At 35.5% G+C, this 72,089-nt stretch overlaps 1 protein-coding gene across 4 annotated transcripts; it reads right to left on the reverse strand.

Annotated features, from left to right (window-relative positions):
- Positions 1–13,751: 13,751 nt before the first annotated feature.
- On the reverse strand, positions 13,752–45,768 carry LOC150092938 (aquaporin-10-like). 4 transcript variants are annotated; one of them, XR_016550408.1, is made up of 8 exons: positions 45,515–45,768; positions 26,764–26,893; positions 26,236–26,373; positions 25,882–25,997; positions 25,081–25,298; positions 16,515–16,684; positions 14,794–14,856; positions 13,752–14,457 (listed from the first exon to the last, which is right to left on the reverse strand). XR_016550408.1 is itself a non-coding variant. In XM_090413418.1 (8 exons), the coding sequence occupies exons 1-8, from the start codon at positions 45,611–45,613 to the stop codon at positions 14,432–14,434; spliced, it is 936 nt and encodes a 311-aa protein (XP_090269544.1). In that variant the 5' UTR covers positions 45,614–45,768; the 3' UTR covers positions 13,752–14,431. The 4 variants fall into 4 exon arrangements, 3 of the variants coding, with proteins under 3 accessions (XP_090269544.1, XP_090269545.1, XP_090269546.1); XM_090413418.1 differs by having other exon boundaries at positions 16,539–16,684; XM_090413419.1 differs by lacking the exon at positions 14,794–14,856 and having other exon boundaries at positions 16,539–16,684.
- Positions 45,769–72,089: the final 26,321 nt, after the last annotated feature.

A 72,089-nucleotide genomic window follows, 5' to 3' on the forward strand; every position in this document is an offset into this window, starting at 1 on the left:
GTTCGGTTTCAGATACTTTTGCTGTTTTGAGATTTGTCAACTCTTCTTCCTGCGGACTTAATGGCCGTTCGGAAGTTTTGGTGTTCGTCTCCATCTCTACTTCAGCTTCTTCTACTGTATCTGAATTGGCGATATCTATATTGGCAGTGGTAGCTCCGCTTTCGTCCGTGGGAGTTACCATGATGGCTTCTGCATTGTCAGTCTCTTCTGTTGAAATCGTATTGCTGGTCTCTGCAATTCTGGCAGGTTTCCCTCCCTTACGGGACCTTTTCGTCGTCTTAGACATGGCGGCATGATCAGGAGTGGCCTCAAGAGGCGGAAACTCTTCCTGTGTTGTGACCTTTTCATTACTTGGTTTTGTTGCTGATGTGATTGCATCACCCATCCTCTCTGCGAGGGTTCTGGATGGGCAGGTGTCGACTTTGTGGTCAGTGACTCCCACATTTCAAACAAGCTGCCTCACATTTTTCTTGGATTGTGGCCAATCAATTTTTAGGCAGTTCTTGCATTTTATGCGAGGGCAGTCTGCCCCAAGATGATTGAAGGCACCACATCTAAATCTAAAGCATTGCTTTTTGACGCCTGGGTAATTTACCATTACCCGGGCAGATCCTATGAGGACAAAGTTAGGAATTTCGGTCCTCATTTCAAGAGAGATGGTTACATCCCCTGACTTCCACACAGGATTGTCGGCGTCATCGTGAACCTCGATTTCCCGTACAACTCCCCACTTAGAGAATACGCTATTATATTATATCTAGCATATAATAGCGTATTCTCATATTAAGGTTCTCAGGATGCTCACAACCATGAAGGGAGATACTTTTACTTTACCACAGTCAAACCCTCGGAGAAGCTTTTCTCTGGTCTCCTTATTTTTGGTCACTTCCTGGTATCTTCCTCCCCCATAAGGGGTAAATCCAAAAATGTTCTCTGCGCCGACGCAGTCTGTGATAGCTTTCACCATCGCCCGTATTGTGGCGTCAACCTCAATTCCGAGGGTACGCACACGCGGCAGAATGGAGTGCATGATCAGATGGGGGGAGCCTAACTATTCCCACCACCAAGTGTTTGATATTTCCCCAGCCCGGGGTTTAGGAAGTTCTGTAAATTTCCGGTTAAATAAACATCGTGAACCCCGATGGGACTAGTACCGATATTAACGGTTAAGAACAGATACTACAATTTGCTCTTAGCCTATCAATCAAGATGATACGCACAGAAACTACAAGCTTGATCTTAGCCAAAAGGCGTCACTTGTGCTTTGGTAAATTATATCATTATCATTATATTAGATCCTCAGATATTATTAGATCCATATACCAACGATAATTAATTTATATATAAAATTTATTTACTTTATTATTAGGTGTTTTGTTAATTCTTTAAAAATGCAATAATTTCCATATTTATAATATGATTTATGTATAATTTAAGATTATATAAAGAATACAAAAATATTTTATATATATATTATATATAAATTTATTAATATATTGATACATATTACATACATAATACAAATCATATGATACATGAAACAATTTATAATATATATACTATTCCGTATATTATAAATTGTTCCATTTAAGTGGTGAATAAAAAATAAAATCGAATTCTTGATTTCTAGTAGAAAATATCATGTTATATATTTTAAATATTATTTAAAACTCCATTAAATGTATTTTAATATTACTGTACTATCGGTAAACGGCATCTATACGAGTTCTTTCTTGTATAGCGAAACACCTTGCTATTCTAGTAATGGTTGGTAGTGCCATCTATGGGACTGAATATAAACTATTGGAAATTTATTACCGACAATGACAGTCAGTGTACTAACTCCTAGAATTATTCATCAAATGACATTTATTCATTGCTTGAGATCGTTTGAAATAACACACAAGGTAACTAACGTTGCCGGTATATGACACATAATAGGAAGTCTTGATGTTTGTGAAAAAAAAACGATATTAGTGTATGCAATCTATTTATTAAACACTGTAGAAATGATACACGATTATCTTAGTTCCGAAGCAGAACTTTTAAGTCTAAGTGAAGATGATCAGGACCGAAAGAATTATTTCACACATCTAGGTTATTTAAGATTCTTTTGGTGCCTTTCTACAAGAAACTCGGAACTGCGGGAGATATACAGTGCATTTCTTAAAGGATGAAAGTGATTTTTTTTTTTTTTTTTTTTTTTTGCCTATTCAGAATTTTGGAGTTGGTACAATACGTAGCAGTTCTCATATTGGCTGATAATTAAGAAAGAGATGAAACTTTTTAAATGATTTTCCTTGTTGTCTCTGAGGTTTTTAGTCGAATTAGTTTTTGTTTTGAGGTATGCTAACCGGTGGCTTTGTTATTCAATGTCGGTGGTTTAAATTTCATATTTTTTAAAGCTTTAAGTCTATCCTTGCAATGTCAAAGAGGCGAATCTGCACTTTTAATCACGATCTACAGAAAGAATTCAAATTTATTAAACTGGACAAGCTGTGTAGTGAATGAACAAAAGTGGTATGCCAACATTGCAATGTCCATTTTTTCGTTGCTCATGGAGGCAGAAGCGACAGCAATCAATTACTTCGCCCAATATCATATTGGGCGAAGTAATAGAGGATTTGAATAAAACAAAAAGCATTACAATCAGTTTAGATACATCAAACAAAAAAGACATCAAACTTTTTTCAATAGTTGTGCGATACTTTTTGCCAAATTGTGGTGTTCGAGACAAAATCATAGACTTTATTTCCTTACCTGGTGAAACATCTGACCTACAGTGTGCTATGTTGAAGGAAGTAAGTGACAAATTTGCCTTACAAAACAAAATTGTTACTTTGTGTGCAGATAACACGAACACCAGTTTTGGTGGGTGCAAAAGACTTCCCAAAAATAATGTGTGGCAAAAACTTGAAACTGAATTATCGGTATTGGTTGTGGGGGACACATTATACGCAATTATTTCCAGTGTGCTGTCGACTGTTTATCAATTGATATTAAATGTTTTGCAGTGAACGTATACAAATACTTCAATGTATATACAATCAGAGTTGAAGAACTAAAAAACGTGTGTGACTTTGCATAAAACAATTACGCAAAATTGTTAGAGCATGGAAATACCAGATTTTTATCCTTGGATCCATCAATTGACAGAATTTTAAGCATGTCTGATGAGCTTCGGTCTTATTTTCTTTCTCAAGAAAAATGCTCTGTCATGTTGCGAAAATTGTTTGAAATTATGGTTGTCATTTGCAAGAGATCAAGTGTCTACGTTCCAAACATACCTTAGTTTAATTGAAAAATATAATATTTCAGCTACAGAAGTAGCCATGAACACTTAAAATCTAGTAAACAATTCATAGTCCAGAATAAGTGAAGCGTTTGTAACTACTGAAGTCAAAAAACAACTGAAAATGTTAGTAGATTCAGGAGAAATTAATTTCAACAAGTGGAAGTGCAGTTTAGGAAACACTGAGAAGTTCAAGTTGGGTGCTTCTAAGGAAGCCTGATTGGAAAGAAATACAGAACATCCTGAACGAGGAACTCATTACACGCACAGAAACAGACGAAACTCGTGTATTCGATCAGTGGACCCTCCTAAAATCTATAATTGCGAGGCAGTTGGATACATGGAATAAAGAAAACATTCCTGTATCTGATAGATGGGTACTGATTTTTTCTGAAATGAGCGACAACCGCCTAGACTTTCAAAACTTTTGTAATATTGTAGAGTTTATTATTTGTCTTCCAGGAAGTGCAGCACCTGTTGAAAGAATATTTTCTGTTATGAACAGGATGTGGTCAAAGGAGACAATGAAGGCTATGTTAGTTGTAAGACAAAATTATGTCATGGCGTGTGAGAAGCTTTATTATAAGGTGTCGAAAGAGACCGAAATTTGCTGCGTAAGATCACTTCATCGGAGAAATATATTCATGGCATGATCGTGGCGAAATACAGTCCCCTCTACGTCTACCTAACTTTTTGTATGGGTTCTGTCACTGAAGAATAGTGGTAATTCAATGTTTATGTAATATGTAATAAAACTTTCTTTTATTGCTTTTTTCATGAATATAAAATATTACATAGCCCTCGTCCGGTTTTTGCCATCCCAATGTCCCATTTTTGTCATCCTAATGTAACGTTTTTGTCTTAAGGAAATATGATCAGCCTAATTATATATATGAAGAACTATCTAATAATATTTCCATGTGGAATTACCAAAAATTCATTTGGTTAGTGAGAGTCCTTATTAGGACTGGCTTAAAGGGGCGAAGCAAGAATGCTTTTCATCTTCCCCGTTATCTGTAGAGGACAGTGTACGGATAAGGTGTTATTATTAAGCAATTAAAGCTCTGATCATGGCAGGAGAGTAACAACAATAGCCGAACCTCAGTTAGAACTTCATTAGCTACAGCATTGCCATCCATTACCCTTCAAGGATATTGGATTGAATGAATCAATCCTGGTTAGTGAGAAAGGTACGTGTAATTTATTTCAATCAACTGATATTAAATAATAAAAGGTGTATTTGTAAAATCTTTAATTTATTTAATAAATTTAGATATAAACTTTAAAGTATAAAGGAATATTATTACTTATAATAATTAAATGTAATTTTAATTTAAAATAATTGATGTTTTCTAAATTTTTAAATAAATTCCGAGAAATATTCACTAGAAGTCTGAAAAGAAATGTTAAACATGTTTTTAACGTTTCTAAAAGGCGTTTGTAAGAGGCGAAAAAATGTCTGCCAACCAACAGTACATTGGGACTTCAAGTGGATGAAGAATTTTTAATTTTTTTATTTTATATTTAAAAATTCAATTCTTTTTATTTTTTTATTCATTTTTATAGCAGTTAGAAAGATACGTGTAGCCAATTAGCAACATAAAAATCATGAATTAAATTGTTTTATAATTATTATGCAATAACTTATTTCTCTTGAGAATGCTTAAGCATTAAGAACAATTAAGAGGGAATGCTAGAGCGCCCTCTATTCGTCATATGGGTAGGCTAGAGAACTGTAGTTTTCATTATTATGCGTCGTACGTTTAACAGAAATCGATGAAAAAAGTTTCATTATAATTTCATTTTTATTAGCAAAACAATATGCAATTATAATTATAATTATTATTATTAATATTTTTTGTTTTCGAAACTATAATAATTCTCTTTTGTCTTAATGAAGTTCATTATTTAGTGCTATTAAAATTTACAATAATTAAAATTAGTTGGTTTAATTGGACCACTTTAGTACTGACATCAGGGAAACAAGATTATGCTTGCTGTGTACTAAAAATTGTGCTATGTTCCATTGTTGTGACAATGAATGACGTCACCATAAAAGAACGCTAATTACGAAAATGGCCTTTTTTATGATTAGTGATTGTCTGCATTTATTTAGTCATTCGTAATTTTGCAACTACAGATGAGCCAGTTGAAGCCAAAATTAAAACGGCTCTACAAATTTTAATTTTCAAAAATTGCTATTAAAATGAATTGTATGAAAAAAATTGCATCATATGAGTATTGTCTTGTGTATATCTGAAATACTAAATTCCATATATTCAGCAGCAGTAATAAATCATAGAATTTTAAATACTTTAAAAATGGGGGAAGGTTTTATAATGTTCTGCTAAATAACTTGAGAACTAGTCAATGTTTGACTAGTTCGTTTTTTTGTTTTGAAGAGGCAATAAACTAAATAATCTCCTTCATTTGAAGTACGATATTATCTTTTACAGTTTTTATAGTATTTAAAATTTATGTATATTCCTAAAAATTCACTTGCCACTGTGGTCGTATTTTTGAACCTATCTTACTGTTTCGCATCATCATCATAACACTAATTACGACATCTTGGTCTGTTCCGGTCTATTATATTATATTATCCATCCAATATCCTTTTTGAGGTCTACCCCGCCTTCTCTTTCCAATTGGCTTATATTTTAGTATTTGTTTAGGATGTCGGGTGTTGGCCATTCGGTTTACATGGTCAATCCATTTTTGTATATAATTGTTTAGTTTTTTTCTATTAATTTTTTTTAGTTCTTTTAAAATGTCTTCGTTCCTTTTTTTTTTTTTTGATCTAATAATGTGTATTTTGCAGTTCTCCTCATAAATCTCATTTCACTTGTTTTTATTCTTTGTTTATTTGTTGGTTTGTTTATTGTCCAAATTTCACCGCCATATAATAATGTGGGCACTGCTAAAGTATTGTATATTTTCAAGCGTGTTTCTTTTTGTACTATATTTGAGTCGAGTGTTCTATTTATCAGGCCTATAATCTGTGAAAATTTTGAAGTTTTTAATTTTGTCTTTTCTCCTTCATATGATATTTCACATCCACGATAACTGAAAGTATTTATCTGTTCTATTATTTTATTATTAATAACTATTTTGCTTGTAACTGGAGTTTGTCCACAAAATGCCATTGTTTTAGTTTTATCTATGGAAATTTTCATCCCAAACTGTTCTACTATAATGTTTAAATTATATATTGCTCTTTGTAAATTGTTTTCTTTATATGATATTATTACCCGATCATCTGCAAATAATAGCTTATTTATTTTGTTATTCCGGGAAATTTCTATACCTTGATTGTTTAAGGTGTTCCACTGTATTAATATTTCATTAATGTAAATATTGAAACATGTTGGAGACAGAGGGCACCCCTGTCTTACTCCTTGGTTTATAGATTGTTTTTCAGACAACTTTTCATTTATTTTTATTTTATTTCATTATCTTGTATATATTCAATATTGCATGTAGTAAAATATTAGGTATATTTATTCTTTGTAATATATCAAACAGTATATATATTTTTACTTTGTCAAATGCTTTTTCGTAATCTATAAACAAAAGATGAGTTTCCAAATTAAATTCTCTTCTTTTTTCTATGAGTAGTTCTAAACACAGAGCTCCATCCATTGTAGAGCGTTTGTAATAGTAGACCGTTTCTAATTTTATGAAATAAATTGGATATAGTTTCGTGCTGTCTTCCTAGATGGCACCACATATTTAGCCAAATCAAATAGCATTTCATTATTTTCCAAATTTTATATAAATGTGGACTTCTTCCCTTTTCATTTCATTTTTTAAAAGCAATTTATAGCACATCACGTAACATGCATGTATATGTGTATGAACGAGAAAGTATGGTTTTAAATCAGAGAATATATGTACAAGTTTAATTTTAATTTTTTTTTTAATTTTAAATTTTTAATATTTGTAATTCATGAAGAAAGGATTTGGAAGAATAGAAATAAATAGAAAGCTTTGATCTACTCGATCTGATTGTTTCTATTGGAGCAATGGTGGTAGTTGTTGCTGATAATGATATTAAGATTATATCGATTAGGCAACCGGCCTGGATTAAGTGGTATTTCCTATGTGTATGGGCATGTTGTTGCTATTATTTTTCAACAAACGATAGTTTCACATTTATCGATAACTCACATACCATATTTAAATATTTATATTTTCTGTGGACCGATAATTTTTTCCAAGCACAGGTCCCTATATGTAAGCCACGCTTTGGGAAAAGATGGTTCGAATGAAGTACATTTTCAACGCCAAATAGCAGCAATGAATATGATCGCTGATTAATACAAACATCTGGTAACTAGGACTTTATTTTTCAACCATACAACAACAATAATTATTATTGTAAATAGATAGAATTAATTACCATATACATAAATAGAATTTGTACATATATAAACAGTCAACAAGTTTTATACGTAAACTGAGATCTGAAAATACTTATTAGAATCGGGTGAAAATTCGTGTTTCTTAAGGAATCGTTTGATAAAATCCCCGAATCTCCTTTTATTTGAACATGTTTTAGCCTACTTAAAAGTCCAATTATTGGTCTTTTACGTCCGTATTTATTTATTTACTTTTCGTCTATGATAAGCACATTAATGGGAAACTAAAAGTATATAATCCTGAAACCTTGATCTAGACCATGAAGGTCGAACTTTATTTTCCAAGCCACTTTAGGCTTTTAAATATGCGGGATGGTGGTGTCACACCAAGCGATAAAATTTATCGTCCACCTAAAGACAGTCACAAACATCGATGACCACTAAGACATTCGAACTTACATCTTGTTAGTGGATACGCTAACCACGCTGCCAACGATGAGACCGGAAAAAAAAAAAATGAAATCTTTACCATTATGATGCATTCTTTACTTAAATCTTATCGAAATCTACCTCAAATCTTATTAGGAACTTCCTCTACACTTTCCTTACGAAGTTGGAATTCAAAGGTTGAAAAATACTATTCATAAATTCTTAAATACAGCACGATTGTAAGTACTGTAATACAAGAATCCAAAATTAAATTATTTATTTAGCCCACCGTATAACTCACGATTAAGGAAGTTTAAAAATCTACTTGACGTTGCAAGTATACAGCTGAAACTCTGACTTATTAAATAAATAATATCAGCGCATGCGCTGGGAGTTTGAAATGTGAAGTGGAATATGATTCTAAATATAACTGCTGAAGAGAAAGTATTGTTCGGTTATGTGAACTACGAATAGTAGCTATGCGTCGTTCCTTTGCGGCAAACAACAGTCAGTATTTCATCTTTTCTTGAATGTTCGCCTCGGCCAGATCTCCGACTTTGTCCTTTCGGACTTGTATGCCTTGGTTAACTGTTCGGATAAAAAAAACATTCATGTGGTTAGAAATGGATATCTTTCGCGATAATTTAACAAATAATAATATGTAAAGTAAATGAAGCATTCATATCACGACGCGTTGAATACATAAGCAAATATAAACAAAAATCTTTTTGTCATGTTTGCATAAAATAGTTTGTTGAAATTTATTAATCTTTCCACAAAATAAAAAGAACTTTCTCCTGAATGCTATTCGCTAATAATTCGTTGCTGTCAGTGGCGCACCCAGAGGGGGGGGGGGGGGAAGGGGCCCGGGCACCCCCCAAAGAAAAGGAAAAAACACTAGAAAAATTTCCAAAAATCTTTTCCTAATTAAAATTCATTTTTTTTTTTATTTATGTTGTGTGCTACTTATGAATTAGCGATCACTGCAGATGCTCAGTTATAGGTCGTATGCGATGTGTAGTGTGTATTCGCAAAACGTCTACGCAATTCGGACCCCCCAGAGGTTAAATCCTGCGCGCTCGTCCCCCTCCAAGATTAAATCCTGAGTGCGCCACTGGTTGCTGTTACCATGATAACGGACAGTTGCCATAGTAACGATGCTATGGTAACTATACGAATAACGTTATCTCTCGTATCTTCAGTGAAACAACGTGGAAACTAACCAAATCAATTAGGCTTGGTTGCAGTTGGTAGAAATTTGGTGTGGGAAAACAGCAGACAAATCCAAAAAATGTTTCCACTTTTTTTCTTTTTTCAATATTCTGTAGCTTTATTCCTAGTGAGTTCTAAATAGTATTTAAGATCATTTGTATATTTATTGAAATAAAAAAGCGAAATGCATTATTAAGATACTGAGCATTCATTGACCTTTGTTACGGATAATACTTACAAATAATGATCAGAATGAAAGAATAAAAAACACTACAGGAAAATACTTCGTAAGGGATATCGAGTTTTAATCCCCAGTTTCATCCTGAATCTTCTACGAAAGATTTGATGTTGGGCCTGTTTTTATTATGAGTCTCCAGGAATTTACTTATACGCCGAATCCATTATATTCTGCAAGATGATTCATGACTCGCGAGGTTTTTGCACGCACTTTTAAATTGTTTCAAAAAAAATATGTTTTATGAATTATTTTTTATGTAATATTTTTGTACTCTAAAACTTTAATAGATTTTATTACTTTTTTTGAATTTTTTTCCTAAAATGTTTTAATTTTTTTGAAAGTCTTATACTCCAATTAAAATCTGACGAACGCTAACTACTTAAACGACTTTAAATTATAATTAGTTTCCGTGTGGTGGCCGGAATAAGGATAGTCCCAACGTAGCTAATGCATGTCGTACGAGGCGACTAAAATGAGTACCCTTGGAGGGTAATGGATGGCAATGCTGTAGCCAATGAAGTTCTAACTGAGGCTCGGCCATTGCTGTTACCCTCCTGCCATGATCAGAGCTTTAATTGCTCAACAACACCTTATCCCTACACTGTCCTCTGCAGATAACGGGGAAGATGAAAAGCATTCTTGCTTTGCCCCTTTAAAGCCAGTCCTTATAAGGACTAATTTGCAACAAGCAAATCCACCGTGAAGTCAGCATTACGTACATCTCTTCCCTTCTACCAGAAAAGTTCTTCACTAAAACAAGCGCACGCCCTCACCTGCTGATCAAACAAGCTGTCAATTATATAATGAAGCAGAGTACTGCAAATACAAAAGACCCAATTCAATTCTACTCCCAGCTGAACACAGCTAATCCCAGTGGGATAAAGCTCGAAAAACGCGTCATCCGCAAAATTTCTTTTACAAAGGGAAATATTTACTAAAATAAAGAACCAAAGGCTTCATTTCGGCGATGCACAATTATATATAAATCAATTGGATATTAAATCCAGCATTATTTCAAAGCCGAATACAGAAACTATACAAGTTTCGTACGAAATTTGACCAGAGAGCTTACTGAAATACACTCACCCGCATTTTCGAGTTGCCGTAGCGCTGACCTTATTAGGAGACATGAACGCTGCCCAAGAGTCCATATATTCTGCTTCTATTGGTCCATTTTAATAAGGTTCCATGGCCTGACAGCTGTTTCGAACTGGTTGGTTCTCCTCAGAGACCTTTGAACGGCAGGAACCTTAGGAGAGCAAAAAAAAAAAAACACTCGTTCAGTACTAAGGCACTCGAAGTGTCGGAGAGATGTCCGAGGAGAAACAACCAGTTCGAAACAGCTGTCAGGCCAGTGAAATTATGAAAATGACTCAGTAGAAGGCGAATGTATGGACGCGTGGGCAGCGTTCACGTCTCCTATAAGATCAGCGCTACGGCACCTCAAAAATGCCGGCGAGTGTATTCCCGTATTTATAAAGGGGAATACGAAAAGCATGTTTTCTTCACCCATCCAACCAGTAACATTACGCGTAAGAATGTTGCACACACACACACGTTTGCTTTCTGAACTACGTATTTGCCGTCGATTCAAGAAGAAAAGGTCATTAAGTCTCCATACTGTTGAGAACTTCGTTAATATTTTCATTGAAGTATCATGTCGCTATTAGTCAATTTAATTTTTTGATCATATTTATTGAAGGATACTTCTGAAAATGAGCAAATTAAGCTCTTATGTTTATCACTGTCAGAATTTCCAATTTGTTTTTTTTTCCTAAAGATTCTGGATGATTATTCATTCATTTAATTAATTGCGCAACCCGCAATCAATTTTTGTCATTTGTCTTTTCCATTAATTAGATTTTTTTTCTGTAATTAAAGGAAACTTCACATGCTTTTGGTTGATTGTACTGCATCATCATTGCTCGCTTTATAAGCATTCTTCATGTAGATCAAGTATGGCAATGATCGTAGATAATCCAAAAAAAGAAAGAACCCTTCGTCATTGCACGATTCAAGTTATAGAAGCCATTGTAAATAAATAAATTGTATTTAATCCCACCATGTCAGATGGATTTATTACTTTTTTCATTACAAAATGTGTTTTCTTAAATTTTTCAGGTCTTAAATAAAAACTAACGGTAAATGAATTTTTGTAAGAAATTGAAGCTAACAGAAAGTAGCATAGATAAATCATGCTAATCCAGAAAAAATAAGATTGATTTCTATAAAATATTCTGTAATTTAATTCTATTTTGCAGAATCTGGTGTTAATATTTATGTCTTAACAACTCACATAAAGTTGTTGATATTTATTTTTAAACACCTAACATTCTTTTTGATCCATTTTGGGAAAAGTGGCATCAAGCATCAAAGAGAAAATTTTTCTGGAAATTCTCCCAGAAAAAATTTTTCCCCATGTTGTTTCATGTTGATCACATCATCGGATTAAGTGAGAATTAAATTAAGTGTACATATTATTCATGAACCAAATCGTTTAAATGGACAAGTGATGCCTATATTCTTACTTAAGAAAACTCATTGCACAGCTATTAATACATGGGGTACAGTTACGTTTTACAGTTACACTTGAATGGGTTGTTATAATAACAATACTTCTGTATTGTTAGAAAGTCCATATAAGCCATAACATACACTGCAGCATCTACTTAAGGTAGGCATGTTGTATTAATAAAAAGGTGCTATCATTAATGAATCCTATTGAACTTCATTTTGAGACCGCTACGGCGTACACTACATAAAAATCACTAATGTCAATCTGAAATTTTCTTTTGATCCGTAAAATCTCTTATCTTTCCTATGTAGACACTTGAAGAAAACTTCTCATCGCAACCTTTTTATATTATTCTTATGTCTACACCTCCACATTCAAATTTAATGAATTTCTATTTAGATTAGAATGATTGAGAAATTGAAATTCTAATGAAAAAACGTAACTGCATCCTTGATGAAACTGTTCTGCTTGCTAGTTGATTCTTGGAAGGTTTGTGGTCATAATCAATCGGCATTGTTGATTTGCAATGTACATGATCTTTAGACGTTAAATGAACATTATACTGTAGAAATCGGTCCTATGATGTGGGTATATTTGTATCAAAGTATTTTAAATAAAGAAAAAACAGAAATGAAAAGTTATTTTATGCAATTTAGTCCAGAATTGTGTGTATGTTTGATAGAATTTTAAACATATTGGGCTACTTTAATATTAGTACAGATTATCCAGATATAAATATCAAAATGTAATGGCAGGAAACTTTGACAGATATTTATAATTTATATAAACATATTTACAAAATAAATTCTTTTAAATGATTTGATAAAAAAACACCAGTATTGTTTAGATTATTTTATTTTGCAAGAAGATCTCTATACACCTTTTAAAAGATCAAATATAATTCCATTATGAAGTTTAGAAGGAGGAAATAGGTTTAGGGACAACTCCTGTTAATCGGCATAGAATACGGCTTTCTCTAAAACTTAATTTATAGTTTATATACGTTTCATAAGAGTCGATTTCTTGAGTCAACATGTCACGACAGTGTTGACTTTCGCCAAAATCCTTCAATTGTATGAAATCCATGTATAGCGCACTAGGAGATCATCTCAGTAAAATCCTTTCCAAGTGTTAAGATTTTTTATAGCTTTCACTATCAGGCAAATTAGGAAGAACCTATCGATATGAATCTTATCAGCGCGACATGTGAACGATGAATTCGTTGGCTTCACTGATGACTGCAGCTGTAAAAAAAAAGACAGTGCGAACATCTTGGTTTCATTCCTTTCAAAGAAGTGGAATGAAACCCTTTGGAAGTGAAGCCTTCTGCTCGAAAAAGTGTTTAGGGTAGCAGATGTACTTTCTACATAGAGCAGTCACAAACATTCACGCCATTACCGAGATTCGAACGTAGAGCCTATTGGATGGAGAGTGCGGATACACTAACCACTCGACGAATCATGCCAGCTGAAGCGTGGGGGTTAGTTATAAATATAATTTAGTACTCGAATGCTTCATATATTATATTTCTAGATTTAAAAAAAATCAAATTAGTCGGGTTATTAAATATGCAAATGAATCTTTGATAGTGATTTCAAATATTTAAATAATTACAGAGATTTTTTTTTATTCGTACGAGTTTTTGAAAACTTTGTTCATGTGAATAAATCGTGTAAAAAATTCCAAAGTTATCGTGATATTACAAACATTTTGATTCCTTGTTTTATTAGCAATATATCTTGTACAAGTATTGCAATTCTTCAGCGGCCTTACCATAACTAAAGTGCAATTGTTGAAATAACAAACATGATTCAGTTCCTAAGTAATAAAATATCCAAAACAAATTCTAATATAACTCCTAGCGTTAACTACAGGAGTTCACAGATACAAAACATACAGAAATAGATTTATCACGATATCTATACAAAACTATAGTTAATATCCCGTATTTTTGCATCAGGGATTAAATACATTTCAATAGTGCCTTCTAAACAGTAATACTTTACAACATGGTTTACACGACTGTACACAAAATGGTTTAAAATGGGCTTTACTATTTCAAAATAGATTTTAAAATGGCGAACAGTTTTTAGACATTTCAGCCACACAAGTTTAATACAAAAATGCACATTTTTTTTTTTTTTTCAGAAAGTCTCTCTTAGATGGCATCACTAGGTTAGTTTATATTTCCTAATTAGAGTATTTGCAACAATACTCAAACCTCGTGTTCCATCTAGAAGCATACTTTCTTACAAAAAAAAAAAAAAAAAAAAAAAAAAAAAAAAAAAAATCACACGGCGGAAAAATACCAAATCTTCAATATCTGCGATGATTTTTTCTTCTTCTTCAGATGAACATCAAATGGATGGATTCTAATAGGAACCTTAGACAGCCGTGCGATTTTTTCGTGCTGAAAAAGAAAAGTGTATATAAGTATGATAGTTAAAAATAAATATTGTATTCTGATATTTAAATTAATAGTTATGCTAGAAAATAGATAATAGCAAATATATTGTAGATAAAGAAAAGCAAAACTGAGGTAAAAGGAAATCTAAGAACACCCCAAGGAAAGAAAATAAACCTGAAGTCTTTGCACTTCCCAAACCCGAAAAAAGAGATTTTACAACATGCAGGAGATCATTTATAATATCTCAAATATTCTAAGCTACCCTAACGTTATAGAATACTTAAAGGAAAGAAAGTAAAGAATGATAGGGGTGGGGATGCAAGATTCTTACGCACTTACTTTTCATGTCTCCAGATCCTACATCGTTCACTCCTGGTGGCTTTACAATCATACTTGAATCCTCTGCGAAATTTATTAAAGATTAGTAATGAGGCAAGCAAGCATAGATCTACTCTAGTTTTCTACCCACCACACCGTAAGAGCCCCAGACAGGAAGTTAAACCCACAGAAACCAGGTCATGAGTAACTTTCCATTATCAGAAGCAAACATTACATAATTAACTAGTTAATTCATGCTTTACTAAACATTTTATTACTAAATTATATCTAACTAATTATTTAAAAGGCTAGTAATTATGGATAGCTTATAAACAAGCATTCACATAACTGTGTTGTGTGTGCACGTGTCATGGCTATTGTTTCGTAGTAGATATCCGAGGTTATCCTTTTAGGTGGCGCATGCTAAAATATTTGATCAGCAGAGTGGGAAGACATAAAAGTTTAAATATAGATAATCTTAACAGGGTTGATAATGGCCACTTCAAATCAAGCTCATACTGATTAACAGTATCACTAGCAAATTGTTTCTGGCCAGGTCTGCTAATACGCATCACAGGGTACAGTTTTTTTTTTTTTTTTTAATCCGCGAGTTGTTATATCATCATTGTATCATCGTGGAACATGCTTTTAGCGTTGAATCCCATAGGAGTCATCAGGAGCAAGATGAATTTCAACTTACAATACATTCTTGCTCCTGCAAGATTAATTCGCCCCACAATTTGGCAATATATTGCAACATTTGGATATAAATGAGTTCGGATACTGACCACTAAATTAGAAACCTTTATGTAGATGTACGTAAACCTTACTTACGCAGTGCTCATGCAAAATACTTGGTCACGTGCGTCACCGAGTGTTCTAGGATGTTGCTGCTCAGTAATCGTCAATAGTGTTGATCACAATGGGAAAAACAAAGGATCTTTCGGAGTTCGATAAACGGCTTATTGAGGGGGGGGGGTGCCCATCTGGCTGGATTTTGAAATCAGCAGAGCTGGCTGGTTTCTCAAAAGGCGAGATATCCCGGGTGTTTAGTCAGTGAAAAAATAACCCATATTTCTTGTCTAAGAGGGAGTAACTGTGGTCCTAAGACAGTCTGTCAGGAACGAGATCGTCTGTAACGCTTGTACTGACAAACAGAACCTCCTGTGTTCATAGCAATGGACGAAACATTTAATGAAGGCTATTCCCGATCCACATCTCACCGAACTATGCGCGAGAATTGAAGAGGATCGTGGCAGTCGCTAAACGTTGTCCAACACAGTATTAAACACGCGTTTCTAAATTCATTGGAGGGTATGTGCATCGTGCAAATATACATGCCTTTGAAGCGTAAGATAATTTTCAGAAAATTTTTAACCTGAGCAGCAGGTTTTTCAAAAACTGACACAAATATGAGTCATAGAAACCCGCATGGAGAATTGGATGATGAATGACCAATAGTTCCGGCCCTGTGGGGGGAAGGTCAAACTTTTTCCTTTAATGTTTTATGGGGACTTATTTGTTAGTTGATACTGTCTCGTGCCATAATGATGTATTCCATTATATGCTCAATAGGCACATATTTAGTTTTAATCTTAGCATGTGATACTGCCCTGAAATTCCAATATATTTTCTCTTTCACCAATGCACACATTTTCACAGTGTTAAAATTAAATATCTATCCGATTTACTTGTTAGTCTGTGTGTTAGTGTTGTACGGAATGAAAATGAAATATACTAACAATTCTACTTAGGGCCTTTCCTACCATTCATTCCTTCTAGAGCCATGTCTCCATCGTCTTCCGGATCAGGCCAATGTAACTCGATACCAAGATAATACAACCACCCACCAACTATGGCACCTAAGTGAGGGCCAACAACGCCGACCCACCAATAACTGTAGTTCCGATAGCTGAAAAAAAATTAAATATTTAAATGAGATAGCGTCATACATAAGAAGCAATATTTTGCAATATGAGAAACTTAAATCATAAACGAAGCTGTTAAAGTTAAACATTTCAGACACTATATGCATGCAAATACGATTATACTGTATTTTACTGTTCTAATACTTTAAGAAAATCCTAGTTTGATTTTTTCCTGAAACAGTGAAAATACATTTATTTGTTAAATTAATATTTTCAAAAAAAAAAATTCCGTGACTATAAAAATTGACTTATATTTACGATCATGGCTCGCATCAAAACTAAAAGTGAATGCATATTTCTAGATGAAATCGTGCATTTATTTCCGTATTTTTGTGAAATAGAAAGGGGGGGGGGGTAGGTATTTAGAGGTCAATGCGTGTTTTCTAATTGCATATTATCTCTAATTTCCTAATCATATCCCCTTGCAAAAGGAACCAACTGCACATATACCTCTGAATGCCCATCTTCATGGGAGCTGTGACTGTAAATATAAACCGAAAAATTGTTTTCTAAATCGCATCTATTTTTCTTAAGTAATTTGTTTAGTTATTATATTTATATCTATGTTTCAACTTTCATTCTGAGTACTACATTTTGGAAACTATTTTTTCATAGCACAAATTCTTTACCATCAAGTTCTCAAGTGTCGCGCACTATTTACCAAAACATGTTCTTGTTTTCAGAGCCTTGTTTTTGAATCAATTTTCTCTGATTAGATCTGCTTCACGTAGCAGCAAGCCATACTCATTCAGAGAAGTTTACCTGAATACTTCGTGTACTTAATACCAAAAATAAAAACTTCGATTTGCACATGTTGTAAGACTTAATCCGGTATGATTCCGATTTGTTAATTACCGGAATCTGTTTTCGTAACGAGGTATATTATTAATGCCTACTTTATTCAGTTTGCCAGCGTACAATCTGGAAAAGCTAACGATAAGTTTCATGCGCGGTTATCGAATCTCTCTTTCTCCCCCCCCCCCCACATCTCCTGAAGTTGTCCTTAACAACCCCGAAGAATTCTGTTACTCACCAGTAAATCACCCTTCCTGTATCATTTAACTGTCGACCGTTGAAACAAACTAATATCAGACAGGTTGCTCTGAATTAACAGAGAATGAAGTCGCTGTTCAAATTAGACAAGTAAACTAAACTACAGGAAAGGAAAACGTCAAAGAGACGTTGCATACTGTGCTATTTCTTAATGGGATTCCTTCTTTTGTGCAAAATGACATGCATCAAGAGACCTCCTTCCGGCAGAGTTAATAGTGTACTTGTGGAGCCCATGCTTCCATGAAAAGCAATTCATTGTATTAATTACATATTCTAATGATGCTACTAAGAAACCTATGGATGATTGAAGGTCAAAAGGCCATTCTATTTCTCAGCAGTAATAATGCACAAGGTATTTCATTTCCTGGTAAGCAAGTAGGTAATGATAGGCAAAATGGTGCTTAGAAAATTAAGAAAAGATAACAAGGTAAGGAGACCTAGAACATTGCAAAAAATAAACGATATTCTGGAAGTTATTCAAGGAGTTTGAATTCAACACGCTGCGCGAAAGATAAATGCAGAAAAGAATGGTTTAAATTTGTTTTTCATTAAATGGAAACCAGTAACTTAACAATGGAATGCGTCTGTCACCAAACGACTAATATTTTATTAGAAAGTTTATTATAAAGAAATATCTACACTGATTGTCGACATGTGAGAAGAAAGATCATGCAGATGGATGTGCAGGGAAGAAGGGCGGCGGCCAAAGAAGGGAGGTGGTGGAAGATTTGAGGATGAACTTGGATGTGGTTACAGCCCAAGACAGGAGGATACTCGTTAAAAACACAAACCTTGCTTAATTGAGAGAGAAGCAGAAGAAAATTGTCGATATTTCCTTCAAAAATCCTTATAAGGACTGGCTCAAAGGGGCGAAGCAAGAATGCTTTTCATCTTCTCCGTTATCTGTAGAGGACAGTGTAGGGATAAGGTGTTATGGAGCTATTAAAGCTCTGATCATGGCAGGAGGATAACGGCAATAGCCAAGCCTCAGTTTAAACTTCTTTGGGTACAGCGTTGCCATCCATTACCCTCCAAGGGTACTAATCATCACCGACTATGTAAGTAAAGGTGAAATCTCAAAAATTCGGACGATCTCTAGGCCACTCCATAGTGGGCGAAAGACCGTCCATATCTCAGCGTTGGTTCCACTCAGTGACGGACTCCCCGACCACCGAGCAGAACTGCTCAAATTCCGAAGAAAATAATTCACCGACAAAGCCCCTCACCGGAGAACACTTTCCCCGGAGACTCAAATTGCTCCCTTAAGGCAAAAACCTCAAGAGAGCAAACTCTCGAAACTCATTATCCAAGGGGGTAACAGCAACAGCCGAACCTCAGTTAAACTTCATTGGTTCAGCATTGCCAACCGTTACCCAATATGGGCATCTCATATAAAATCAATCACCGTATGTGTAAGTAAAGGTGATATCTCAAAAATATCGGACGATCTCTAGTCTCTAGGCCACTCATTCGTGGGCGAAAGACCGTCCAAATCTCAGCGTTGGTTCTACTCAGTGAAACTCGAGTACCGAGCAGAACCGCTCATTCCGAAGAAAATAATTCACCGGCAAGTACCCCTCAGCGGGCCGTGCCGGAGAACACTTCCCCCGGTAACTCAATTGCTCCCTTAGGGCAAAACCTAAGAGAGCGAACTCGTTAACCCAGGATAACAGCAACAGCCGAACCTCAGTTAAACTTCATTGGTTCAGCATTGCCATCCGTTACCCTATATGGGCATCTCATATAAAATCAATCACCGACTATGTAAGTAAAGGTGAAATCTCAAAAATACGGACGATCTGTAGGCCACTCCATAGTGGGCGAAAGACCGTCCTAATCTCAGCGTTGGTTCCACTCAGTGACGGGCTCCCCGACCACTGAGCAGAACCGCTCATATCCCGAGGAAAATAATTCACCGGCAAGTACCCCTCAGCGGGCCGTGCCGGAGAACACTTTCCCCGGAGACTCAAAGTGCTCCCTTATGGCAAAACCTAAGAGAGCGAACTCATTTATTCACCGGCAAGTACCCCTCAGCGGGCCGTGCCGGAGAACACTTTCCCCGGAGACTCAAAGTGCTCCCTTATGGCAAAACCTAAGAGAGCGAACTCATTTATTCACCGGCAAGTACCCCTCAGCGGGCCGTGCCGGAGAACACTTTCCCCGGAGACTCAAAGTGCTCCCTTATGGCAAAACCTAAGAGAGCGAACTCATTTACCCAGGATAACAGCAACAGCCGAACCTCAGTTAAACTTCATTGGTTCAGCATTGCCATCCGTTACCCTATATGGGCATCTCATATTGAATCAATCTAACCGCATCTCACGGTCGATTGATTCCATTCTCTTAAAAAAATCATGGTAAGTCCGAATCTTTTGACTTATATTTATGTGAATTTAAATATGGTGTTAGCTAGAAACAACCGAGCAAAAAGTCATGTTCAATTATATCTCAAAAACAATTTCAAAATTAATCTAGAACTATAGGAGAACACAATTGTTCTAAGTAATTTTCGTCATATAAAAGACTCAATTAGCAGAAATGAAACCTGCGGGATAAGACCCGCTACTGTTTATGTTCAGAAAACGCTTTCTTCTGCGAGTGAAACCGAACTCAAGTGATAAAATTACAACATGAAATTTGGCTAAAAGGGAATTAAATATTATTAAATTTATGCAATACTATAGCATTCTAAAGTTATTGCAAATTTTCTCTGTTAGTTTATGTGAAAATAAAAATATTACAAAATAAAGTTCTTTAATATACAAAGGGGAATATGAAAAGCACGTGTGCTTCACCCATCCTGTCAGTAGCGTTAATGGTTATAAATGTCTTTTCGACTGAAATGACTTCTAATCCGAAAGATTTATAATATTTTGATTTTTTCCGTTCATAAATTCTTTGTTATTGAAATTATAAAATCTGGAGTATTCCTAATAAAATTCTCACAATTCGGCAGTGAAAGAAATATCTACCAGAATTTTATAGAATTAAAGATAACTTGAATATAAAAGAAGTCTCAGTGAAACTAAGTTAAATTCTTTCTCAGCTTTTAGGAAACCTTTGAAGTTCAGTGCACAAATTGCTGAAATATATGCAGGGTTCGTTAATATTTGCAACAATAAAATAATAAATTGAGCAGAATCTTGGATTAATTTTATTTATTCCCTTTATTTTTCTTGCAGCTTAAAGATCAATTGATAATCATTGATATCCTCTTTTATTGCTTCTTTGAACGATTTTTAAGACGAGATTAGATCGGCATCTTCCCTTGTGCTTCATCACTATATTTCAGAGTAGGTGGAGACCCCCCCAAAAAAAGGCCGTTCACTCTCACCCACATCTTTAAGTGTTTATGTAACTTCCACCGAAGAAACAAACCCATGGTATATTAACTATGGTCTGGTAAGGACTTTTTTTTTCTATTTTTATTCATTTTTATTTTATTACGTAATCTGGAACCCCTGCTTTAGAGATCAAAACACTTAAAATTCGCAAACTGGTTGGAGAGTAAAACCAAATCGGCAATGTTATCCAAATCCACTAATCGGAGATATTTGGGGGGGGGGGGAGATAATATTCGTTTTTTTGTTTCTTTTTTTGTGTAACTCAACATCAGTCTAAGTTATTTTTAACTCAAACTCAGATAACGTAAGCAAGAAAATATTTGAATTACGGTACTAGGAGTAGTAGATTGCTTTTACTTCCTTGCCGTTATTTTCAGAATACCTTCTAGGATGAGTTTTGCTCTTTCGAAGCCCTTTTGTCGAAAAAAACCTGGGTTCGACTCCCGTCAGTGACGTGAGGAACCTTTATTTGGTCTCTTTCGACCAAAGGCGAGTTATCCGGTCTCATACGGAGGTAGAGGGTTATGAATACGTCCCTCTACCTCCGTATTCATGATACGGAGGTAGAGGGACGTATTCATGATTGTAATCCATGTGTAAGCTGGCCTCGTGTACACACATGGATTACAATCATGAATACGTCCCATCCATATGCTAGTCCTGAGCCGGGATAAAATTGGGGGAAACAATGGTGAACTACCCTGTAAAAATCTCACCAGGAATACTTTGTGGGCAATGCCTACAATGTCACCTACGGTCGGAAAGCGACTGAAAGGGAAAACCAGGTTGGTAGATATTGCAATCATTTACATCTTTATTCTGAGTGTAAGGTATATCCCCACCCCCTACAATTTGCGTCAGCAAATACCTTACAAAACTCTTAACGAAACTAGTCCATGATTAAGATCGGTACATTCGTAGTAGGTTAGTTGTCCCATGACCGCCTAGCCTAGGTTTCACATAGGAAGGATTATCAAATACTCCTAAGTGACTCTTCTAATGGTATTCCTGGCCATCGCTACGCATGCCAAAGTGAGAAATATTTTGAAAACTTAATATTAGAATGAAATTTTGAAATGCCATTTCAAGTTTAACAATACGTCTTTCTTGAATTTTGGAAACCAACTCGGCCTTTGGTTTAATGATCTTCATAGCCCATATTTTAATACTTTTGTCACAGCTGTTTTTGAGGGAGTGGTGAGAATTTATTCGATGATACAACTTGATAAACAGAAAAGTATTTTTTAAAAAAAATACTCATAACAGTTTCTTCCTAAATACATAAATGGTAAAATTTATCTCATGATACCTCTTTCTGGATGTATTCAAGAGATTAATTTAACTATACCATGTACATTTGATTATCTTCAGGTAGTAATGAATTTCATTGTCTAGTATGTGACTATTACCCTGTTCTTTGAAGACCTGCGGCAGATTGGAAAAACGTTTGTCTCGAACATGGTGTCCAAATTATCTTGAATCTCAGGCCATTCGTGATACTAATGCACTATAGTGTGATAATCTTGCGTGTTTGGATTTTATATCACAGCTCAACAAATTGTTGAGAATACCGTCTAGAATGTATTACTAAATGGATATTATATCTAATCAGAGAGTACCCAATACAGTAATAATTAAGTTTGCAAAAATTTCAGAAAAATAAGTTTCTGAAATTAAATTTCAGAAACTTTTTTTTAGATTTTTCCAAAAAGATTTTGGAAAAATCTAAATCGTGTGCTAATTAAATTAAAAACCAAGAATGGTTTTCAATTTAATTAGCACACGATATAGATTTTTTAAAAAGGTGTATTCGTATTTAATTTAAAAATTTTTGAATGCTTTAAATAAATATAAATTTTACATAAAAATAAAAACAAATAATTTTTTAATAATATTTTTATACAAGAAAATTACTATATAAATACTATCACAGACTTTCCCAACTATTAAAATGAACGAGACAAAAGTTTATTTTGAATCACTGACGAGAAAACAAATTGATTAAAAAAGCCAAATTGTTTGTTGTTATCTGCTTTTTTGATCTCCACCATTTCCAGCTCCCGTAACTGTTCTCATGGGATAAGGTTCCTAATACTGATTCTATTTTGGGTTAAGGGGCGATCATTTGAGACTATTGATCTTCTGTCCAACTAAAAGATTCCGTTTGACGTAACTTTTGTTTTAAAAAAAAACCCTAGTTTCCATAAATTTAATAATTACATATTTATGCACATGTCAGTATCATTTACGATCAAATTGCCATTCAAAGACTGTCGGATGACTTTTTGCATTAGCAACGAAAATTTAGGATTATTCATTCCAACGTAGTGTATGTTCTGTAGTGTGATATTCTATATATGCCCACCAATCTAAGGTTTTTTTTAGGCATTGTTCAAGGCACTCGTCTTTCTCACTTGATGACACATCCTATGCTACACAAACGACCAAATCCTATAGATTATCTACTTCTACTGACCATAAATTCCGATCTACGAACTGTTCAAAAGGGTTGCTGATAACCTTAATTTCAATCCGGGCAAAATTCATATCTCACTCCCTCCTAGTCTTATTTGTTACAATCTAGAAAAGATGGTATATTTTCTCAGGATAAATCTTCGTTTCGTTAGTTACTTTTTCTTTTGAAAAAAAAAAAAAATCTTTCTTTTTATGTATTTCTGAAGAATATAATCTGCAGGTCTTAAAATACTCTCCTTCACTATCCCATATGCTCAGAGGCATGTCCAGCTTGGTCAGGAAGCGTTAACTCCGTCTGTATCAATGAGTGTGTTTATTCTCGTTTTTTTTTGGGGGGGGGGGGTGAGAAAAACTAGCTTCAGGGAGGAAATAATCTTTTCCACCTCCCGTGTAAAACCTGTTTTCCTTTGAAAAGCTCTTAATGAAAAAAGTTTACATCTTAGACCGGATTCGAATCCATTTACCTCATTGCATTCAAAGGGCATGGTTAAATAAAACGCAGTATGCTTTGACTTCCGGTCTGCTTTCATTTCAGTGTGGAGCATACCGGAAGTTACAGGCCCAGGTATTATTCCCAAAGTAATACAAGTATCCCTTACTTAAGCCGGCCAAATTAATTGCGACAATTCCTTGATAAGCGGCAAGAGTTTTAATTAACGCGCCTTTAAAATTACCAAAATTCCACCAAATACGACATCATTGCTGCAACCCATGGACATCATTGCAACTTTCAGAGCCTATTTTCTTAAGACATTCTCAAAGGCAGTAGAAACAACAACGGGAGAAAATGCGATTAGGCTCCAAGAATTTTGGACAAATTTTAACACTAAATCGCAATTGAAACACATTCATGACTCGTGGGAGCAAGTGTATTCTAGTTGTATGACGGCTGTTTGAAAAACATTCTTTTGCAGAATGCGCTAATAACTTAGGTTGTTTTCAAAATCCTGTTGATGAGATAACAATCAAAGAACTTGATGGAATATTTCGCATTTTAGGATCGCTTAAGCAGCAAGTAATGGACATGGATCCAATTGTTCATCGAAGAATGCTTGTTTGCCGAAGCCTACAGAGTCATTTTGCTTGTTATCCTAGAATTTTGCTGATAGGAAAAAAAACTGTTCAAACGACTCTTGATAACTTTTTTTTTATGTAAAATAAAAAAATGCAGTAACTAAAGCGTTTAGCAAACATTTACCTTGAATTCATTTTTATCTTTCCTAAAAGAGTACCATATAAAAGGAATTATTAATACAGTAATTGATCATGGACGAATTGTAATTTTTACCATTGATTATTAGATTTGATTAACGCGATTTTGATATACGCAGTAACATCGGGGATTAATTTTTTATCAAGGGATACGTGTAGTTTAGAATTTCAATATCCTACAGAGAAAACCAGCATTTATGTATTTCTAATGAACTTGCAAATCAGGAATATTTGTTTTCTTACATCGTGATTATACTGTAAAATATCTCAACATGTGAGCGGTGTGGTCTACTTACCTGAACGTTATAGATCCCCATCCGGCAATCGCCGTGAACGCCCTTGTGGCAAAATCCCTAGCAGGATTCAGTGGAGCCATGCAATTCACGCCAAAGCACATGGCTAAGGCACAGATCATGAATCCTAATATCAATCCGTGTAGGTACTTAGGGATGTTGGTATTTCGAGGATCAATGGTCGCTAGCGCAGTGAACATCAATAGACCGGTCCCTACGATCTGAAACACGTCAGAAAAAAATAAAGTATTATCAAAACGCAGTTCGAAAGTACTTCTTAATAAATACAGTTCATACTTACATAACAGCTAAATTAAGCCAATATAGTTTAAAAGAAAACAATCATATTTTGATGTAAAAGCGCGCACACGTGATTGTACAGAAGGCGTTTCACGTGGATGAGTTTTCATGCTTATTTCGTAACAATGTAGATAGTTGCACAGAAATTGCAGGCACGTGAAGCAGTTGATATTTCGTTTTACTTTTTTTTTTGTTATAATACGTGTATGGTGATGACGTAATAATGATGACTTAAGGGCGTATTTAAATTGAGTATTGTTAATAAAAATTACCAAAATGATACAAGTAACGAATTACATCAATTTTTATGAGTTGTTTTGTATATATCGTAGTAGCAAGAATAAATAAATAATAATAATAAATATTTTCATGAACATAAAGAACCACAGCGCCGCAGTGATTAGAATAGTGGAAATTAAACGTAGAATACTGCATTTTAATAACAAAAAGAACGAAAATAAATTTATCACTTTATTTTTCTAACAACTTGAAGGATGTACTTACTTGATCCAGGAAACAGGTTCCAATTGATACGGTATCCCTTGGATACGTGGCCCATATTAAAGCAGTTCTAGTGCTTCCATCTACTGTTCGGTTTGGATCATAATGATTCAAAGTATCTGCAAAAAGATGAAATAGAATTTTTTTTACAAAAAAAAAAAAATTAAAATTTTGTAAGAACTAAAAATACGCTTTTGTCTGTAATATTATGAATTCCATTTTTAATTATTGATTAGAAAAATTAAAGTTAGTTTAATCAGTATTAACTTAGAAATTAGCAAAAACTAATAAATTAACCTGAAATACTTGAAAGTAATTCTAAAACTAAATAAGATAAAATCACGCTAGATCACTTACCCAAATACGTTACAAAAAGAACTGCAGACGCCACAAATGCCCCAAGGTGTTGTGCAAGAATAAAAAATGGGACCTTTTTCCAGGGCATCTTACCAAGAGTTGCTAAGGCTAGAGTGACAGCCGGATTAATATGGCCACCTAGTGGGGAAAAAAGAAATTACTGCTTATTTAATTCAGTAAATGCATATTATAGAGTATTTAACTGTCAGATTACTTACTTCGTTTTCTTGTTTTGGTAACAGACTTGGGATGCCAAGAATCTGTTAGAACTGAAACGGTGTAGTTCACTGACGCTATTAACTAAACGTGGGTGAATGAGACTCATCGTAGACTGTATTCATTGGCCGTCATCCACGATTTTAAGAAAGTTAGTAAAGACTGTTGTGTCTGGATGTCAAGAATAGGAAATTCCGATTGAAGGGATGTTAAGAATAGGAGATTTTTTTTATAGAATCTTGCTAGCAAGATTCTATAAAAATCTCATTTAACGACATACGTATATTAAAGGGGGAAAAAAAGGATTCTTACCTGTAAGTCCTCCAGCGGTAGCAACTCCAAGAGTGACACCGACACCCCATGCAAAAGTGATATCAAATACATGAGCGCCAATTTTTCTCCCTTCCACTACTACCTGGGCGAAAGCAGCATCGCCAAAGATCTGAAAAAAAAAAAGACAAGAAATCCTGAAAATTACACGCGAAATCCCTCCTATATAAATATATATGCAGAAGACTATAAAAAAACCACTTGCATACAAACTCCAAGCACTAAATTCATTGACGATCTAAACAATCAAACAGTCAATTCTGTTAATAATATAACTTATGTAAACAAACCACTTCCGGTTTAGTCCGGTTATATATATCCTTCTCAGACACATAAAAAAACTAGTTATGTCAGCAGGTCGATTACTGCGCTGTTATCGCAATTATTTTTGTCCCGACCTGCTCTGTGACGTAATAATGATCGCACTTGCTTATATTTCGTTCCAACAACGTCACGCGAGAATTCAAGAACATGCGACTTGTTGATAAAAAGGTATCGCATGATTGGAAACATTGTCTATTTCACTTGTTGTCATAACAACGGATCTTCTGGATAGAGTATGAAGTGGATTATTTTACAGAAATGTCTGTTGATATCGTCAATGTGAAATTACTTGGGTTTTAAATGGCGGACGAATGATAGCATTTTTATGTAAGATACGGACACACTTAAATTACGAGAGTAATTTAAGTGTGTGCTTAGTCTGGGTCATCTTAATATAGTCAGTCTTGAAGTGGTTTCGAAAGTTACCAACAGGTGGCGCACCGAAGCGTTCTTTCTTCGACGACTTTTTTTTTTTTTTTTTTTGCTAATTCACAAATGTTTCTTCCTGATGTCCCCAAAAGTGCGACTGCTTCGCAGTGGTCACTGAACTATTGATCGTCAAGCGGCAAATCGATCTCTGGTGGGGGATTATGGGAACGTAGTATGATATGGCTAACGAAGTTCATATTTACTAATGGTAGCGTCATCATGAAGTACAAAAGGCATTTTTTAAATCCATCTTCTGATTCCGCTTCCAAGGCTTCTCTAAAGAGTTAATTAGTAGTTAAATATTGGTTTCATAAGTTAATTATTAAATTCTAAACCACGCCCGTCTAGCAACCTACATAAATATTATAAACAGATTATTACTACTGATTTAGCGAGTGGTTTTTCATTTAAATTAATCACCGAATTGTTGATAGCGATCATTGTTACGTCATAAAAAAAGGCGTTTGCATTAGTGAGATCTAATAATGCTGGTGAAAAAAAAATATATATTATTCAATATCCGGGATATAGTGAAGTAGAAATTCGATGTCTTCTTGTTGGCGTAAAATTTATCACCTGTCGCGTTGTGTATAGAATTTCAACACTTTCTTGGCATCTTCACAAGGAAAGGACATTGAAGGTCAACGCCAAAAGAAATCGTCTTTGGTCACTTATAAAGGGTAGACTATTTTTTTCACTACCAACTTCAATATAACTTATTTGCTACTGTAAGGACGATGAACTACCAAAGCTTAAAATTTCTCCTCACTGTTGTGGATGACGTCATGGTTCATTTCAACTCAGGCGTGTCATGTTTTGCCATAGCAACGCTCACGCTTCCTGAAACGTAGTTTCTCGCCCATCCTAGAGGCAATACTTAAAGAGATCAGTTAATAATTTTTTTTTTTTTTTTTACAATTTAAGTCATTTATACGTAAAAATGAAACAGTGTAGGTGTGCAAAAATCGTTACGCTTTATATTGTAAGCCATACGGCATTTCTCCGCAGCTTCTGTGCTACTATTGATCGGAATTCTACGGCGCCATTCCTATTACGGAGGTTAACAAAAATAAATAAATAAAACACAGCCGAGACGGCTAAACTGAACACCGTGAATAGTATAAAAGGACGAACCATCAGAATTATGAAACAAGTGTGTGTATATTTCTCCTCATCAACGCGTAAAAGGGTCATACGAAGGAGATTTTAATGTGAAAGGTTAGGTTCGGCTGGAGACAATGTGTGGGCATCACATGAGATGTGTATGAAGGTTTCGACATTATCATCAAGGCCGTCTTTCAGCAAAGAAGGGGACCGACCATCTGAGCTACGGGGGGAGGGAAGTATTTTAAGACAGCAGTGTTATTCTGGCATCACATCAGCCTGGCACTACTCCCACACATTTCATGTTACTCTTTGGGCAAACGAATTCTATGTACAAGGAGGTGCGAAGTATGAACAGGTAGAAAATGTGGGCCAACATGCTGACTTTCGAATTTAAGATGCACGGAAAGACCTAAAAATAAAAACATGTACAGACATTTGGATAAATATTTGCGTCTGCAGGTGCACTGATGAAAAACAGTGTTCATTTCCAGCTCTCCATAGGGGAAACCATATACGAAGTCTGAGTGCGGTCAGAGGAAGTTAGTTTCTTGAAAATTAATGTTTCTAAGCGATAATGGATCTTTTCGCTATTATCAATTCCTTTAGTTATAATGTACGATTTTAAGGAGGATATTAATACTAATGTTATTACTCTGAGAAGTCAATTGAGTTTAGTAGAAAGATATGAACCAATACACGTATGTTTGCTGTTATTTTATGTTCTTCTGAATAGTGAGGTCCAAAATATTTCATGTTGGGAGGGGAAAAAAAAATAGATCTACTTGATTGCCTTCAAAGAAAGATACTTTTCAGAAAATTAAATGGGAAAATTCGGTATGAATTAAGCAGAAAAAAGCTCTTAATATTTTATTGGAAACGATCCAGATTTAGAATTTCCTATCGCAAATGTTTTCATTTAAGTGAAAAAAGGGTTTCTTGATTGATGCTTTTGTAATGTATTGGATTTCGGTATACGTAGTGATCTGATAATGAACTCGCGTGTAGGCAGTTTCCTCTTTATCGACCGGAAATGATGCTGACAACTTCCGATTTCATATCGCACTAAGCAACTTTTTTCCTCAACTGGCTGAAGGGTTAATAAGAACCAAGCAAGTGTTCACGAACAAACTCCTTCCCTGTGAGATTTATTGGCAATGTCATCGAAACCCAAGATCAAAATAAAAGTTTATACAAAACGGAAATGAGACTTTCAGTGGCTCCTCCTATTGGCTAAAACTGCGGATTATATATCTAAAAACTTGTAGAAAGAGTTCGATCTCGCCTCGGGAGTTAAATTCAGATTCATTATTTCCTTGAATTTTCGAAAGCTTCTGGAGCGCCCTCTATATTAAGTAATTGGATGGCTATTGATTTTTGCACCGCCACTGTTCTGTTATCAGTACAAAGGACTGTTGGGTGGCAACTTGTTAAATCTTCTGAATTCTAGCAGAAAAATCAAAAGACAGTGCCTTCTGGGCGATCGGAGGTGGTGTTCAGCCACACCCTTATCACTGTGAGAGCATTCATACCGAGACGTATATCATTTTTCCTAAATAAAAAGGGACTGAAGGGTATTTAAATAATTAAGTGTACAAGCTGCGGTAGTAATGTACAAAAATAGTAGTTTTTTTTCTTTATTACTAGAAGACATGTAAATAGAAAACTTCGAAGAATATTCTCTTTAGTTTAACTGCAAAATTCGAATATAAAAAAGAAGTTGAAAGAAATAACGCTGTTTTATTCTTTCATAGTTTGCTAGTTTTGTATTGAGCTTATTTCACATAAAATTATTTGTTATTTTCATCTACGGAAGCCGTAAAAAGCCATCAATTCACAGAATACATTTACCATTAGGATTAGTTTGCAGCAGAAGTTCAGAAACAGGAAGGTGAACTATGGATACCTATTTTTAGCTACCTCCCGCAGACACATTCTTTTACAGTGTATACGAAGTTGGCACTAAATAGGCGAACATTCAGACTTGGATGAAAAAAAAGTTCTGATGAAATATTTGCGACAAAAGAATGTCATTCCTTAGCTGCAGTTAATAGGGTTAATGACCGTTTCCTAGAACTACACGGCAAATGAGAAGTCCAATCTACGGAAGCCGTAAAAAGCCACCAATTTGACTAAAGTAATTGACATTCAGCCGAATGTTAATTGCTGTAGTCAAGTCCGTGAGAAAAACTTTTAGCCAAGTTTTTCGCACTAAAGTTCATTAAAAATATCTACAAACACTCAAATATTGTTCGATATTGATGACAGCGATTATTATTGCGAAGTAAATAGTCTGGAATGAATTACAACGGAGTTAAGCATCACGTAGTAAAGAGCGTTGTTGCATATTACGTAATGCAGACAGAACGCGAGGAGGGGGGAGTAAAAAGAACCACTTGTGGTACAAAAAAAAAGTTGCAGTGTCGAGAAGAAAGTAAGACAGTTGATCTTTAAACTTTAAAAATAGACGCAGGTGCAAGTGACAGTGACATTGATGGGATGCTTGGAAAAGGTTCGCAGAGACGTGCTTACAAAGAATAACTTCCAGAAGGACGTGAATTTCATTCCATCTTAGCTTCTGTCTGCATTCTAGTTAGGGATTTAGTTGAGACTTGTCAGTTAGAACAGATCGTTTATTGTTTTTCTTATTTTCACCTGAGAATTCAATGCCTCTGTAGCGCATGTGCAAGTACATGGCAACGTATCTCCCAATCGGAAAGATACCGGTTCGAATCCCGTTTAATTATTAAAAACAAATACAGAAGAGTATGTAAAAATTGTAATATTCATATTTTCTAACTTCCTTTTATTGTTTTAGCTGCCACGCAAGCAAAAGATTTCTTGAGAAGTTCAATATACAGAGGAAGTAACCCACCGGATGTATTTCCGGTCTCTGGTACGTCTTCCTTCCGGTCCTCTTCTTAAATATTAAGATAAACATAGCAAGAATACTGAAACCCCATCTGGTGTTTGAATAAATACATTCAAATTTAAGCAAAGACATTCTAATAGAGCTTAAAATGGATAATTTCGAATACGTATTTTAAGTGTATTATGTTTGAAGGGAATCCACTCTCAGTATTGATATTTACTATTAAGTTATAATTACGACATAAATAACATTTTCACGCTTTTACTACTGAGCGAATGCAACCCAGAAAGGGCATAGCAGGTGGTGTTTATTCGTTATTGCCTGCGCGTTCAAGCTCACCTGTACTTGTAGAGAAGCACAGGTGGGATTCAAGCCAGTAGCCTGCTAGATGAATATCGGATACGTTAATTTACACTTATAGAAATACTGATTGGTTTCCTGAACATTCAAGAAACGAATTTATTTCATACTAAGGATCATCCACGTATATTAAATAGTATATTATACTAATATTTTACATTTAAAAACAGAATAGGTTATCGTGTTTTAAACGCCGTAGGAAGAGTAATGCCGAAAACTGAGAAGTAATTTATATAATAAAATTTTAACTGGTTAATTCATTTAAACAAAATTAAGCTACGGTAATCAGAGAAGTTGTCCTGATGTCACATCCAAAACATTGTGCCAACCAATGTACATTAATCACCTGCGGAGAAGACATCGCCAAGTCATGCACAAGCCTGGGGTTAAAATGTATCCGTAAGCGCTATGCCGTCAGACGGTTTCATTAAAAAAGCATACAAACTGCTTGTAAAAGAATAATGGTGTATAGGTAAGCATTATGGGATTACAATCTAATTAGAGTACACCCGCGGTGCTTTTTATGACTACAAACCTGGTTATTCAAGGACGTATTCCATGTTTGTAGAATGCTAGTGACTCAACCATATGTGGATCACCTTCATTCTTCGGTTAGGCAATAATGATGCCAAATATTTCTTAGAATAATTCGGATGAACTACTTGTAGCACCTGTACAACACTAGCGGCCCGTATGACTTTGCGATATTTAATCCCCCCCCCCCACTTTTTACTTGGGTCAATGCACTTTTCCAAACTGGTTTCGTCGAAGTATCTTGTCCGCTAGAAACTTAGTTTTTTTTTTTCGCAGTGGGATTTGAAAATCTGGTCATTTATCAAAAGGATTGGATTACAAATCAATTAATCGTCTACACTAAGCGCATAGGATGTATTTTATTAGTACGTTAATAGGATAAAGTCATAGCCATTACTCCTGCCTAAATATTAATTGGAAGTTTATTATACAATACGATAGATTAGTACTGTACAAAGTGCTACCCAAACGTTTCTAGATTAGCTTAATTGTAGGCTTAACTTACAGATGATTGCCATTCCAATCAGAATACTTCCCCTGTGAACGGATACACTTGATGCAGCATGTTTTTCCTATGGAAAAAAGTGTCGAGCAGTGTCTACAATTGATCTATCTCGTAGAGACGTCCTCAAATCTTGATCTGAAATTTATCTTGGAAAATAAAAACTTTAAATTAAGGGAATAAAAATCCCTATCCCCTTAATTTATCAACTTCGCCAGAAAAAAATAGCCGTTTGACTTTTCATCTTAAATAAAAACTTTGTTGGACGCTTGATTTTGGTAGGACCATATCTGCTTGTTCTTAGCCAAAATGAAGTATTGCAAAATAATCATTAACAACTTCTTAAGTTCTTAAAAGAACTGGGCGATGGACTGAGTCCTTGACTCTTTATCCCGTCATCTGAATGAAGTAAATCTGTGTGGATGGAGTGTTATTGAGCTAAAAAGCTCTAGTCATGGCTGGGTAACGGCAATAGCCGAGCCTCAGTTAAAACTTCATTGGCTATAGCATTGCCATTTGTCACCCTGGAAGTCCTAAAAAGGACTTTTCCGGGAATCAGGTGTTCATTCCCGCTCGATCCGTTACATCTCGTCTTAACAACTTCACTGCAGTATTTGTTTAACGTAATTTCAGTATTTAAAACTTAAATAGGTGTAGTTATAAAGTTTAATTAAGCATGCAAAAAAGAGAGTTATGAAAAGTTTATTTCTAAAATAAAATTCTTTTATAAATTTAACACATTTTTTTAAATTTTGGTGTGACAAGTGATGTAATACTATTTAAATTATGAAATAGAATAGAGTTACCGGCTCGCTCTTCATGTGAATCGCTACGATTCTCCTTGGGGGGGGGGGGGAGGCGTAACGAGTTTATCACAGAGGCTTTAATTAGCCAACAGCAGGCAACGATACGGAGAATTAGTGAATGATAAAAGTGTGATATTAGAAAGATATCAGACATGAATTCGGATTGAAAGCGACATTCAGAACTTAAATCGCATTCCGGAAACAACGCAAAAAAATCACAAAGCATTTTATATAATTTTTTAAATAAATTCATGTGTGAGCCTTCGTTTGAGGCTATAAACTGTTTATGACAACGTAAGTGACATTCGAAATGACAATGTTGATCTTAGAACATCTGCGTTCGCCTGGTTCTTTTTGCTGATGTTGTAGTTCTCGAATTTAGCAGCTGTTCAGAGGCTCCAAATGACGCCAGAAGTTACCAGCAGTTCTGTAGCTCTGATTTCACGAGATAAACGGGCTCGTGAAACTAGAACCGAAATGGATTTCGTTGCAATTTCTAATGTCTTTCAAAATATGAAATAAAAGACTGTTTAAGTGAGTTCTAATTCGTTGTTTTCAAGCAAATAGAAGGCAGTTATATTAAACTGCTTCCTTTTTTTTTTTTCATGTGCAAGATATCCCACATATTCTGGTATAGTATAGCCCAAAAGATAACAGCGTCGAAGTTTAAGAACTTTGCTTCCTCGCCAATTTTCTCGTTTATCAATTGCATACGTTCGCTTAAGTAATAATTTTCTTTAAAACAGTTTTAAATAAATTAAAGTTAATTGTTGAGAGACTCATTTAGGAGGGCGACGTGAGTTTGACACCCCCCCCACCTTGCTTTCCCAACAAACAGTTTCATAAACTGCAGACAATTGGAATGTTTTACTAATTGCAGAATAGCCGCGTCTGTGGACGATACTTAAGCAGATCCCTAAAGAAATGAAGAGTTCTTTTCTGTTTCATTATAAGTAACAGTAATTCACAGTCAAACGAAGTTTTTTTTTTTTTTGATAGATGGGGGGGGGGGGATTAACAGTAGAGCTCCTTCAAATATCAGGAAAGTCTTTAAATTAAGATGGATATTTTTAATATTTGTTTTCTCGGTTTTAAATAATAGAAATTCTCCGTACGTATTCAAGTAGACGGAATTAGCTGGGTTATCTTCTAAAATGAACAATACCGAAGGGACTATTCTGTCTACCCTGCGAGGACATACGATACTATGTAACGATGTAAGGTGATCATAGACGGGCAGAATTTCAAGGTGAATAACTTGAAAGATGTTCATGTGCTGCTTCTACAGCTAAGCTATTATTAAAATGACATTCTGTACCGTATTACTAAGTAATAGTATTAATATTTGATTTAAGCACTTTAACAAAAAATAAATTTAAAAAAAAAATTAAAAAAACCGTCTAAGTAGCTTACCTGCTAAACACAATTGTCCTACAGTAGAGATGCCTTAGGATTTTTAAAGATAATTTGTTTCTTATTGTTCACTGCGAAATAGTTCGTGTTCGTTGCTATGGAAACAGTTCGAGCACTCAATACTTTTATCCTAACTTCCTTAAGTCCGATTGGAATTCATAATTTCGCCTCAAAGAGGGATATTTCCTGTTATCAGGATTCCTAATTGTACTTACGCTAAAAAACTGCAGGAGCATAAAGATAGCTGATTTAATAGGGTCTCCCTTTTTGTATTTATTTAGGGAATGTCTTATATTAAAATTTATTGAATAATAAACTGATAAAATATCGAAACTAACGCGCCAACTATACGAATGTAGTTTCCTTATAGGTCTTTCTTTTCAAAAATCTCAGATAACAAATTCATAAAGAAGTACAGTCGTAATAACCGAGTCTTGGCATTGCAGGAAGTAATATTGAACTTTAATAAATACGGAAGACTTGGATTATTGTAGTTTGGTAGCATTTCTTTCCTGTTATGTAATTCACATAAAAAGAATCTTTGTGGATATATTTCTTCTAGTAGCCTTCTTGAAGTCTTTAAAAAAATGGAGGTGCTTTATTTTAAGCTGTCATTGCAATGTCATGAAAGAATTATTTTTGGCATGAGTATCTGCCAGGCACGTGGTCACGAAATACATACGTATCCAATGACGTATTCCTAAGATTGCATACTTTTCGAGAGAGAGAAAAAAAAAAACAGTTCGAAGCCCTTGAAAGAGTATTGATAATGTCGGAAAATTGAAGTAGATCAGCTGATTACAGTGCACGTGCCAAGATTTAATTCTTTTGAAGATGACTGTTCACATTAGTAAATATATCTAGATAGTGATTATATCAAAAACAACATTCCCACGAATTGTTTATACATATTACGTAATAGAATCTATTGTTATGTTTTCACTCAAGAAAAAAAAAAAAAAAAAAAAAAAAAAAAAAAACCTAGCATTGTTCTCATAATTCGAATCCTCTGGAAATGAGTGGTAACGGAAAAATGGCTTCCTTGTTAATAGACAATGGCATTCTGACCCTGAACTTAATTATACATTGCTAAGATCAGTTTAAAAAAACTAATAAGGGAAGTTTCCTGTTATTTGTTTCTTGTTATTTACGTAGTTCGTTTCACGAACTACTTAAATACTTTAGATATTAATCGTGGGCAGAATCTTATTTCTTAAAAGGAATAAATCATGTCGTGTTTCAAGATTTAACATTAAAAACAGATTGAATTGTCATTCAACTGAATTCTATAAACAGAATCTCTCGTCCATGACTCATCCCCGATTTATTCTCATAAATCAGTTTTGTATTTCCATATCACAGAAACTCAAAGGATGGAGACGTACTCAGAAGTGGCGCCACAGAGCAACAGCGGCGGTTTATCAAACTACGAGCTTGAAGCAGACAAGAAACGCAGTGGAGTCGAACGCCAACCCTCACCCATGACATGGATTTTTCAGGTTGTAACCTGGTTATTTAACTCATTACACACTACATATTTGTAGTGTTCGTCAATGAACATTACTCAGCATTGAGTAACTCGAATTTTATATGCCAGTCATAGCGATGTCAAAAAGTGGGTAGTTTTACATGTAAATTCATTTGACATTCGTGTCATATTTCTTAACTACAATGAATTGCTCTAAAGTCACTTATATTTTCATTTGTTGAAATGTGAGTAATAGAAAGTGTAAATCAAAACTTATAAATATCTTCTGTTTTGTTGACGTCATTGTTATATTTCACTTGTTACACATACCGTCAAAAACTTACAGATATTATTGCAACGTTTACCTTTACTTAACATGAAATGCACAGATCATAATGGGTGAGAAACAGATAGGCTGTATAACGGTAAAGGTTCTGTTATAATTACCACAACGGCTTGCGCAAAAGCGATGTATTGGAAATATAGTTCTGAGTGCGCAATACACGACATTAACTTTTAAGAATGGTCAATTTACCGCATCAGACAGTCGTCCCGTATAGAACGTGCGGAAATTTAAAGGATTTCCACTGAAGGCGAGTTAGCCAAGAGGTTCTTTTCTCTCAAACTGGCTTATAACATCTCAAAATGAAAAATCCATTACGACAATACACAGTTAACAGATGTACTATTAGGGTTATTTGAAAAGTTCGGCACAGCGTGCATGTATTGCCAGTGGATGATGTAATTGTTATCCGATCTCACGTCAATTGTAAGCTAGACCATGTGAAACAGTGAGTATGCTCATTTTCCCTTTCTCTTGTTCTGAGAACTAATCTGACTCATACCGTATAGAGCACAGTCAGCATTACACCATCATTGTCAATGATAGTGTAATGCTGTTACATAGAAAAAAAACAACTGAAATTCATGATCTGCTAGAGTAGATCGCAGTCTAATATCACCATGGGCAAGAGTAGGCCATCGATCGATACAAATGAGATTGTATGGTTATCAACAGCCTACTAGAAAACTTGTCCAATAATAATTGGACTTTTCTAGAATCCTTCTTCAGTATTGATTTAAATCAAATCAGATTCCAATTAGATGAATTATGACCCGTCAACTAAGGCCAAGAATTTATTCATTTTCACTTGGAAATCTTCTCCAGTTTGTTTGTCTATTTACAGGGAAGTTTGCAGAGGAAATGCTGCTTCCATTTGAGACAGGGATAGCAATCTCATTGGAATTTTTATTTCTACAAGAAAGAAGCGCCAAGATTTTAAATTATGTCAAACGAAGAGATTTAGCTACTACTGTACACTAATTCAAAACCAGCGCATGCGTCCAAGTTACGTATTGTTGCTATATCGGCAAAATAGTATGTGCAGTATTGGAAAGAAAACTGTTTTTCATGAGTACAATAACCAAGCAGTATTATTTCCCTAACTATCGACTACATCGTTTTATTTTCTTTCCTTAAAATGTTTTCTAATGGTTCCTATATTTGTCTAGTTAAAATTTTATTTCTTAAGGCGATGTAGTCCGACTCAGATAAATCAACTAACTTCTCAGAAACTTCTTTGAGATTGAGAACACCATAAAGCCCTGAAGATATGTAAACGGGTGGAACACGTCTGATTATAAACGAAACAGCTTTTCTCTATCGAGGGAAGGCAATCCATGTATGGGGGGGGGACTGAATCCTCGACTCTTTATCTGATTGAAGAAATGTGTGGATGGGAGTATTATTGAACTAAAAGCTCTAATCATAGCGTGGTAACGGCAATAGCCGAGCCTCCGTTAAAACTTCATTGGCTACTGAATAAGTAACGTCATCTGTAAAAATTAGGCAATCCCCCGGACCACTCCCTACGAGTGGCCGAAAGACCGTTCAACTCAGCGTTGATTCCAGTCAGTGACGGGCACCCCACCACTGAGCAGAACCGCTCATATTCCAGAGAATAGCATCCACCGACAGGGCCCCCTCTCGGGTCGCGCAGGAGAACACCCTCCCCAGAGACTCAAAATGCTTTCTCATGACAAACTTCCCCGAAATCCAAGCCTCCCTCACCGGGGGCAAGATTTCGAATAAAACTTACGAGAACGAAACTCTACGTCCCAGGATAAGGGCAATAGCCCAACCTCACTTATAAAACGGCTCCAGTTATTATTATCATCATCCATTACCGTGGACCTCCATGAATTGTTACTCATAGCTGATTCATTGCAGATAAGTTTTGGTGTACTGCTAAAATTAGATATACAACATTGTTTATCTAGCAAAGAGAAAAGTTATTAAAATAAGTCAAATTAAAAATTTAGTTCTTTTTCCTGTACAGAAGAAAGTTTAAGAAACAGAAAATAAAAATATGAATTTAGCCTGCAGAAGTTATATAAAGCACATGCTGAGAAATTACATAAAATTTCTATCACTGCTTTTCTGAGCCCTAACAACGGGGTAGTAGTGGGAGAGATCGCCAACTTTGAGAACCACTGCTCTAAGGCCATTTCTTACTCCCATAAGGCAGATATTTGTGGTCATGCTTCTATAAATACAGACAGGAATGGGCTCACAGAGACAGCTGCCCATTTTCTTCTTCATACTATAAATACATCTAAACATGATATAAGAACAATCAATTTCCTGCTTTGCTTGCTAAAAATATTATTCCTAAGCTATTGACGTCATAAAGTTCAATTAGAAATATTTATGTAGGTTAAATTTACATAAAGATTATTAATTATTTTGTTCATCTTTATAACCAAATAAGAAATGAAATATTCTTTTAAAATAAAAGAATAAAAATTCAAGAGACGGTATTAAAGAAATACACCTTAATTTTATATTTATAAATCTTCAATATAAAATTACTGCGCTCCATTGTCAAGCAGAAATTGAGTGGGGTGAATAGGTTTCCCTTCATATGTTCATATATATGTTGTGATCGTGATAATTTTGAAGTTTTAACTGAGGCTTGGCTGTTGCCCCTTAGAGCAGGGGTTCCCAACCTGTTTGTTACATAGAGCACATTCTAAAATAGTGAGAGGGCAACGGGCACCATCCATTTTTTCAAGCAAATTTTTTGAATTCTTTTGTTAAATGAATACATACAAAGTTTACATTATAATCAAATGTTTTATTACTTAAAAGTTTACATTATACATTATATAAAAATTTAAATATATGTAAGTTAGTGTGATCTTTGGCATTGCATTTCATTGGCCAGTGCTTCATAATTAGGAGAATATGATGATATTCCAGTTCTTGACAAATCATCAAGATGCTCATCAGTGAGTCGTGATCTATATTTTGATTTTATGATATGCATGGTCGAAAACAATGATTCGCAAAAGGTGTATGAAACCAAAAAACGATTTTATCTTGTACGCTGCTCTTTTTAAGAATGGAAACTTTTTTCTATCCACTCTAACTTCAGTTCTTCAGCATTTACTTGAACAAGCTTTGCAATGCATGCAGCTATTTCCATTAAATATAATGGAAATAGCTGCATGAATTGTTGCGTGATTATTTCAAACTATATGGCACAGAGTTGAACAGCGGTGGGCACACACAAATGGGTCGACGGGCGCTATGGTGCCCGCGGGCATAGGGGTGGGAACGCCTGCCTTAGAGATACGCAAATGAGTGGCTCTGCTCGGTGGGGGGAACGTGCCATGGTGCAGTGCCTACCGGTTCTCCAAGATTCCGACTTGGTCCTGCGGACCGCTCATCCGTGGGATCTTACACCGCACCTTAACATTACCGGGGAGGGTAAGGGATGGCAATGAAGTTCTAACTGAGGCTCGGCTATTTTGCTGTTACCCTCCTGCCATGATAAGAGCTTTAATAGCTCAATAACACCTTATCCCTACACTGTCCTCTATAGATAACGGGGAAGATGAAAGTATTCTTGCTTCGCCCCTTTAAGCCAATCCTTAGGACTCAAGCTGCATGTGACATTAGTCAGTTTGAGAGTAGTTTATTTCAATCAAAGTTTATTTATTTATAATTTAATTATATATTTGGATGAGAAATAGATGTTTAGTATCTTTTTTTTATTTATTTATTTTGCCAAATGGGGCCTTTGTTCATTTAAAGTTCGTGTTTGACGTTTAAAAATTAACAAAAGGGGTAGAATCCAGAGTGGATTTGGTCTCGTTTTGTGGGATCCCAAAACTTTAATATTTTTTAAACGCTCATGTTAAATGTTAGAATTAAGTTACATAATTAATCTGCTCGACATATTTAGTTCAGATTATTTTTCTTCCCACATTTTCAGAGAAATGTCGTGGTGCCAGGGTTGACATTTGAAATGAATGATGTTCCAACATGATTGCATCCTGTCTGATTGAGAATGAGCAGATTTTATATTCAAGGCTTTCCAGGTCATTTAAAAGATGCAGTCACTATGGTAATCCCACTAACTAAAGTTTGCAAACCTGTAACATTGGTGCTAGGATAAAGGATTGGATTTCCCCGAAATACTCTGGAGAATTAAAACATTTTCAAGCCATTGAGAGTCATGAATGAGAGTAATGATAGTCTCCCACTGAAGAAAAATGAATTTCAGTCACATTTATAGGATTCCAACTCAATAGTTGGTAGGAACAAAGTGCAAATTCTCATCTTTTGACAACTAGCGACTGTAATTTAGAATTTATCGTTTTATGGCATTCCATTGGTGATTTAACTATTTGTATAACCACTCATTTCAATGATTGCTATATTATTAACTATTTAATGACATTTTTTCTTGAATTTTTAAACATCCAAACCATAAACGGAAGTTATAAAAAAAAAGCGAAGTATGTATACACTGTGATCAAATAATTGGAATAGCACTATATTTTAGAGAAACCCAAATTACAGATTTCAGTAGTGTGCGTCATTATCTCTAGCCCTGATGATACCTCACATCCCTTTAGATATTCTCTTCTCCGTATGTCATAATGCGAATCAAGTATTTTGGACCATTTCGCTTTCACGTGATCACCAGTGCATGTCCTGTTCCATTTCAGTCTAAAGATCATCTCTTAGTTTCAGACTTGAGACCCTGTGAGGATCCAATGTTTTTCTCCCATCATTTTAATCAAGCTTGAAAGACACGAGACTCATTCCGTATTTTCCAATGTAGGTTATCCAGAAGTGTTGCATATCCGTATGTCCATCCTTTAAGGTGCTTCCAATCTAATAATCAAAATAATGAATTACCCTAAACATTTATCATGTTTAGGATAATTCACTTTGAATCAATTAATTCCTTAAGTATTTTAATAACCAAAATTATTCTCACTAGAATGAGGACCGCCATGTCCCACTTTCTAAATAACAGTAGAGTGCTATGGTTATCTAGAAAAGTGTAGCACTGTAGTCCGTGATAAAAACGCATTATTTGTTCAATGCCTTAAATTAAAAACTCCAACTTCTCCTTGAGCTTCCAAAAGAGCCCGAAAGGCGTTTTTTTTTTAAAAAAGTCTTAAAAAATTCCAAAATATTCTCCATAACTTTCCTTTTTTCCACTTCCCAAATCCTGATTGTACCATGGATAAGGTGAGGTATCTCCTGGCATCAATCTTTTCCTTTTTCTGCTTAGACGACCAATGCAAAATCACTTCCTGCACTACCAAAAACTGTTCATTTCATGCCCCCTCTGATCTTTTACTAGAAAGATAGAAAAATGCTCCTTAATCTTGATACTAATAAGGCTTCTGATCCGGATTGTATTCCTTTAGTTGAGATTAAAGTTTGTGTTTCATAATTAACACTAGTCCTGTACCACCTATATAAGCTGTCATTCATCTAGCCAACAGCATGGAAACTCACCTTTATTCAACTTGCACCTAAAAGAGGACGAGAAATGGCAACCATCAAACTATCGTTCCATTGTTCTCGCCTGAGTGCTCTCGAAAGTGATGGAAAAGGCCATCAACAACCAGCTTCTTCAGCACACCTAGAGACCCATCAAATTAGTAATTACCAATGGACATTCCAACATTCTCACCCTCCTAGGCCTAGACTCACTTTTGAACTCGGATCATGGACAAATTTAGAGAAACCCGTGTAGTTGCCATCCATATTTCAAAAGCCATTTGATCGCGTACCCGAAGTACCCTAGAGTTCTGTCCTTTTGCCTACACTCTTCCTTCTTTACATCAAGGACCTTCTCTCCTTGACTTCAAACCCTATACAAGTCTCAGATCCGACCAACCTCGGAATATTGTTAGCACATTTGAGTTGGTGAACCCAAAGCTAAGAATTCTTGATATTCAGAAGAAGGCAATCCGATTCACAGAATTTTGTGTATGGTCTTTTACCAGAGCCACTAACAGATTAGGCTATTGAAGTAGCATTCTTTGATAACACTTCTTTCGAGTTCGGTGTGTACCATTAACAGTTGTATAGAGATGTACAATCTGCTATGGTTGTAATTGTGCTGTCTGTATTTCGTTTTGAAGAAGGACATGTTCCAATACTTATTTCATCAGTTTATGAACTCGCATCGGTCCTCTTAATCCCAATGAAACATGGTAAAGGGTATACACTGATAAACAAATATCTGTTGCCTGAACCTTACTAAATTTTATAAGTGTTCGATCTAGAAAAAGTTATTTCAATTTTAAAATTAGTTATACTAAATTTGTGTAATATGAGTTATAATTGTCTATATATGAAAATATCTATATAACATATCTAAAACATTGAGACACTGTTTTATTTATATAACAATAAAAATTTTAAAGCATATGTAAATACATAGCGAGGAATTATATACTTGCCTCATTGGCCGAATGAATACGCGCCGTACATGTTCTCCATCTGACAGGCCGTGGTTCAAATCTTTGGCATGATCTTTTGGAATACTTTTATGTAAACCATGACTTGTATCATCGTATCTAAGCTTAAACTAGCTTATATAAAATTATTTTTAATCTTTAGAGCCTAGTTCCGAATTATGTAACCCTCGCCTTACGTTCGGTAACAGAGGTACTACAGGGTTTGTGATTTTTCATGTGGCTCCTAACCACGAATATCTGTACATATATAGCACACTGGTACCGATGTGGACTAATGTTTTTTTTTTTTAAATTTGGTCAGCCATAATCGGGAAACCCTGATTTTGTTTCCTACGATTTAAGCCACGTAGTGTCTCCAGTAAGCAAATACCCGGTTTCATATTGGGGGAAATGAAATTCATCTATCATCTAAAGACATTCATGAAATATCAGTTCCTATGGATGGCGGGATTTGAACCCGCAGTCTGTTGGTTAGACAACGGGCATATTATTCATTCAATCCACTTATGAAAAATCGTAAACATTTCATAAGTGGGATTGGTAAATTTTTTCGCTTTGGATTTAGTTTTTGATCCACAATGAATTATAATGCATTACTCGTACAACAGAAAATTGGTCTTATTATTACTAAATAAATTGAGAGTATACGTTTTGTCAGTATACGAAAATTGCGTGTTGTCTGTTGGTATTACGGTTTTTATACGCGGCAATGTCCTCTGTTTATAAAGAGGAGAGATCAAATTCTGTTAAGAATAAGGAACCATCTACGTTTTGAGTTAGGTCTCGTATTAAAGAAAAAATAGTCCACCCCCCCACCTCTTGCTGGATCCACATAACATACATAACTAGACAGAACGTAAATGCACACTTAACCTCAAAGTTGTGGCTAAAAGAATCGAGCTAACAGTTAAGTTAAATTCATTTATACTAAAATTTATGGACATAAATAATACCGTATGTGTATAAAATTAAAAGTAGTAAAACACAATGATTAATATTATGTACTATTTTGTTATGTGGGATCATCTCATTCGTGATATCTTCAGAGCACTGGTTGCAGTCGATTACGAAGGCTGCGTCCATACGACTTCAACATCCTTTCCTGATCTCCACACCCAATTTATATCTTTCAGAAAGAAAAGATTTACTGCTATTATGTAACCATCCGTAGAAATGAAAATTGTAGCGGTTATGTAACAAATCCTTAATCACCCCTTTATGTTACAACATCAAACGGAGCGAGATTTCCAATCTTTTAAAACAGGTCACTCAACTTGCATGACTGGCAATGGAATATGATTACATCATCGTAGAACAAGGTGTTATGTTACTATACTTAAAAGCGTTCTGTTTGTAATAGTCATTTATATTTCCTGATCATTTTTATTTCATAACTTTGAAGGTATAATTTGTATTTGCTTTAATTAACTGCATTTTAGAAGATCGGGGGAAAATGCACATTTATCACAGCAAACTAAGAGCTTTTCAGATACTTATTAATGATGATCGGTATAAGAATTAGGTTAAATGTCTAAAATAAAATATAAATAAATGCGAAAAGATCGTTGCAAGAAACACAAGGAATGATAAAAAAAACTTCATCTATAATCTACATCGTCTTACCATATCATCTTATCATATGGCAAAAGGTTTTCAATTACGAGCTTCATTTGATGCTATTTCAAATATATCTGTAAGTTTTCACGCAACATATACAAAGTGATTACAAATCACAGAAAATAATGCGCAAAGCCAATTATATTATTGAAGTATTTATTTTAAAAATAAGTGTATTCATTTAATTCTAAATTACTATTTTATATATTATAATATCCTTTAAAAATCACGAAATAAAGATTATGTTTTTAACTGTCTAATATATTACAGGCTTCTTCTTATTTTGTTATGTACCAATAATTTAGGTTTTTGCAACATTTCAAATTAATTGATTTGCTTTGTCTACTATGCGCAAAAAATCTATTAAATTTCGATGCTTAGTGCAATAGACAACTGTTATCTTCACATACAGATAAAGTTTCAATGGGAACAGGTAGATGATTCTAAACATTATTGATAAATCCAGCGAACAGAAGATATTAGCAAGAAAATCAAGAAGAATCACTTACAATAAGAATAAATGTCCCAAGAAATTCAGCTAGGCATTCTCGTACAAGTAAATTTTTGATTTTGAACCTGCGAAGACACCTGTAGGGCACTGTTGGCATGGTTACTGTCTTTCAAGAGGGGTTTTCTGACAGTTCACACAGTAAGAAAGAGAACTAGACACACATCCACAAACATATATACACACACACAACAACAACGCGCGCGCAAGGAATCAACCTTCACTTCGTCCTCCTCCTAATCAGACACTCGCGTGTGACCGAGCGTCCTCTAAAGCGCAGAATAAATATAGCGCATGCGTTCAGTGCCATCTGGTAGCGCTTACGAACCAGCTTGGAAAAACGTAACATCAAGGTAATAGGTGCTAGCCACAGAAAGAACAAAATGCAATTTCGTCATCCTAGAAAGATGGTGGGATTAAAGTGAGGTAATGAGTGTGGGTAGAGGGAAAGACAGGAGTGATGAGAAGCTTAGTAGAGTGAGGACATCTTGCTTTCTTTTATTAAGACAAATAATAAGAATCCATAGGATATTTGTTTAGAAATATGCCCTATTAACACTGAACTTTTTTTTAATCTCTCCTCAGTAACAGGTCTTGAATTCGAATTTCATTTTAGAAAAGATTTTTGGGAAAGTTTTTAGACGCAGTACAAGTTTTATACCTGGTAGACCATTAATCTGTTTATCGAAGGCTAATATGCAGCTGATGACGTCACTAGACTTAGCGCTACCTTGCACGTTCACACTCAGATTATGAACACTAATACGTAAAATTGTATGCGTAAAACAGGTTTTTTTTTAAAAAAAACTTTTATACTCAGAAAGAAGCTATTCTGAGAGAAATTACAGCAGAAAACTTGTACGTCAATTTATACCGTCATTTTTAATCTAAGGCTTAATAAAATTTAAATAAAATAAAATTCATAATAAAAATGCACAGTTGTTTAATGTCGGTAGCATGATCACTGTTTCACAAACACGCTACTTGCTTAGAAAACGGATTTTAATTAAAACATTTGTGTAATAGGAAGAACTTTTAATTAACACTTTTTTCAGATCAGATACGTTAGCCGATCTTAGTTTGTGCGGGTGTGTAGGAAGAAAGGAGAGCTTGAACAAACTAAGCAACCCTGTTTTAACATCGCATCGCTATTTTTAACATTATCGAACGAGATGATGCATTATAGATACAATATACCCAATGCCAGTTCCAGTAGTGGTAAACAAATCATAAATTCATGCATAATCATGTTTTTCTATTAAATATGAAGAAAATATGCTCGTCAGTATTCTTTAAATATATTTGAATGACTAACATCTGAAAATGAAGTTTACAAGTTGCCGGTATGGTTGATTGAGTAATCAGCTCTTCAACCAACAGGACGTGGTTTTCAATCTAGTAGGGATGTTTAGAATGTCTTTCTGGAGGAAGATTTCCAAAATATAAAGCACTTAAAAATTTAGCTTAAGCTTACCCATGGTATTAATGTAATATTGGCTTATAACCTTTCGAGGGGGTGGGGTATCAAAATCAAATAAAAATGTCGTTAAAACCAGCGGCTTTCTTCCACGCTACATATCTAAGGGGATGGGATGGCTTTCTGGATATGATACTTTGTGGTGGTTAAAGGGTTTTAGGATATGTTCTTTCTTGTGGTTATGTCAGTTGCTTTCATGTCATTTTTGTTCTAAGTGTTTATCACAACTTTTCAGCCTCACTCCCCTCTTCTCGTGTATCTCTGGGCATGCCGAAAATTACAATATACAGAAAGCCATCCCACTCATACAAATGAGCATCTACTCGCTTAATCCTACAGTTACAAGGCTCGAGATTATAGCAACATTAGTAGCTCGAACCATTCTCATTCTGCACTGCTTCTTAAACTATCTAGCTGTACTCCACCTCTTTGGGTGGGTGGGGGGGTTATAGTTAAAGAAGCAGTGCACAATAATTTGTGAAAAATTCCTTAGCACAATGAATACAATATACATGAAAGGCACATCACTTACGTGCGATAGCGTGCCTCGGATCTAGCAAAAACGTTTACCAGACACAAGACTAAAAGAAACGTATATTAGAATTTACAGACAATCTGCTCACTCCTGGCCATCTGAGCTGAGTAACAATCTGATAGGTTATATTTCAGCTACTGTGTGAGTACATACTAGAGTCCAACAATTCAAACACACAGTGAGAAAATTCCAGCATGCAGTTTCAGTCAGGCCATAATAGTAGAGTCGTTTGGAGGGTGAAAAAAAAAACAACAGCAAAATTGTATTGCACCCATGAAAGCACCTTTAAAAAAAATACATATTTTCTTAATTTTATTATGACGGTATATACTAATATTCAAATTATTATTTCTAATTTTTGAAAATATTTCATTATTTTGTATATTTATTCAAACACCTTTTCCTAGAAATCATATTAATTATAGAAATTAATAAATGTGTGCTGTCGATAGATCAAATTATTTGGTTTAGGAGATGAATACCCTTTGAGGGTAATGGATGGCAATGCTGTAGCCAACGAAGTTCTAACTGAGGCTCGGCTATTGCTGTTACCCTTCTGCCATGATCAGAGCTTTAATAGCTCAATAGCATCCTATCCCTACACTGTCTTCTACAGATAACGGGAAAGATGAAAAGCATTCTTGCTTCGTCCCTTTAAGCCAGTCCTTATCCTTATAAGGATAGAATAATAGAAAAAAGATCTACTCGTTCTCATGTTTTGTGTTCCTTTGTGTACTACAGAAGAAAAGAGACGAATAGGCATGATTTATTCCTGACGTACCGATTGTTAGGGGCGTTTCAACTCATATGTGTTGAGCTTAAATTAGAAAAGTATGTCGTAAGTAATCTGAGACATGACATCTCAGTGAACTGGCAGTAAGTTTGGCATACCAAATCAGCAATTTAACAAGCAAATCACTGTTATGTGATTTCACAGACACAAAACTATTTTAGCGACCTTACAGCCATTTCAAAGACAAAATTAAAAAAAAAAAATTAAAAAAAAAAAAAAACATCGACTCGCAACTTGTTGTATTCGCTTGGCTAGGTAAAATTAACCTGAGTTTAGTTACTCGGTTTTTCACTCTTGGCGAAAGAAAAAGAGATAGATAGACGCTAACAGATCTGATAGGAATGTTATTGCACATTTGTCCTATTCAGTTACCTATAAAAATCATTGCAAATAACCTTAGCAATTTATTAAAAATAAAACGCATCAAGATTGGTTTTAGTACAATTATTTCACCGATGAAACACTTGTATTTGTTGATAAGTTAAATAAAATTGTGGTAAGTGTTAATTAATATATGTAAATTAACAATTTGAATAATTAATTGAATATTATTAATATTAACAGCCGCGTTGATTATTACAATTGTTCCTAGCAAAGTATTATTCTTAATAAAATAATTATTTATATCACTATATTAATGGTGAAGAAAATAAAATCGACATCATCCATAATACTTTCAAAAATGAAAGTATTTACTACATGTAGCATATGCCTGCAAACAAAATCGAAAGTTGTTGTTACTTTAGTGATATTACAGGAAAGAAATCTGTGTACTGTTAAATTTAAAAAATCGCAGAATTATATGCCAATATTAGGGATAATTTAAAATAAATTCTATACAAAAACTTTTCATATTAATTAAAAAATATATGTTTATTAAATTTTTATAATATTCTAAGATTTTTAAAAATGTTTTAAAAAATTTTCTTACACCTTTTGTAAATAAATAATTTTCTTGAATAAGTAGTTCAAGAGCAGAAAAAATGGCGGATCGTGTGTTAGTGTTTAGTGTCGTGTATTATTGATGATGTATTATGAATTGGTTTGATATGTTTTTAGCGATTTATATTTATGCTTATTCATTAGTAATAGTAGTTAATTGCTTGCTACCATAAACAGTCACTTTATTTTCCATAGTGCTTTATCCAGGTAAGTCATTTGTAATTACAAGGGCGATTCGCTAGGCCTACAGCCGCTAGTATCGCCTTTGTTTGTTTCTTATAGTGACATTTTATTGCTGGTAGACACCTAAGAGTGTCTACAGGATTTGCTAGTGGACCCTCAAAAGTCCACAGGATTATCTTTACCTGCTCGGGACACCTGTGAAATCTCTACTCTTTCTCCATCTGTGTCTTGAAATGGCTAAACTTGTGAATGAAACCAAATTCGAAGAAGTATATAAGGAATTTCTCAGACTGGGAAAGCTGCTGAGTGATAATTGGCCGGGAAAAGTGAAATTGTATGACACGTTTCCCCCCGAACGTGTCTCAGACGTTGCCTCTGAAGATCATTTAGAATCGGTGCCTTCTACTTCTTCAGACTTTGTAGAAGTGCGCGCACGCAAAAAGCGAAGAACAACAGATGAACTGCACAATGACAATACTGAAATGGAACAGGATTCTCAGGGTTCGGACGCCGCTATTTCTCCCAAAGAAAAGGTGCCTCCGATCATCCTTAGAGAAAAGCATAAGTGGGCAGCTTTAAGATCCACAATGTCCAATCTGCACATTGGCTTCATTAAGGCCAAAAACATGGATGAAGGCATAAAGATCCAGCCAGCAACAGTGACAGACTATAGAACGTTGACCAAAGAACTGGACGACAGAGGCATCCAGTATCATACCTTTGCGCTCAGCTCCGAAAAAAACTTAAAATTAGTCCTTCGTGGTGTCTGTGAAGACATTGACACAGCAGAAATAGCTGCTGACCTAAATTCTCAGGATCTGCCTCCAGTCAAAGTCAGCAGAATGTACAAAGCAGACAAGACTCCCATGCCATTAGTCCTTGTTGAGACTCATAAAATATACAAGGATATTTACAACTTAAAAACAGTCTGTGGTCTCATCGTCACACCGGAACCACTCCGTAAAAGATCATCTTCTGGGCAGTGCCACAGGTGCCAGAAGTTTGGCCATGCCCAGAATCTATGCAGAGCGGAATATAGATGTTTAAAATGTGGAGACAGCTACCCAACCAATACCTGCACAAAGCCGAGGACTACCTCGGCCAAATGTGCCAAGTGCAGTGGCCCTCATCCTGCGAACTACAAAGGATGTACTCAGCACCCAAAGAACAGACGGATGGAGGCAATCAATCAGCCCTCCTCCTTCAGCACAAGAACACCAGAGGCCCAGACATCAAAACCGGAGACTCAGCGGCCACAGTCGGAGACCTCCAATAATAGAGACACCCGAAAGCAAACAAGAAGCTATGCCGATGTTACCCGTACAATTAGACAAATTCCAGAACATAATCGACCAACAGCAACTAAAAACTTAACAGCTGTTATTACGGCCTCACTAGCAAACATGCTACAAAATTTCAGCCTATCAAACCCTATGAAACCTCCACTAAAAGATTTCTTCGTGAAACGCAGGTCATCCTCACAGCTCTCATAAATGAATAGTAACAAACTCATTCCAGCATCTCTTCAGATAGTTGCGTGGAACGCAAATGGCCTTAAAAACAAAATTCTGGAACTCCGACACTTCACATCTAGGTATCAACCAGATGTTATTTTAATCAGTGAAACTCATTTAAGACCCTCAGACAATCCTACAATAAGGGGCTATCACCTATACAGAAATGACAAACTACTCTACAGAGGCGGCGGCACTGCCATCTTTATAAAAAACTACATTAAGCACCACTCTGTGAGCATTCCTTCAACCACTAACCTTGAGATCACAGGAGTGGAAGTAGTCACCAGCTCCACTGACAAACTGAAAGTCTACTCAGCTTACAACCCTCCCCAAAAATCTCTACTTCACTCTGATCTAAATGCCATCTTATGCACCAGAGAGCCCACCATTATTGCCGGGGATCTGAATTCCAAGCATCCTGCGTGGAATTGTTCAACCACAAACAAGAATGGTTGCATCCTTTCCAATTACTTAGGATCAAGCAACGCTGTTGTGGCAGGCCCCACCGAACCAACTCATCTCAGTACGTTCGGCACCGCTGACATCCTGGATATAGCTATCCTTCAGGATATTAAACTTCAATTCAGCATCATATCTATGGATGAACTATCATCCGATCACAATCCAATTCTACTACAGCTGGGAAATCAAGAATACCTATGTCCTCCTTCTCACTCCTACATTGCATGGGAAAGACTGTCAGCAGCACTGAAGGATTATATTGGACCTGTTCCTCACATACGCACAAAAGAAGAAGTAGAAATTGCAGTTATAAATCTCACACAACAAATTAATTCTGCTATAAAGGTAGCTTCCTCCTACAAATCTGCCCGCAAGCCAGATCGTTTGCCTGAAGACATCATGAACTTGATCAGAGGCAAAAACAGAGCTAGGAAAAGATACCGTAACACGTGTGCACCACAAGATAAAATAAATCTAAACAGATTAAATGGGGCAGTAAGAGATGCACTAAGAGCCCATAGAGACCAAGTATGGGATGAAAAGTTATCTCCATTTCTCCTACTGATCACTTCATCTGGAGACTACTGAAAAATATCAAAAACAAAGACAGATCCCTTCCCCCAATATTCTCTGACCAGGGCCTTGCTCACACAGATGTAGACAAAGCAGAAGTTATAGCACACAACTTAGAGGAGCAATGCAGGCCTTCGTATGGAAACTTTGACTTTGACCACATATATAAGATTCACAGCAAGGTCAGACACTCATTCAAACTTTCTATCTCCAGCACTGACCATATTGCACCAACATCACCTGCTGAGATATATGACATTATTAAAAAATCAAAGAACAAAAAAGCTCCTGGGCCAGACGGCATTACTAATCGGCTGATTAAACTTCTGCCCCGAAAAGCTGTATAATAAATGCAATTTATTATACTGCTTTTCGACCAGTATAATAAATGCAATTTTAAGATTTCCTTCCACCTGGAAACTGGCTGACGTAATTCCTATACATAAGCCAGGCAAAGACCCACACCTACCGCAAAATTATCGTCCAATCAGTCTTATCTCAAATCTGGGTAAGGTTGCAGAGAAGGTCATCCTCTCATGACTCCAAACCTCAGTAAATAACCTAAACATCCTTCCTAAAGAACAGTTTGGTTTCAGGCAACACCATAGTACTACCCAGCAAATCCACAGAATTGTGGAATACATCACCACCAGCTACAACTGGCAACAGTGCACAGGCGCTGTTTTCCTAGACTTATCCAAAGCATTTGACAAAATCTGGCATTTTGGACTCCTGCACAAACTTATCTCAGCCGGTACCTCACTAAAAATGGTTCACTTAATCCATTCATATCTCCAGAATAGATCAATGCAAGTAAAAATCAATGGTTCTACATCTTCCCAGCGCCACATCTTTGCTGGAGTGCCGCAGGGATCTCTACTGGCTCCATTGCTGTTCTCTATATACATGTCAGACATCCCGCACAATCCGATGACTTCCATTTTGGCCCTGTATGCGGACGATACAGCAGTACTAACCAGATCTCTCAGACCCCATTTCATTACCAGAAAGCTTCAAGAAAACCTTCTAAAGCTGGAGGGTTGGTTCTCCAAGTGGAGATTGGAAGTCAACCCCCAGAAAAGCTCAGCCGTTCTTTTCTCAAAAAGGCAATATGTTCCCTGCAGGAGATGTGTTACTATTTAATACTAAAATTCCCTGGCAGACAGAAACAAATTACCTGGGTGTAATTCTCGACAGAAAGCTATCTTTCAACCAACACATCAAATCTGCGTGCACAAAGACATCTAAAGCCATAGCTCAGATCTATCCGCTAATTAATAGAAATAGCAAGCTCAGCAACAGAGTCAAATTGCAACTATACCAGATGACGATTCGTCCTATAATCACCTATGCCTCTCCGGCCTGGAGCCCCACCTCTAATGCTAACATTATCAAAATACAGCGAGTGCAGAATAAGTGCTTGAGAATGATTCTGAACGCCCCGTGGGATGTTAGAAACAATCAACTCCACAGAGACACAAATATTCCCTATATTTTCTCTTTTCTACAACCCTTAGCGATCAAGTTTTTCCTAAAGACGTCCACACATCCCAACGATTTCGTTCAGCAAGCTGCAGCATACGATCCAACGGACATATTCAAATATAGAAGACGAAAAGCTATATTAGCCTCCTTTAGTGATGCATAATCTCCATGCCCATTCAGGGCGAGCAATCTGCTCATAAATTTTGCCTTCACTGTAACCACAACAGATAGCGGGGAATATGAAAAGCATCTTGCTTCACCCCTAAAGACATAAATGTCAATTGTCAATTGTCAATATATATATATGGTGTATGGAGCAAGGGGAGACGATAAATGAATATGAATGCCCTTGGATGGTAATGGATGGCAATGCTATAGCCAATGAAGTTCTAATTGAGGCTAGGCTATTGCTGTTACCCTCCTGCCATGATTACAACTTTAATAGCTCAATAACACCTTATCCCTACACAGTCCTCTACAGATAACGGGGGACGATGAAAAGCATTCTTGCTTCGCTCCTTTAAGCCAGTCCTTATAAGGACTATATATATATATATATATATATATATATATATATATATATATATATATATATATATATATATATATATATATATCGCCAAATGTATCTTGAACTTATCGACAGTTCAGTTAAAGTGATCCTTCGGGTCACTCACCGTTGTGAGAGGAATCACCTAGTTATTGAAGATATCCTGCACTTATACAAAGGTCAACACCCATGTACAATTCAGCTCCAAACTTATCGAACCAATTTCTCTTCCTCCTCTCCTTCATCTTCAGTATTTTTCTCTTTGGAACAGTTTTTCCTGAGGTGCAATCATTGGAAACAAATTCATTCCTTTTGCCCACTTTGCTACACACGGAACCGTCTTGTTATAGGTCTTGAGACCTTTCGTGTGTAGGATTGATTTAAATAATTAAAATAATTAATATATTGATTAAAATATTTATATTAATATAATTAATTAATATCTAATTATGCAGAACATATACTTCGAACGGAAATATATTAAATTTAAATATAAGTTAAATATACCTATTTAATATATTTAAACTAATCAATTTTATTAATATAATTACATATGTGTGCATGTATTTTGTTTAATGATTGTAATCATATTGGGAATAAGGATGATTATTATTGTTATTGGCGTATTATTGAAAAGCAGAAATTATTTTATGAAAGTAATTATTATTACTGTTTCTGTGTTTTGAATGTCAGATAACTTAATTAGTAATTAAGTACTTAACTATCAACGGATGTTACTGAATATTGTTGTTTGTTATTATTACTAATTAATGTGGAAGGAGTTATTATAATATGTAGTTCAGATGGATATTTAAAAAAATAGGATTTCGTGAAGCATTTAACGAGATAAGACATTTGATAATATTTAATTAGCACCATTGAATATGTTAATATTACTTTATTGGATATTTACAATAAGAATTAAAATAAAAGGATCAAAGAGAATTGAATGCAAGAAAAATACTAGGAATGTAAGATTGATAAGCCACTGAAATGAATACTAAAAAAATAGGCAAAACAAGTTAATTTATCTGGAATATTAGGTAGGTGGGGGAGTCAGTAAACTGTTGCATGCCAAGTCTATTCTGTAGGCTATAAAGTTTGTTCATGCCACTCATAGAGACGTGTTTGCCTTTGGTTGACGTAATGTGTCGTGCGGAGAAGTGACCCTTTCAGGCAATGGCGCCATGCTTTATGACCCTCCATGGCAAAGAGATTCTGGAAACGATGTTCGTCTTCATTAAAGTCCATTGGTAGACTAGAGCTCGCACTTCTATTGCATACAGTGTGTGTGTGTGTGTGTGTGTGTGTGTGTGTGTGTGTGTGTGTGTGTGTGTGTGTGTGTGTGTGTGTGTGTGTGTGTGTGTCCTGTGATATAACGTGGCGTAGCACCAGAAAAGCATCTGCATTTATAACTCACCCTAAACAAAAGGCTGCCCGTAGCATGTTGCGTAACGAAGAGCGGGAGTTTGACCTAGATTTTGAACCCATCTGCCTCCTTCGCTTACAGATCGGAACATTAACGGTCTGGCATTTCGCCAACGACTTTCTTAGTCTTCTCTGCTCAATTTCTTCGTTCTTCAAATGATTTGGAAAGTGAAGTACAAATTGGACAAGTTTATTGACAGAACACCACGACTTAATCAAAAACTCCTTGGCCTGATATCAAAGCAATTTAAGATAATTCTTTTTAGATTTAGATACCTTTTAAAAGTGAAGTTGTACTCTTCATTTTAAAATAGAATATAAAATAGAAAATTAAAATAAATTCGGAAGAAAAAATCTTATTAATATTAGATTAAACTGGTTACTTTGGATTGTTGAGAATTAATGCCAAGGAAGTTAAAGCTTCTTGAGGAAAACATTGTTATATCTCTAGAGTGGGTATTCGCCAGCTGATTTGTCTATTTTCAAGAGAGAAATCCCTATTTATCAAGGAGCAGAAAAACAGTTTTTTGAGAGAACATAATACACAACAGGCTTTAACAGCATCAAGATAAGAAAGTTATGATCCTTAAAAAAATGAACGAGAGATCAGCGTTTAGGGACATACTAAAGAAGCCGGGATGAAAGAATAAAGCTTTGCTGTATCCCATCATTAGTTACATATGCCTGAGATAAGATCTCTCCACCATCACATGCAAGGCGCAGTCAGCGAGGAAACTAAAAATTGCTAATTGCTGTGGTGCACCCATATGACGAGGCGCAGTCAGTTTACTTAGAAAGTACTAATAACAGACTTTATTAACCTTATTATTAACGAACTGCAAATGTTTCAGTTTGGTTTTATTTTTTTATTTTGAATTACAACCACGGGACCAAACCAACTTTTAAGTTATTTTATACTTCTACGAATCAGGTGATGGTTTCACACCTTGCGATAAACTTCGCTTAAAGATATTCTGAAGCATTTATACTTGTAATGGAATTTAAACCACGTAACAGTGTGGTTAAAATTGTTCGATCAACCAGCCCTTTGTAAAATTTTCGTGCAAACTTTTCCATGTTGTCCCAATCTTTTAATGATCCAGATGATAATCCAAAAATCACTTATTAATCCAAATAATAATTCGGAATTTTAATAATCCAAAAATCTCTTAATCCACTATTGAAGACCATTATTTATATGATATGCTTTCAAATATTTCTGAATTTCCCTGTTAAGAGATCTTTCTGCTGTTTACGAAATTCGATGGCGGAATTTGTACTTCAGTTCCAAAGATCTGGATTCAAATTCTGTTGATGACTAGCGGAGAATTTTGTTGATCTTTTTATTTGAAGGTGAGGTGTGATTTAGTTCATCTCATAGAAAGGTGGCTTTTTTAAAAGAGTTCGTGTCTTTTAAGTAATAAACGACAAGGCAACCCTGAAGACAAAATACTGCCCATAGATTTGCAGAATAAAACTCTGGGTTTTATTCTGCAGAGCCAGGAAAAAAAAGTAGAAACAAGCAACTGGCTAGAAACTCTCTGGATTGAAAATGAGACTGCGACCATGCGATGTTCCATGACTGAAGGAAGATGCAACAATCCCACTTACTGTGAGGACATGACAACAATAAAACAGGTTAATTTTCAAAATATAGAAAATATGGACCATAACTATGAAGATCAATCAGGGAAATATCATTATAATAAAAATACTTTTGGTATCCAGATGAGTCAAGTCCCTTTGGATCTCTTGAGAAAAATCAAAAGTACATGGTAAATGCCAAGACATTAAATTTGTCTTTACGTTTAATGCAGTGTTCCCCAACGTGGGGCGTACGCCCCACAGGGTGGTAATTTGAATATTTTAGGGGGCAATTAGAAAACGATGTTGCATTCGTCACCTCATCACCGATATACTCAAAAAACTCACCATTGTCGGCGATGAATTGTCGACGTTGTAACCCTAGCTTTCCCAGCAAAAAAGCTGACATCACTAGTACAGCAGTCAACATAAATTCAGTATCAAGAAGAACTCTCAGAAAAGCAAAATGATGAGTCTATTAGTATTCACATTTATACAATGGCATGGCTTTCTGACGAGACAGAAACGAAATACAGAAATTCAACTAGTTTTGCTAAAAAAAAAAATAATAATAAATACTGTTGCCCTTCCCGTCGTCATATTTAGTTCAATGTGGCTTCAGTGCCTTAAATGACTTGCTACTGAAAGAAAGAAATCATCTGGATATCACAAACCATCGGGATTTGAGATTGAAAATGACTAAATTAGTACCTCAAATGAAAACTCATTGCAGGAGACATCAAGCTCAAGGATCGAAATTAACTTGGATTTTATTTCCCCGAGTTCAGTTATATTTATGCTTTAAATCGAAACAGTTTTACCTTTTTTATTTAAAGTACATATTTATATTATACTTTTTCAGAACTTGGCTGACTATTATGCTAGAGGGGGGGGGCATCAAAATCTTTGAGGCGTTCAGGTGGGGCATGATCCAAAAAGCATTGGGAAACATTGGTTTAATGTAATAGGACCGTATAGTGATAGGAGTGGGGTTGAATCGAACAGGAGTTGGTTGCCAAAAAATCGTATTGCCAACTGGCAATACGATTGCTATTCGATTATAAGCATTAGCTACGTTTCTCGTGTCGGAAATCTGGGACCGTTTTGAGTCGCGGTTTTCTCAACCTCAACTCTAAAAATAAACAAATCGCAAAGTGTATTTTGAATAAATTTGGTGGTTTTGTTGATATTATGGCTGAAGTTACGAAGGCTAAGAGACAAGTGTATTATGATTGTTAACTACATTTCTGACAGATTTGCCTGTTTTGAGGAAGGTCGTGGGAAAGACTATTGAACCTTTGAGACTGGCTAAACTCACATTCACTTGAACTTGATAATCAGAACATAAACATGCACGCTGCCAGAGCGCATCTAACCTTACATAATAAAAAAGGAAGGGTAAATAATAAGAGAGAGAGAGAGAGAGAGAGGTCAAATGCACCTGCTGTAAATTGGACTTTAAGTTACCCGACAAAAATGTCGTCACGTAGCTTAGAGTCATCTAACCATATCCAATATTCAAAATATTTCAGCATTTCACATTTTATTTAAATTTTTTTTCTGAATTTTACTGAATTTGCATGGAATGAAATTCGCAGGGAATGTCGCTGTTCGAACCTTTGTCAGATCATAAATCATTCCTCTTTGTAATCGAGACAACACACAAAAAGACATCTTGCTTAATAAACAATTTATATTCTAAAGAAAATCTTTTGTTACAATTCTTCATGTACAAGGATACGACATTGTCTACATCTATCCTACAGAGTTTAAATGGGTTTCCTCAAAATAACAAACATATTTGTGAAATTCCAGTCTGTGAGCTAACAATGGAACCTGTTGCCACAATCGCTAACCGAGTATCACGCGGTTATCAGGCCATGGACACCGAGCAATAAATCGTTCAATTGTTGTAAATACTTTGAATGAAGCGCTGCTCCATTTGTTGGTTTAAATATCGACGTGTTTTGTAACACCACTGTTAATTCGTAAAAAATTCTTATACTCTCTCTCTCTCTCTCTCTCATTATTCTTATGGTCAGTTTTTTCCATAGTTTTCTTCGTAGAATTCCACAATGAGCAAAAAACTGGACGGGATTTTCCAGTTTTAAGATAATTATAGAGTAAACAGCTTCATGCTCTAATCTTTCCTTGAAAATTTTCCACGGAATAACTTCACACACACACACACACACACACACACACACACACACACACACACACACACACACACACACACACGCTACAACATTATCATTACAAGAAATTCAAGGTCACCTTCTGTCATTCAAGAAAAGGATTAGCAAACAGGTGGGTGTTTTTCTTCTCTGATTTCATTAGTTAGGCGCTTGGCGTCATATATGAATGACCATTTCCTGGTTTGCTTCGATCTATGTAGGAATAATTTAAAGACACCCAGAGAAATTAAAAAAATCAACTTGTCTCATTGGAGGTCATCTACATGCTTCTTTTGTGTTCATAATGAACATTAGGTAAAAAAAGATCACGTGCTTATAGTTATATTCCAAATTCCATGTGTGTGTGTGTGTGTGTGCGTGTGCGCGCGCGTGTATACACAGGCGTGCTGTTGTGTCAGTTTAGACAACCACTCACCTCCTAATATGACCTCGTCGTTAACGACATTAACTTGAGTCTTTGGACGACACATCAAACAATTAATATTCATATCTGTAGCTATGATGCCAAACCTTTAATATTAAACGTGATAAGAATAGACGCCGGGGTTAAAGCAGGTGGATCAGATTCCCCTAATGTCTTGTCACGTTCAGGAGTATAAAACAACTTGTAATAGGTCATCTTTACCATTGACACAGTACTAATGAGCTTTAAGAGGTTCATTTTGACAATTCTTAAAGGCCTAGTTATAAATCTCGAAACAATACTTCGAATAATATTTATCCTGTTTTTCTTATGCAGTATATTATTAGTTAAACGCAAGAATAATTTTAATTCTTATCTTGTTTCGAATTTTTTTAAAATTTTATTTCATATGAATGAAGAACACAGTAGCTTGAAACCAATAATCAAACAAAAAAGTAAAACAATTAATTCCAAAAGATCTACAAGGAAAAAAATTAAAAATTAAATAACGTATTCATTTTCAACTAAATATTATAATTAATATTTTAGAGAATAGAGCTGCTCGCTCATTTATATCGCAATTAACTAAAAACCTTTAAAGACAGGGAATATTTTTTGTTCAAAATTCAAGGACAACAAAAAAATTAGTTTACTAGAACAATCGAAAGGGGAAAAAGTTTTCTAGTGGCAACTGAAAGGAGAAGGTAATTTTCTGACAGTAATTGAAACTTACAATTAGCTTTCTAGCAACAATTGAAACACACAATTAGCTTTCTAGCAACAATTGTAAGGAGCAGTCAGTTTTCAAGCAACAATTAAGAAATAGTCAGTTTTCTAGTAACTGTTGAAACGAATAATTGGCTTCTCTTCGATAACTGAACATTCAATTGCTCAATTAGCAACAATTGAAAAATTACAATTAACTTTTCCAAAATATTTATTATAACAAATAAATAAATAATGAAACAAAGTAATATTCTAGAAACAATGAAAAGCACAAATGCCATACACAAACCTTAAAAAAACAAATTTTTGCCATAAATAAACCTCCAAAATAAACTTAAAATTACTTTCAACAATGACAAAATACCAAATGGTAGAATTATTTTCCGATTAATAAAAATTAATTAATTATCCAATAAATGCAACTGTACAAAATAATTCCCGAATACTTAAAAGAATTACCTAAAATTTGCTTTTTCGAAAAAAAAAAAAAAGGAAACAGTAAAAGTTATGTTTAAATATTTAATTAAAAAACTAGAAAGAGTAAAATATACTTAAAAAAAAGAATTGCACTGGGAGAAATGTGATTAATTATAATAATTAAGACTTCTATGTACACTCTTGCTGGGAAAAAAGTTAGAAATTTTCAGTTTTCTTTTATATTTTATAAATTGGACCCTGGCGTATTAAACGTTCTGAGAACCAAAAATCCATTTTGGTTCTCCGAACAATAAAAAATAGTTTTTACACTTGCTGAACCCCTATTCAATTCTGACAAAAGCGAGATTTTAACAAGATGTGTGAAAATACTACAATAAATGTTAACCTTAAAGTCTTTTAAAGAATGTAGAGTGAGATGGGGACGATTTCGTTTTCTTTTTTGTACGATGTAATTGTCAACTTTCGTTTATCTTACAAACAGTTGGCTAATGGCCAAACAGAATGAGAGACCCGACCTTTGAAATTCCAGTAACCCCTTGTCAGTAGCGGAGTGAATTATTTTTAGTAAAGTTGTTACGACACTATAAGACATCTCGACACTGCCATCTCTCTAAACACAGTCTGTTGTCAATCTTGGTTACTAATAGTAGAGGGGTCTGGAAGATCTCGATAACTGAGAGTTGTCGTGACGGCAGTAGGTGAAGTAAAAGATGAACATGTAGTCAGTGAAAATGGGTTCAAGAAAGAACACGGTGGTATAATAATCCAACCGGAAATTAGGTTCGCTGAAACCGGAAGTATGCTACACTTCTATTATCTCATATCAAGCCATGCTGTTTTGAGGCAAAACAAAATAGAAAAATTCACAGATAAATATTTTTAAGGAGATTTATCCCACAGGGAAATTGCCTTCAGATAATTCGAAAAAGGAATAATAGGCTTAATGATTTCCTGCTACTACATTTTATTTGGTAAAAATTTAAGCCGGGTGAATAAAAGGATAATTTCCCATATAGGAACTAACTGAGGTTCCACTTGTATTACATAATTCTTAAAATTAAAATGCACTGCATGTTGCATCCTGAAATTCATCGAAGCGTGAGACTTGAATTTCTACTAAAGTTCCGACCTTCGAGTGACTTTGTGCGACTCTCGGTGAATGTTAAAAGTTACCTATTTGACTGACATCATAATGGACAGATTTCTTTCCTATTGACATAATTAGTAGTAGCAGATACTTTAATTATGACGTCACAATGATATCCTCATCAAACTGTCATGGCTAACAATGGACTTGGTAAAGCTGACCTATTATTTGCTACCATTGTAGCGTGATGTTTGTTTTGGAAAGCATGCGACCATATTTTTCGATGAACTACTGATCTTATCCTTTCCATAGAAAAGACTAAGAGATATTGCATTCAATACTTTCAAAGAACTTGATATTTTCTCTCAATATTGCGTAAGTTAAATTGAAAAAAAACAACAACAGTTATTTGGAACCTCTAAGTCGTAACATAACAGTCGATCTTTTGGATCAAGCTGCAAGAAAGGATAAAATGTTTACGGAAGATAGGGATGCATCAGGGGTATTTCCTTCCTTCATGGATACTTTTGCTGCCATCTATCTATTGAAATTTTAAAAAAAATTCCAATACTTTACTGATCCACTCATGCAAAGATACAATTCAGGCAATTATGGATGATACTTAAAACGCCCTCTACGTATCTTAAGTAATAATTCAAAATTGCGCGCATATCTAAATGAATGTCCTAAGTTTGGGATTTATATTGAATACAATACCACGTGGAATGATAATTCTCATTTTTTTCAACGTGCTTATCATTATCGGAATGTTTTACAAAATGGTTTTAAAAGAAAAAAAAACAATTAATAAGTTAAAATATGAGATATCGCTCATTCCCTGTCCTCTAACAGACATGTTTTCGCACCACTTAACACAGTCATGTGCTTTACGCCGGAGCTGTAATATGCATTCATTACCCATTGTTACGGTTTACAACAATAGATAATGAGTGCATTTATAACAATGTAGACAGACTGTGCAAATTACTTCAAAACAAGATGTGTTAAATAAATGTCTTCTACGACTTGTGACAGGAAATGAGTTTTTATAAATGTTTCAGAACATTTATTAAAACATTTCGGTTGAAAACACCTGTTTTTGAGATCCATTCTTTTTTTTAATTATGACTAATTTCTTAATTCACTTAATATCATTGCTGAATGGAAGAACAGCGTTCCGTGATGCTGAGATACTCAAGCCTCTCAAATGAGCGCATTTCAAATGAAGGTGTCTTTACCGGTTTCAGAGTGACAGTCTTTCCACTCCCTTCTCAGAAACTCATTTTTCATTCCGCAATACAGTCGTACTGGTCAGAAGAACACACGCAATTAACATTTACAATACACTTGCTTCATAGCTTCAGTTTTCTTCAACCATTCTTTACCATTAGTGCTTGGAGTATTCTTTTCAGTCCGTTAATAATAATTTAATATAATTAAAATAAAATAATAGAGTCGCTGTGATGACAGAATGTAGTTTAAATTTTAGGGGTAGCGTAAATGTCATAACTCATTATCTATTTGAACATGTTAAAGAATTTTTTAATGTTCTTAAAGGTCAAAATGTAACAATTATTATTATTATTATTATTATTATTATTATTATTATTATTATTATTATTATTATTATTATTATTATTATTATTATTATTATTATTATTATTATATCCCATATCCCATAATACTAAATGCTATTTACAGGCCACCAAACTTAAACATGATAAAATTCTTACACGAACTCAATTGCTGGCTTTCAAGCCAAGAAATATGCTCAACCGAACACCTAATGATAATTGGCGACATAAACATAAATATTGCAAATGAAAACCAGAACAACACTGTACAATACCTAGACACGCTATCCATGTACAATCTAATACCAACAATAACATCATGTACTAGAGAAGAAATATTCAGAAATACTATCACTGCCTCCTGTCTAGATCATATAAACGTCCGAGCACCCTCAAACAGTTACACTGCATCAGTCATAAAGTGCAAAGTAGCAGATCATGACTTCACCGCTCTAAACCTGCACACCAAGACAATACCCATGCAATGTCCTACAGAAGAAAAGCGACAGAAAACAATAATAGACGAAGAAATAGTCAACCACGAAATAAGAAAAACAGACTGGGAACACCTGGCATCAGATTCAGCAGATATCTTATACAACAACATTAAACTCACACTGGAGGAAATAAGAAAGCTACAAAGAAAGTCAGAGTCCTTCAAAAACAACACAAAATCCTTGGATAACACAAAACGTAATCCTATAAATACACAGAAAGGACGCTTTATGGAAAGAATTAAAGCAATATCCAAATAACACAACTTTAAAAACTGAATATAAGATAACAAGGAATCGCCTTACAACACAAATCAGAAATGCAAAAAGAAGCTACTACAGATACAAACTAACCTCCGCACAAAACAACATGAAACAAACCTGGCATCTGATTAATGAGATGCTAGATTCTGTTCCCAACACCACTGCCTCCGAAACCATAAAACACAGCTTCATGAAAGACGCAAAACCTATCCAACAACTAGCAAATGACTTTAACTAATACTTTGCAGACTCCATCCAAGAACTTCACAGAAATATTTCCCCAATCACAAAACGAGACCCTCCACTTGGACCGCGATCAAAACAGACATTATGGTTCCCAACCATAAAAGAAGCAGAACTTCTCTCTGCAATACATCAAATCAAACCAAACAAAGGCCCAGGAATAGATGGTATCAGACCTAAAGATATAAAGCAACATGCAACTAGTTTAAGTCCTATCCTACTAAAACTAATAAATAAAATATTTAAAACAGGACAGATACCAAGTATGCTAAAGACCGCCATAATTACACCCATATACAAACAAGGAAAAAGAAATTTAATCAGCAATTACAGACCCATAGCAACATTACCAATTATCAATCAAATTATGGAGTGGATCATACTGAAGAAACTCACAACATACACAGAGACCTTTCATATTATCCCCAAAACACAATATGGTTTTCAGAAAAATAAGGGAACAACATCTCTCTTGGAAGACTTTACAGACGTAATTAATACCGCGTTAGACAAAAACAAAATAGCCATGCTAGTCTTTATAGATCTAACTAAAGAGCATTCGATACACTTACACATCAAACCTTGTTAGAAAAGCTGAGGCATGTTGGAATAGACGGGCCTCTTCACAGGTGGTTTACAAACTACCTCCAAAATAGAAAGCATATCAAACGTATCGGATCAAACCGAAGCAGAGAGCTACCAGTAACCTGTGGAGTGCCTCAGGAAGCTGTACTCTCCCCAACTCTATTCAACATTTACACCCACGATATTAATCAGTTACCACTCAAAGGTAAGATATTCCGGTACGCAGACGATACAGCAATAATATCCATCCATAATAACGCAAGCATAGCCCAAACAAATATGCAACATGATGTAAATCTGATCATAGACTGGCTCACGAAAAACTCCATACACCTAAACTCAGAAAAGACAAAATTAATGATATTCAAAAATCCACTGACGCGACCAGTTGATAACAAATATATAACCATCCAACATCCACTTTCCAACACAAAAAACACACAGAACAGCAAAACCACTATAATCACTCACGTTGAAACAATACGATACCTTGGAATTTACCTCGATGCAGATATGAACTGGAATAGCCATATAAAACATCTACACAACAAACTCCGAACAATAAGTGGCAAACTCTAAAGATTAAAAGACATAGTTCCCATACGCCTAAAAACACTAATATACAAAGCACTATGCCAAAATATACTAAGATACGCTATAACAACGTATGCTTTCTGTGCACCCTACAAATTAAATAGATTAATGTCGCTACAGTACAAAATGACAAAACTGATCTTTTGGGAACAAAGAGAAAATCACGACCTTATACACATTGCAATGTCAGAACACAAAATACTGACAGCAAAACATTTATGTCCCTATGCAGCCTTGCTAAAACATTATTTCGATGGCAACTACAGGACAGTAAGAAATACATACCGTATAACAAGACCTCAGACTACTAATTATATCACATATAAATACAATAATCACTACGGAAAGGCCACGCGAAACTTCTACATCCCAGACATGATAAACAAATTACCTTTTGAATACAGAAACCTTACAAACTACAATAGCCTGAAAAGAGCTCTAAGGACATACTACGAACAAGAAACACGCACCCAAAATACCATACAAACTTAATGAAACACAATATATTCGCTCAGGCTTCCAGTTCAGCGACGCATCGGTACATTCCAATTTATTGTGTCGGGGGGGGGGGGGTGAGCGCGCGTGCGCGTGTGTGTGTGTGTGTGTGTGTGTGTGTGTGTGTGTGTGTGTGTGTGTGTGTGTGTGTGTGTGTGTGTGTGTGTGTGTGTGTGTGTGTGTGTGTGTGTGTGTGTGTGTGTGTGTGTGTGTGTGTGTGTGTGTGTGCGTGCGTGCGTGTGCGTGTGAGTGCGCGCGCGCGAATTTCTCAATCATAAATTCCGTAGCATCCTATCACAGCAAAAAAAAAAAAAATACATAATAACCAACTGGTGTCATCCTCAGATAAGCTTACATTTAAGCTTCGAGGATGAAAGGAAAAAAAAAATTAGTTCTCATCCAAGATGTATCACATGTAACGAAATGCATGAAATGTACGTATCGCAAGAAAACCAATGTATGTACTATATGTAAACCAATGTACGTAATGTAAATATCACATGTAAACAAATGTAAGTAATGTATCATACGTAAACAAATGAATGTAATGTATATAATAACTGTAACAAGTGTATGCAATGTAAAAAAAAAAAATATTTTAAAAGTAAATCATGAGTTTACACCGTATGTTTGTGAAAATAAGGACACATAATATTCAGATTGCATATGTGTAAATACTGTTGTATAATCACACCTTTTCAAACTTGAAAAAAAAAAAAAATAGTAAACCACAACACTTAATATTATACAACTTATGTAACTCTGAACAATATAATTGTAAATTATTATTATGATTGTTATATAAAAAAAAAAAACTGTTATCATCATTACTATTTAAATCTCATTATATGTAGCACAAAGTGCTGAACCTTGTAAAATAATATACTGAATAGATGATCATTATACATATGTAAATATTTGAAAGAACAATAAAAAAATAAAAAGATTAAAAAAATTATTATTATTATTATTATTATTATTATTATTATTATTATTATTATTATTATTATCACAGGCTATTCCATGGAATTCTTAGGAGGGAGGCCTAAACATCATGCCAAGCACTATCCGAGATTTACGCAGTATCTATCACACTTTGCTTTGAACTCATTCACAGTCATGGCACCCACAACAGACTCTGGCAGCTAATTACACTCATTCCCACTCTCCGAGTAAAACACCTAGCTCTAACACCATTGCTAATTACACTCTTGCTCAGTTTCCATGGATGGTCCTAGTTCTTCCACCACTAGACCTGTTCGGAAAAATTTCCTCTGAATTAGTCTTGTAAAATAGCCCTCAGTAATTTGAATGTCTCAATCATATCACCCCTTTTCTGCGTATCAGCCAGTTTCTGTAACCCATCAAACTTCAATCTGTTCTCTTGAGGTTCATTCCATAGACCAGCTATCATCTTGGTCATTTGCCTCTGGATCCTCTCCAGTTCCTCATCCCCAAGAAATCCATGTGACCAAATCTGTGTATAGTAGTCAAGATGAGGTCTTACAAAGACTCGAAAGGAGGAACTATAACCTTCTTGTTTCTGCTCGTCGAAATATTCTTCAGCAACCAAGATGAGCTGTTTTAGCCACTTTTGCGATATGCCCTCTAAACTTTAACTCCCTATCCACTAACACCTCCAAATCCTTGGCTTTGTCAACTTCCTGGAGTACCGTCCATCATTGTGATATATAGCTGATAATCGTTTTACCACAAAATGCATAACCTTACAGCCTGTCACATTAAATTGATAACCGTTCCATTTTGTCCAATTACTGATGGTCTATTTAAATCATTCTGCAATATTTTAACATCATGTGTACTCACTATTGCTCTACCCAATTTTGCATCATCGGCAAACAACTCAATTCTTCCTCTCAGATCCTTTCCTGCGTCGTTAATGTACAAAATAAACAGTATACGAGTCTTTACCTCTCGTTCCTGCAATATCTTCACCTGGATGATAAACTTTTTGTAAGGTGTTCACTGGTAATTCTACTATTTCGCTTGATTCAATGTACCATCCGCATTCATTAAAATAATTCTGCCATAAAAACTCTTACAACGTACCGAAAGAACTTTTTGGGATTATCTTTGGTCTCTACTGCTAATTTCCTTTCATACTCTGATTTTGCCTTTCTTACCACACCTTGTGCTTTGCACCGCTCATGTGCCTGCTGATCCCCTATGTCCTTGAATTTCCTACACATTTTTTCTTTTTTTGTACGGTATGGTGTAAAAAAAAAAAAAAAAGAAACAGTTCTGAACTTCGACCCCCCTCCCCCTTTAGTACACTTGCTATGAGATATGCCGTTCGACTGCATGCGTAGCTGTAGCACTGGTGTTGGCGATGGAAGAAAAGACGTTTATTGCTGATCATTATTTTCGTTTATACGGAGTTGGTAGAGCAAATGGTTCAAGCCTAAGACATATGTGGAAACAGTTTGTTTGTCGTTTCCGTAAGCGTGCCCCAAGTAATAGTCATCATTGCCTTAATCGTGAGGTTCCGGTGTACCACGAGTATTCTGCTGCAATGCAAAGGGCATTCGGGAAGACCACGGATGAGACAGTTTGGAGTGTGTGCTGGAGCACATGTTACAGTCTCCGAAATGCTGTCAACCCGAACAACGGTAAACTTGGGATACTGAGGCGGTCATTATAGAGAATCCTTAAGGAGCTGGGTGCCTTTTCGTACGTATTCAGGTAAGTCGAAAAGCAACTGATTACGCTGCATGGCGGGAATACTGTGCACGCATGCTGGACGATATCTATGAAGATCCACCCTTTCTCCATAACGTCTTGTTCTCTGATGAAGCCATTTCCATCTAAGCAGTCGAAAACAGACGAACCTACAGACTCTTTGGTTTCTCTAGACCTGAATTTGTCCCAGAGAAACCTCTTCACACCGAGAAGGTCACCGTGTGCGGTTTCCGGTTATGGCATAATCGGGCCCTACTTCATTGAAGAGGGTGGTGTAACCGTGACCTTAAATAGCGAACGTTACATCGAGAATAGGTTGGTTTTGTTCACTCTGGATTTGCATAGGATGTGTTGTGCAAAAAACATTCCATTTTGTGCACAGATATTTCAAAGGGACAGAGCAACAAGTCATACATCACGTGGTTCTAGAGCCTATTATGAGAACACCTCCCTTGGAGACTCATTTTGAGGTTCACAGAATTCCCGTATCCTTCACGTTCTCCCGATCTCACATCACAAGATGCCTTCGTTTGGGATATGTTGAAGGAATGGGTATTCCACCATGATCCGTCTTCAAACCTTGATGAAGCAAGGGATAAAATTACACGATATATTCAGCAGTTGTCTCAACCCTTGTTTCTCCAAGATAAGAGAAAACCTTCTTATTCCTTACGAAACCTGCCTTGAAAGACAAGTGCCCAATTCGAGCACGTAATCTACCGTCTAACGAAGGTAGATTACGTGCTCTAACGTCTAACGAAGGTAGATTACGTGCTCTAATTGGACACTTTTATTCACACGTTTTATTCGACCAAGATTCCACTGATAGTTATGGATGCACATATCATCAGGTGTAAACATATATTTCTTTCTAATTATATGAAGAGCCAAAGGCTTCAATTCGGCGACGTGAACTTATTTAAGTTAAGGGATATTACATCCCATATTGTTTCATAGCCGAATAAGAAACTCAAAGAGTTTCATGCCGAATATTGTAAATATATAAAGTTCGGCGATTCCAAGCGTAAGCAAATACCTGGATAGTCCAATTGTTGTACTACCCATTTGGTAGTGCAACACTGAGGCAACTCATAGTAAGGGTGGAGCAAGCTCCGTTCACTATTCTTGGTATTTGCCCATAACGTGAAACCCAGTTCCTAGGAGCTGTATTACTGTTCTACATTATGAGTGAGAGAAGGTCACTACCCAGACCGGTTTCAACCTTTATTAAGGTCTCATCAGTGAGTAGCTAGACCTGTAGTGAACAGAACTTACATACCCTACTATAAGAATTGCCAAGAAGGTGTCCTAATAAATTACTAATTATATGGAGAGCCAAAGGCTTCAAACCGGCGACATGGACTTATTTAAGTTAAGGGATATTACATCCCATATTGTTTCACAGCCTCAATAAAGGTTGAAACCGGCCTGGGTAGTGACCTTCTCTCATAATGTAGAACAGTAATACAGCTCCTAGGAGCTAAGTTCACATTATGGGTAAATATCAAGAATAGTGAACGGAGCTTGCTCCACCCTTACTGTGAGTTGCTTCAGTGTTGCACTACCAAATGGGTTAGGTGTTGCACTATCCAGGTATTTGCTTACGCTTGGACTCGCCGAACTTTAAATAGTTTCTTATTCGGCTATGAAACAATATGGGATGTAATATCCCTTAACTTAAATATATTTCTTTGTTAATAAACCCATTTACTCCATAACATACTGTATATCGTTGTAGTTTATTCGTTACTGTTTTTCTTGCGCCATACAGTAGCTCCAGCTTGATGATGATATTCATCCATTTAACACACCCCTTGATTTACTCTCCTGACTAAGTATGCAGTCTGCCATTACCTCCCTCAAACACTCCTTTACCACTTCCCATGCATTATCAACATTCACCTCCTATAGTTTCACATGCCATGGCACCGATCTAAGCAATTTCCTGAGCTTGTGATACTTAGCAGCCCTGTAATTCCACATATTCCACGTCTTAACTGAAAATTCCACTCATTTAGCCAGATCAAGACTATGTGATCACTTTCACCAATTAGTGGCAACGTGATCATATTCGTTGTAGACAAATTCTGAGATGCAATTACCAGATTAGCACTCTCGAACCCCTAATATATTCTGCGGTATATATATATATATATATATATTCCTCCATGTGTGCTCTCATACTTTTAATCTAAGTTATCATAGTTGAAATCCCCCATAATCATTACCTGTCCTCCACTCATTGAGTCTATTTGCCTATGCATACTATCTCCATCATATTTTCCATTCTCTGGTCTATAGCAGCATCGAACTGTATATTTTGCTATGCTGGCCAGATAGCTTCAAATGTGCTATTTTCATTCGGGCCTACAGTTTAAAATCTACTCTCTTTGGTTGCAGTTCATTGGCTATCATCAGTAACACTCCTCTTCCCACTCGTTTCTCTCTATCCTTGTTGACCACGCCGTATCCTTAACATTCTGTCCTACTAACTATATCATCTTTTGTCAGCCATGTCTCAATAACGCAATAACCTTTGGCCAGGATGAACTAACCAATGCTACAAATCCCTTCTGCTTGTTCCGAATGCTCCTGACAACATTAGTGTACATAAAGTGTAAAAGTCCCTTAGGCCCACCACTATCCTGACGCTTTATACTAACTATCCCATTCTGGTTTGTTACGAGTAGTGCTAACTTAGGCATATTATACACATTCCTACACTCAGCTACCTCACTCAGGTCTGCATATCCACTCAACAGCTTCTCCCCCCCCAAAAAAAAATCTCTAGTTTCCCCGATTCTGCACATCCACTTTCACTTCATTCAACAACATTCAACACACCCGTCAAATTCACTCCACACATCCACAAACTCCGTACTATTCCTCCTGCATGACCTATGCATCGAGTCATTCGCTATTCTCACCCTCCTTCTCAACTCAACTCCGTCATACCGCGGCAGCATATCCAGAAAGTTAAGATAGTCAGTCATTAATTTTTAACTTTCTCACTTTTTCTTTTGCTTCTACCAATATTTTATTTATTTATTTGCTAGTTTGAGCCTGGAAAAGGGTTCGGCTAATTTAGGTTGTTAATTGGAAGCTACTGACAACCACTTCACCTATTCCTAATAAACTTAACTGTGCGAACCGCCTTCTCTACCCCCAGACAATGTGTTTCTGCCCACCGATAAATTACATCCAGGAAGTAACGCTCTTGGGAGTAATAGTTTAGACGAGTTTTCT

This window comes from Typopeltis vanoorti, chromosome 24 (genome assembly GCF_054136105.1).
Source record: "Typopeltis vanoorti isolate ZY-2024b chromosome 24, IOZ_Tvanoo_1.0, whole genome shotgun sequence".
Lineage (NCBI taxonomy): Eukaryota > Metazoa > Arthropoda > Arachnida > Uropygi > Thelyphonidae > Typopeltis > Typopeltis vanoorti.

What these genes read in the sequence shown, in the direction of transcription:
- LOC150092938 (XM_090413418.1), bottom strand. Translation starts at nt 45,613, where the DNA reads ATGCCAACAGTGCCCTACAGGTGTCTTCGCAGGTTCAAAATCAAAAAT. An exon ending in TACCGCTGGAGGACTTACAG is followed by an intron (nt 26,374 to 26,763) that starts GTAAGAATCCTT and finishes TTTCCCCACTAG; the next exon opens with GTGGCCATATTAATCCGGCT. An exon ending in AGGATCTGGAGACATGAAAA is followed by an intron (nt 14,458 to 14,793) that starts GTAAGTGCGTAA and finishes TTTCTTTTTCAG; the next exon opens with CACGAAAAAATCGCACGGCT.